The sequence below is a fragment of the Rosa rugosa genome, chromosome 7 (assembly GCF_958449725.1).
Source record: "Rosa rugosa chromosome 7, drRosRugo1.1, whole genome shotgun sequence".
In the NCBI taxonomy this organism is placed as follows: domain Eukaryota; kingdom Viridiplantae; phylum Streptophyta; class Magnoliopsida; order Rosales; family Rosaceae; genus Rosa; species Rosa rugosa.
In genome coordinates, this window is record NC_084826.1 from 21,118,475 (window position 1) to 21,190,229 (window position 71,755).

General features: G+C 38.5%; 4 protein-coding genes and 1 long non-coding RNA gene across 8 annotated transcripts in view; 3 read left to right on the forward strand and 2 right to left on the reverse strand.

The window, feature by feature from the left end:
* The first annotated feature begins 8,403 nt into the window (after positions 1-8,403).
* On the forward strand, positions 8,404-10,497 carry LOC133719716 (uncharacterized). Of its 2 annotated transcripts, none has more exons than XR_009851403.1 (5): positions 8,404-8,822; positions 8,909-8,973; positions 9,800-9,968; positions 10,055-10,181; positions 10,323-10,497. It is a non-coding gene; the product is annotated as an uncharacterized LOC133719716 (long non-coding RNA). The 2 variants fall into 2 exon arrangements; XR_009851402.1 differs by having other exon boundaries at positions 9,805-9,968.
* Positions 10,498-17,989: 7,492 nt separating this feature from the next.
* Positions 17,990-31,111, forward strand: LOC133720399 (kinesin-like protein KIN-7K, chloroplastic). 3 transcript variants are annotated; one of them, XM_062146678.1, is made up of 24 exons: positions 17,990-18,402; positions 18,735-19,125; positions 19,208-19,305; positions 19,774-19,863; positions 21,046-21,098; positions 21,283-21,348; positions 21,427-21,480; positions 21,658-21,717; positions 23,621-23,699; positions 24,659-24,726; positions 24,852-24,914; positions 25,062-25,166; positions 25,294-25,398; positions 25,522-25,629; positions 25,758-25,904; positions 26,608-26,790; positions 26,927-27,088; positions 27,545-27,775; positions 28,590-28,730; positions 28,850-28,975; positions 29,138-29,188; positions 29,684-29,731; positions 29,827-30,006; positions 30,204-31,111. In XM_062146678.1, the coding sequence occupies exons 2-24, from the start codon at positions 18,878-18,880 to the stop codon at positions 30,762-30,764; spliced, it is 3,027 nt and encodes a 1,008-aa protein (XP_062002662.1). In that variant the 5' UTR covers positions 17,990-18,402; positions 18,735-18,877; the 3' UTR covers positions 30,765-31,111. The 3 variants fall into 3 exon arrangements, with proteins under 3 accessions (XP_062002662.1, XP_062002663.1, XP_062002665.1); XM_062146679.1 differs by having other exon boundaries at positions 18,860-19,125; XM_062146681.1 differs by lacking the exons at positions 17,990-18,402; positions 18,735-19,125; positions 19,208-19,305 and having other exon boundaries at positions 19,777-19,863; positions 21,642-21,717.
* A 12,784-nt stretch (positions 31,112-43,895) lies between these two features.
* On the reverse strand, positions 43,896-44,360 carry LOC133723030 (uncharacterized). Its single transcript, XM_062149866.1, has one exon. It carries the CDS (start codon positions 44,358-44,360, stop codon positions 43,896-43,898), a length of 465 nt encoding a protein of 154 aa, XP_062005850.1.
* Positions 44,361-59,228: 14,868 nt separating this feature from the next.
* On the reverse strand, positions 59,229-62,623 carry LOC133723031 (protein FAR1-RELATED SEQUENCE 5-like). The gene is made up of 4 exons (XM_062149868.1): positions 60,471-62,623; positions 60,332-60,384; positions 59,444-59,519; positions 59,229-59,340 (listed from the first exon to the last, which is right to left on the reverse strand). The coding sequence occupies exons 1-4, from the start codon at positions 62,621-62,623 to the stop codon at positions 59,229-59,231; spliced, it is 2,394 nt and encodes a 797-aa protein (XP_062005852.1).
* Positions 62,624-71,404: 8,781 nt separating this feature from the next.
* Positions 71,405-71,755, forward strand: part of LOC133723032 (serine carboxypeptidase-like 20) — a 1,508-nt gene continuing 1,157 nt past the window's right edge. The window contains exons 1-2 of the mRNA XM_062149869.1: positions 71,405-71,498; positions 71,710-71,747. Of these exons, the coding sequence (XP_062005853.1) occupies positions 71,736-71,747 (12 nt within the window). The 5' untranslated portion in view covers positions 71,405-71,498; positions 71,710-71,735. The remainder of the gene's footprint in view (positions 71,499-71,709; positions 71,748-71,755) is intronic.

Below are 71,755 nucleotides of genomic sequence, written 5' to 3' on the forward strand. Positions count from 1 at the left end.
CTAATAGACGTCTATTGGCCCCCAATAGACGACTATCAGCCATGTATTGCCCCCGAGTAGACGTCTATTGCCCCTCAATAGACGTTTAGATTAGCAAAATGGTAATTAATCTTCCTAAAACTACACAAATAAAACTTTGATTAAAGAAAAAAAATGAGGAGATTACATCAATTCAAAACGTCTATTGCCCCCCAATAGACGACTATTAGCCATGTATTGCCCCCTAATAGACGTCTATTGCCCTCCAATAGAACTTTCGGTAGCTGAAATGAGAATTTATATTCCTAAAATTAGACAAATAAAACTTTGATTAAAGAAAAAAACGAAGAGATTATATTAATTGAAAAGCGCCTATTGCCCCCCAATAGACGTCTACTGCCCCCAATAGACATTCAAAAAAAAAAAATTCACTTTCTGTCTGCCCCATCACTTTAAAAAAAAAAAAAAAAAAAAAAAAAAAAAAAAAAACTGCTTTGGGCACCCAAGTCAAGAGCGCGACCAAGACCACCGGATCGAAGCACCTCTGGAGCTCGCCGCTGACTTCTCTCACCTCTCCGAATCTCCAGTCCTCGTCGGAGTTGCGAAGAGCCGCGCTGCAGGTGAAGCAAGGGAGCGGGCGAGCTGCGCCGGATCTGGGGAACACGCCGGCATGGAGCTGGTGACGTTGGAATGGTCTGAAAAACGAAGCAGCCTGAATTAGATTCGATTCGAGCTTATGGTTGCAGCGAAAAAGCCGACATTGAGCTGGTGAGGTTGCCGGAATTCGTTCATGGTGGTTGAGATAGGAAGTTGAATCGGAGAAGATTGATGGAGGAAGTCGGCGAGCTCGTCGGTGAATGAACCTCGATCAACATCTGCTGGATCTGCTTGGAGATTGGAAGTTGAATCGGAGAAGATCGATGGAGGAAATCGGCGACATCGCTCCAGTCAGTCGGCGCCGGAAGTAGAGAGAGAGAGAGAGAGTCGACGTCTGGGGAGAGAGAGAATGAGCGGCAGTTCTTGTAATTCATTAATTGAGTTAAGGGTATAATGATAATTTGCCGTCAAATTGTGTATGTGGAAATAAAAATCTGTTGCTGGGGTAAGTGAGATAATTTTTGTTCATTTTGGTGCTTTTGGTCAAGAACCCTTCCAATTTTCCTTTTTTGGAAATCTCTTTCTCTCTATTTCCTCTCTCGGCTGAAACCCTCATTATCCAAGTTTTTTGACTGACCCGACCCGTACCCGAGTTTTCCAGCTATCTCCGGCGATCTCAGATGACGACACTGGCCCAAATCGACTCAGACTTGTGTCGCCGTCCTCCCTACGGTGGTGGCTTACTCCGATTTCCACCCATGGCGGCGCATAGAGGCAGAAAAGCTTGGTGCAATCGGATCCGACCGGAAATCCCAACTCCGGTGACGACAGGGCTTGAAACCAAGCTTGTTCTTCTCATGGGAGCTTCTTCTTTCAATCAATGGTGGTTGTTGTGGACGATTTTCACCCGAAAAGAGTCAACTCAAGGTGAACAGTATTTTCTTAGCTTGTGAAGGCGATCGGCGGCGATCTAGGCCGAGTTGGCTTGAACCCCAGGTATTAAAGTTGCTATACTTGGTATCAGTGTTCTAAAACGCTCTAGGCGCTAGAAGGTGAGTGGCCACTGCGATTAAAGGGTAGTCGCTCAAAAAATCGCTTTTTAAGTTAGTCGTACACCTAGATGAGCTTGACGGGCGCCTAGGCGTTCTGGGCGGGCATGGCGGCTAGGCGGGTCGGCAAATCCATCTATCTCACCTCAAATCTCGCCGCCTCTCTCTCTTCAGATCTAGTGGCATTCAAGGCTCTGGGCTGCCAATCTGACTCTAACATCTCTCACTCTCTCTTTCTACTCGAATACTCGGTCACTTTCTTTCTCTCTCCCCCCGTAAGTTCTCTCTTGGTATTGATTTTGTTTATCTGATAAACCGTTGCACTGATGTTCTCTCTCTCTTCGTGTCGCACTGATGTTTATCTCAGTGGATTTGGTTTGGATTAAAAGAATGGTGGGGGTGAGTTGTTGAGAATCATGAGCTAGGTCTGGGCTTGTGCTAGTGGCAGAGAAGAAATACTGGGACTCTAGAAGAGATGAATTCGAAGTTGGTTAATAAAAGATAAGATCAAATAAAAGAGAGCTTGAATTTTCTGGTTAGTTAAGGAGCCACGTGCTGCTCCATTTTGACAAGCTTAGCTTAACATAAATAATAAAATTATTTTTCTTAATCTTGCCAACCATACAGTAATTACTAATTAGCTAGAGTTCTGATTTTTTATTTTGGGTTAATTAATGCCTTCCTTATGTTTTTTTAAAAACCGCAAGTTTATTAATCTTTTTAAGTATTTATATGTTAATTAAATATATATAAAAGCTATAAAATAAAATTAAAATTAAAAAATACAAAACCGCCTAGGCGTCTGGGCGCTAGTCTCCTAACCACCGCTCGACTAGCGCCTAGCGATTTTTAGAACATTGCTTGGTATTCTTGACATTTTGGACGGTTGGATTGAGGTAGTTTTGAGTTTGGTCCGGCGGTGCATGTGCAACCGCCTGTGGCGGTGCTTGGCGGCGATTCCGACCACGTTAGGGATAGTTTCTGGTTCTCTATACGATCTACTCGTCGATACGAGCATTTCGATATATAAAATGTAATCTTTGGAGATCGTATGAATATGTTAGGGTTTTTAGTGATTTCGATTCACTCGGTTTTTGATCAGTGAGGATCCGATTGTTCAATCGACTTGTAGGTTTGACATATCGATCGTAGAAGTATTACGGAGACTTTGGGTGGTCTCGAATGAGGTTTCGCCTCGATTGGCGTTACTTAAGGGTTTTAGTTCAATTGGGGGATTCGAACTTTAATCGCTTGTTCTGAATTTAGATGCTTTCGTACCACAAGTGGTATTAAGATGTGACGTTGATGTGATTAGGTACGTTGGAAGTGTGTTGAGAGGATTGTGGAGATTAGTGCTTATCTCGGTTCGTGTGTGAAGACGTAGCAGGATTCAGAGGTGAGTAATCTCACAGTGTTCATTTACGAACGGGTTTACCTTATTGTTCTGGAAGTTATTTATTTAACTGCAAACTATAGTTGGTATTAACGGCATTCTTGAGTGAATGACCACATATATATATATATATATATATATACAACGTTTCTTGGGTGCGGACGTTCGTACCTAAGGATTAGGTACGGATTTCCCATTTTTCCCCACTTTCCGATCATAGTTTCACATCTTAACCGTTCAGTTTTTAGGTCCTAATGTATAGATCATCCTTATAAAATTTCAGCAAATTGGTGATCGTTAAGGCATTCAAAACTGCAATTTACAACAATGAATACGAACGGTTCCGAATCTGTTGAACAGGAACCATTCGTATTCATTGTTGTAAATTGCAATTTTGAATGCCTTAACGATCACCAATTTGTTGAAATTTTATAAGGATGATCTATACATTAGGACCTAAAAACTGAACGGTTAAGATGTGAAACTATGATCGGAAAGTGAGGAAAAATGAGAAATCCGTACCTAATCCTTAGGTATATATATATATATATATATATATATATATATATATATATATACAGCGCTTCTCCGGTGCGGACGTCCGCACTTTTTGCTTAGGTGCGGATTTCCGGTTTTGACCCACTTTCCGATCACATTTTCACATCTTAGCCGTTCAGTTTTTAGGTCATAATGTATAGATCGCCTCTACAAAAATTCAGCCAATTTGGTGATCGTTAAGGCATCCAAAACTGCAATTTACCATTATAAATACGAACGGTTCCGGTTCAACAGATTTGGTCCGTTCGTGTAAATTGCAATTTTGGATGCCTTAACGATCATCAAATTGGCTGAAATTTTGTAGAGATGATCTATACATTAGGATCTAAAAACGGAACGGCTAAGATGTAAAAATGTGATCGAAAAGTGGGTCAAAACTGGAAATCCGCACATTTTTCTTCGGTGCGGATATCCGCACCTGAGCAAACTTATATATATATATATTTACGTGAAATATATATGTGTTGGTAGTTTTGTTAAGATGAAAGCAATATTTGTGATAGGGTTCATATTATTGTTTTTAGGGTTGACTTTTCGGAAAACAATATATTGTGAAAAGTGTGGATTTCTATTGTTTTGAAAAATGTTGAGAATTGTTGAACATTTTTAGGTCACAAGTGACTTATTTAAATGTGGGTTATTGTACCGGGAGTAATTGATCAATTACCAGGAATCTTTTACTTTAGATTCGGGTAACATTTTGGGTCCATCGTGACTTGCTTAATGTTTTGTCTTTGTACCGCGAGTAATTGATAGGGATCAATTATGGGGAATCTTTTATCTTAGATTCAAGTAACATTTTGGGTTCAGTGCGACTTGCTTAATGTTTTGGTCTTTGTGGCTGGAATAATTGATAGGGATCAATTACGGGGAATCTGTTGTTTTAGATTCGGGTAACATTTTGGGTCTATTGTGACTTGCTTAACGTTTTGGTCTTTGTACCTGGAGTAATTGATAGGGATCAATTACGGGGAATCTTTTATTGTAGATTCGGGTAACATTTTGGGTCCAATGCGACTTGCTTAATGTTTTGGTATTTATACCGGGGATCCAAAACCTTGAGGGTTGAGGATCAATGTTTTAGATCGGGGATCACCTACAGTGATCGGTAGGCCTGGGCATATGTCGGGCCGGGTTGGTTTAAGGCCCAAACCGACCCCGACCCGAAGTTGTCGGTTGTGGAATTTTTAGGACCGAAACCGGATCTAGAATGTAATGGGTCGAATTTTTGGTTGGGCCGACCATTCAGGTCAGCCCGGTTCGGTTTCGGGTTGGATCGTTTTAGAGTTTTTGGCCCATTTTTGTGGACCAATTCATCAATATTCAAGTTTCCCTGCTTTGTAAGACCTCTTTGGGGGCCATTCTGAAGGCCCAATTCTAAACACCTAAACTTTCAACAGAAATCAAACATTCAAAAATCAAAAGTTCAAAACGCAGCAGCAAGACAAATTATCAAAGTGCAACAACCTAGTTAAAGACTAAAAGTGCAGCAACCTAATAGTTCAATACTAGTACTACTTAGTTACAGACCAATATAAATCCATCAACCATACTAATAACAGTCCACCATCAGTTTCAGACTTTCAGTCTCAATAAAAGTACATCACCAACAACAAACAAAAGTCTTTGATTGACGCAAATAAAAATGCAGTAACTTAAAGTCTTCAACAAGCAGCTTCTTTCACCATCACATAGTCTCTTCGGGTAGATCACCAACATTCGTTGCACCAGAATATGCATCATATTAATAATATCAAATTTCAAGTTTTCAAGAACAAAACAGAAGTAATTTACATGCTTCCATCTTTTCCAGCTCGGCGTACTGCTCCATTATCTACCGACGAACAGTAATTTAAACTGTGGCTGACAACTCTTCATGAAATCAATGAATCCCTACCCTTCAACAAAACTAAAGGGCAGTTCATCCCTAATTACCATCCTAGCACAAGCAAGCCTCGCCACATCATTATCAAAAGATCGTGCAATTAACTTCCCACCATTATCTACCGAATCAAACACTAAATTTTTCTGTTTTTTAGCGGGAATGTAAAGGGGACACTTCTTACATTGATATAACATATGAGTTCTCATCGAACTCCTGCCATTAGACTTCGTGTGGTAGAAGTAAGTCTGCGGACAGTAGTTGCATTTGGCCCTCGCCTTCACCATCTTCGAACCATCAGGATTCAGCAGCTGAGTGAAGTGCTCCCATGCAATACTTTCGTTCTTCCTCTTCGTAGCAGACTGAACCGGAGGCACATCTGAAGAAGGGGTGCAGCGCTAGTAGGAGGTAGAAGCGCAGGGGGAACTGTGGCACTAGATGAAGTCGTATTAGCAGCAATAGTGCCAATGCTGCTCCCAGTGACTTCAGTCCCGACAGGCGGTGGTTGACCTTCAATTGATTCATCCATCATCGACAATTCTGCAAGTAAATCAGTAGATTAGTTCCAAATCAAACAAATGAAGACCATTCAGTATCTCTTATTCGATGTTATGCTAAATTATATCCCGAGGTGCACAACATATAAACTAAACAAATGAAGAAAAGGTCCAGATAAACAACTGGACCAGACAAGTGAACAAAGTGGTAAAGCTGCAAAAAATGGGCTGTATTTGATATTTTTTCCAGTGAATAGATGTAGCAGCAGCAAACTATCAAAGCATTTTAAAATCCCCAAACTAACATAAACACTCAAACAGTTTACCCAGAATCCCCATATTACAGTGATTATTGATTACTCCTCATATCCTAATCCTAAAGGCCCTAATCTGAGAATCAAAGCAACATATGCAAACGTGACAGAAATCCCTAACAACAGAGCTCCAAATCCATACATAGAACCATAAATCCCTAAAATCAAAACCCAACAAACAGAAAATTGAAAGAAAAAAAAAAAAAAATCTTTTCTTATTGTGAGTGAAATATTCGACTCACTGAGAGGTTGAGAGAGTGAGAGAGAAGTGAGGCTGCGAGCGGAGAGACTAGAGAGTGGCAAAGTGTTGTGGTTCAGCCCGGAAGAGAGTGCGGCAGATCGGAGACTTTAGGGTTTGAGGGTGAGTTTGAGAGTGAGAGGATGAGAGCGGCAGATCGGGTTTGAGAGGGTTAGAGACTTAGAGTGGCTGAGTGGGGAAGTGGGGATCGATCCCTTTAGGGTTTTCTTTAAATATGGATGATCAGGTGCGAAAGGGTGTAGGGAAATATCAGTGTTCCAGTCCTAGAAACCAATGAAATGAAGACAGGTATAAAATATATATATATATATATATATATATATATATATATATATAATATAATCCTTCGGTTCGGTCCGGTTTTAACCGGTCGATCCACCATATAAAACTGAGACCGACCGGTTCTGTAAATTTTCGGTCATAATTAACCAAACCGGAAAAACCGGTCTGGTTCGGTCGGTTTTCAGCCTTAGTTCAGTTTTTTGCCCACCCCTAGTGATCGGGGGTCACGAATGTGACCATGGCATGTTATTGGAACCACACCTTGGCCGGGTTAGTGGTTACGATCAATTAGAGCTTTAGTTTGTCTGTCGGGATTTTAATTGTATCTTATGGGGGTAATAGTTGAGATTACTTGGGACTCATAAGTACGGGTTTGAAAGAGAGTCTCGAGAGTATTATTTCTTTTATTATCCATGGGGGACTTTGGGTTTCATATTCATTTTATTGGGTGATCAAATGATATGATTTGTCACTGAGTGACACGTGTTTTCTTTTGAGAAAAGGATGTTGAGTTTTGGAAAAGTAAACAATGCGTGAGTTGATTTTGTGAGTTGTTTCCTCAAGTTGATTTGAGTAGATTTATCGCGATTTGTGGAGTTGCTTCCTCAAGTAGATTTGAGTGGATTTATCACGGATTATGTGATTTTGTGATTCGCTTTTAAGCGTGAAAATGATTTCAAACATTACTTGAAGTGGTTTTGTTTTGAACTATGATCGTGAAATTGAATGCTGATTTGATGTTTGAGCATATATTGTCACGAGTGGGTTTTGCTGATGCATGCTATTGATTAATGCAACATTGATAGTTGATGCTGTGATATATGCTTATTAACTGTTAGGTTGAGAGGACTTAAGCTTGTGTTTCTGTTGTTGGTTTTTTAGTTTACTCATACAAGCTTGCAAAAGCTTACCAGGTTTGTGGTTGCAACCCGGTGCACTTTTCCATGGTGTAGGGGTTTATTCTACAGGTTAGACTGAGCGTGATTGAAGCCGTAGAACTTCCTTGCCATTGCAGTGGTAGGTTTATTTCCTAATTGTACTACGCACTTATTAGTCATCCGCTGTGTAAAGAGTGTAGTGTGTGCAGTTACTTATTGAATTGACGTTTTCAGTTTAATTTGTAAACTTTGCTTAATGTAATATGTGACTATAAAGAATGAGTATGTATTCACAATGTGGGTTCGGGTCATCATTGATAGCTTTGTTTAAAGGAAAAATTTCACAGCTATTTAGTATTGGTGTCCGAACCATCACGCCCGGTGCTTTCACTACTAGAATTTTGCTCTTAGATATTACGACAATAATTAGATCGGTGAGGAATTCACGCGATGTAAAAAAACGTCATTAACATCGATTCCTCAAATACCGATTTGTATGCATATAACTGACATCATTTTTTACTGTTGACTGATGTCTATATTTTGATTCCAAAATTTTTGAAAAACGCGGAAAGACTAACTTACAAAATTTCGTACACGCGGGGAACAAAATTTTCCCACTTTACTTCACTCAATCTCTCTCTCTCTCTCGCCCTTCCCCGAAACTTACCTCTCTTCCTCTCTCGCCCTCTCTCTCTCTCCCCCCCCATCCCAATCTTTGTGGCTCATCTCGGAGGTGCAGCCTGGCGTTGACTCGTCGGAGGTAGGCGAAGAAGATGGTGACTACGGTGAGCCCACTCCGGTGGTTGGAGATCGTGACGGAGGAGAGAGAGTCCTCCAGATCCACTTTCTCTCTCCTCCACAAATCTGAGTTCTTATTTCCTTTCTGTTCAACACCCAACCTCCTCATCCATCTCCGAACAGCACCGAACCATCCTCTTCTTCCTTCTCCTCCTCCGACCAGAACCCGACCCTTCTCCGCCTCTGACCAGCACCCGGCTAAGAACGAAGAGGAGAGAGAGGTCGGGTGCGAGGGGTTAGGGCTCAAACATGGTGGATGTTCCAGAGTTCAAGGCCCCCGTTTCGGAGACGAATCGGAGCAACTCCGAAAGAAGTGTGCTTCGGGTTTCCGAGGTAATTTGAATCTTTTCAGTTTATATTGATATTGAAATTATTGGTTTTAGGCCCTCTAATCTCCTCAATCGATTCCCTTTCTTCAGCTGCAAACCAAACCAATTAGTATTGGTTTCAGGCGATTATGCGAACGCTATAGAGAGTTAAACTGGTGAGTTTCTCTTCTTTTGTTTGGTTAATTTGATTTTGTTCTGGAATTTGATTTATATGCACGAAGGAGTGTGATTTGGGTTCAATTGGATAACGATTGCTGCAAGTGAGTTTGATTTTCTCTTCTTCTTTTTTGGGGTAAATTGGCTAGCTGTGTTTGAAAATTTGTGTGGAGTTATTACAGCTGTGTTTGTGAGATTTCTTCATAGAGTTGAAAAGTAAGAATGTGAAGAGGAGTGAGATATATATGAAACTTTTGGTTGTTTTATTTTTTTATTTTTTAGAGAGGGTCTCTTGATTGTATATCTGCTTTGACATGTATGTTCCTGCTGCATTTTATGTTGTGCTTTTCTTCTAGCTGCTTGTGTTTTGCTTGGAAGAATATGAAAGAGAGTGAATCATGCATGTTTGCTTCAAAATGTACAAATTTGAAACTGAAATATCTGAAGGGAATGTGAAAACATGAGTAGAGCGTCGCCTAGTATTGATTTGAAACTGAGTTTGATCAGAAACATGCTGAAATGAATTTTGAGCAGCACTATCAAAAGGACAGATTCATCTTTCCGTCATGCTGGAGTAGTTTAGAATTTAAAGTTGTTTCCTAGAATTTAAAGTTGTTTCCTTGTGCAAGAAAAACCAGCCTTCGTCATTTCAGACAGAGGAAAGTAAATGGTTTCTTATCCACATGATTAGGACTTTCAAGTGTCAAATATTGAACCAAAGCTGATAGAAAATTGTATTTGCCCCTATTTTGGTGAAAATGTTCTTTTCTTTTCTGGTTGTCTGCTTTCTTATGGACGTAATACAATTTTTTGTTATGTTTGAAGAGCAGGACCAATAATATCATGCAAAGTAATAGTAACTACTGCAGCCTCTTCCGTTTCAATCATAGCTGAGTAATTGGTGATTATTTCTCTGTTTTGGTGGTAAACAAATGCCTCGATACAAAGATGAGCCTCCTGCTATTCGTGTTTACACAGTCTGTGACGAATCAAGGTCTCTATTGGTGTTTTTTTTTTTTTTCTGTTCCAGTTTGTATAAATTTGTTTTCGACATCTTATTGATCTAATTATTTGTGGCAGATATTTGATAGTGAGGAATGTTCCATCTTAAGGCAGGGTTTATAATTGTCGAGCTCTTACTTACAGGCAAGACGTCAAGGCAAGAGATATTGAAGAGTATAAAAAGCGCAAGCTTCCAACGCACCAGGTATATTATCCTCCTGATATCTAAAGAGATCTGTCAAAATTCTTGATTCTCATTTCTCACTTTTATTACATTTATTCTTTATATGTATATCTATGAAACATTGAAACTAGTTCTCAACTCATTGGCACATATTTTTGCTAGGTTCATTGGCAGCTACACCAAGGACTGGAAACTCAAGTTACAAGTATTTTTATCTTATAACAAAGTGCTATTTTTTTCCTTTTTCGTTTTACTGTATCTACAAACCGTTTTTGTCTTCATATGGTTTATTTAGAAACTTCAATCTTGTTCTTTTCTTTTGCTGTTGTATATGGAGAAGTTTGGGCCATACGTCCCCTTCTCCCTACTCTTTGTACTCTTTTTATCAATAGTATTAATGAGAATTTTCTTTTGCTTACCACTGGTATTCTCATTGTGAAACTTCTCTAGCAAAGAAACTGATTTAGTAATCACTTCTAAAATAGAAATTGAAGCAAAAACAACGAAAACACAACAACTTGAAATAACAAACTGATGTTATAAATGACAAAGGACATCAGTTCTATCTATAGAACTTATGTCTAATACTGATATATAAATCAATTTCTTATGTAAAACGATGTCATAGTAGGAAACAAAATCAGTTTTTTTATAAATCAAACGATGTCTAGAGTCATTTTATACATCGGGAGCTTATAAGAAACTGATGTCTAGAGTCATTTTTAACATCGGCTAAAAACCGATGTCTGGGATTTCCCGATCTTTAACATCACCCACTAAGACATCGGTACATTTTTTTTAACATCGGTTTCTGGCCGATGTTAAAGGCAAAAATTCTAGTAGTAATTTGTATTTGATGTAATTGTATTATTATTTGTGTTTGAAATTTGGGGCGTGACACATGTTCTCAATCCACTGATCGGCCAACATGTAATCTGTACCTCCCTGAAATGCGACTTCTCCCAGTTTAGTAACCTCTCTAGCCAACCTAGATAGGCGAGTTGCTTCAACCACCCCAACAACAGGCGGAACAAGCTGCACAACCTGTGGTACCTCTACCTCCTCCTCCTCCTCCTCCTGATAGAACTCCTCCATAGGAGGGACCCTGCCTCTACCTCTAGCTCTACTCCCTCCTCGAGGTCTACCTCGACCCCTAGCCTTGCCTCTCGGAGGGTCCATCACCTAAGAAGCATAGCAACACTTGGTTAATACTTGTATAAAACTTAAACACAAGTCTAAGTCAAATACGAAGGCCATATTAACCAAGACACTAATACATGGAGGATACACTTTCATAAACAAAATCTCCTAAGTCTAGCAAGAGTTCAATCTAGAGGTTCCCATTCCTCAAAAGACTATAACTTAAAAGAAGCTACACAAAGCTCCTACCCTTCTCCTACAGAGCTGACCTATGCTCTGACGACTTAACATTCAAAACAACACCTAACACTCCCACATACCCAATGACTATATCAATACCGAAGAATATATGATGGGGATCCGTTGCAGACGGGTCATCACTCGAGTAGTACTGATTATCACCAAGTATGTACCTTATGCTCTGATACCAAATTGTCACACCCCGATTTTCAAACACAATTAACAATCAAAATAAAGAATAACAAAATGCACCTGGCGTGATGGTTCAGATATCAACACTAAATAACTGTAAAAATTTTCTTTTAACACAAGCAACTAAGATGTTCCGAATCCACAATTTGAATACAGACTCATTCTTTAAAGTCACATATTACATTATAGCAAGTTTACAAATTAAACTGAAACAACAATTCACGCACTACGCTCATTACACAGCGGAAGACGAACAAGTGCATAACAAAATTAGGTTACTAAACCTACCACTGCAACAACAATGAAGCTCGCTGCTTCAACCACGTTCACCCTAATCTGCAGGATAAACCCCTACACAATTGAATGGTGCATTGGGTTGCAACAACAAATCCGGTAAGCTTTTTAAGCTTGTTTGAGTAAACTCAACAAATCATAACAGAAAGCACATGCTTTAAATATCTGAACTTAACATCAATTAAGAAATAAAACACTCATGAACAATTTCACATCATCATCATGTCAATAACCCACTTCGTGATTAAAATCACTAACATATGATATCTCAACTTAAGATCCCAAACCACCAAACCCCAAGTCAACCGAGTATTAACACTTAAATCTCCTCTTGGAAGCAAATATCTATCCCCGCAGTGACATTGTGAAATCAATTAGAAATCTCACAACACAATCACTCAAATCCCCTTCATGTAATTAACATCTCAAAATTTTCTGAAAATTACCAATTTATAGTAAAATTTCCAAAAATAGAAATAACTTCCTCATGCAATCTCCGATTTACGCATGCAGCATGTCCACGAACTTGTATCGACACACTTTATGATTTTTATGAAGGTAGTTCTCGGAGAAACTCAAAGAATAAAAAGTCAACTCTTGACCCCTCGAAAATAAAACGTTTTGAGTAAATATTCGTCCGAAAAACTTTCACTTCACCGACAACTCAAGAAAGGACATAAGGAACACTTATTTCCAGAATTCACAAGAAACTATCCAGAGGATCCTAATTCTAGTCTGACTTATGTGTTCATAGCATTTACTATCTAGAGGTCGCTTGCAACCAATTTTTGTTACTAGCGACGTCCAATGTTCTAAAAAACGACCTTGGCGGCCGCCTAGGCGCTAGGCGTCCACCGACTGCCCCGATTAAGGGCTAGGCAACAAGGGAAATCATTTTGCAGTTGGGTGGGCGCTCAGGTGGTCTAGGCGGGCGCCTAGATGGCTTGGGCGGGCTGGGCGCTAGGCGGACTAACGCAAATCATAACCTCTCCACCAACCTCTCACCTCCCGCCGCTTCTCCTCCTCCTCATCTGAATCGCCGCCGTACATCTTCTTGTAATATCTTCTTTTGGATTTCTCCATTGAATCATCACTCAGCTTCTGGTCCAGCCAGTTCTCAAAGCCTGACTCGGAGTTGGTTTTTTCCGACAAATCGAACTCCGACCAGATAAGTTGTTATCTGGGCCGAGTTTGCTAGAGTGAGAGGTGCAACGGTGAGGGTGGTGGTCCAGTGAAGATTGAGTTAGGCGGTTGATGATCAGGTCGTATTGCAATGGGAATGGAATGGTGGTGGTTGAAAACTGTATATAGGGTCGCCGTGGGAGAGAGAGAAGGAGCTTGGTCTTCAGGTGTAGTGGGGCGAAGAAAGAGAAAAGAAACAGGGACTGATTTATCTATTGAAACTAGGGTTGTTACTTGGTTTGGTAATTACCAAACCGACCGAATACCAACCGATACTTTAGGTTTGGTAAACCGACTTTTTGGTAACCGAGACCGATAAAACCGAAATAAAAAATTACCGAAAAAGTTGGTTTGGTTTTGGTAAATACCGAATCTACCGATTATCTAAATATTAGCTTTATGTACTATGATTTTTAATGCACATATATGTATATTAAGAAATAAACATAAAAGTTTTCATAATAGTATGAACATTACTCAATATACTACATAATTAATAGTACATGTATTTTGAGTAACATAGTCCAAGATGGATAAATAACCTAGTTTTATTGAAAATAGATAAAATTTGATGTCATATATACAAAAGAAAGTTATGATTAGTAGATGAATATGAAGTTTACGGTTATAAAATTGAAAAACCTAATTTTGTTCATTCTAATTTATATTACAAAGAATTAGTTGTTCTAAAGTTGGTAATACCGAAAACCGAAATACCGAATTTGGTAGATATGATTAAAAAACGAAAATTTTGGTTGGTAATTGGTAGCTCAATTTTGAAACCGAAAGCTTTGGTTTTGAAGTTGGTAATACCATTAGTTGTTCTAAAGTTGGTAATACCGAAAACCGAAATACCGAATTTGGTAGATATGATTAAAAAACGAAAATTTTGGTTGGTAATTGGTAGCTCAATTTTGAAACCGAAAGCTTTGGTTTTGAAGTTGGTAATACCTATAACCGATTCGAACCGACCGAGTGACAGCCCTAATTGAAACCCAGCAAAGGCTATTTCAAGTTGACACTTTTGCTAAACCCAACAAACATGCATGTACTTGTAGTTTGACATATATACGTGTGGTTTGAACAAACCCACTGAAATTGTGACTTTATCTTAGGCTAATATTTAATGAATCTTTTCTCTATTTTAATTAATTAAAGGATTAAATACTTGTTACTCCTCATACTTTTCCCTGAAAAACAGTTTGGTCCATCGCCTTTTAAATTAAACTGAATAGTCATTATTCTCTCTAATTCTCATATAACAACTCCAAAATGATCCGAAAGGACTATTATGCCCCTTATTTTCTATTATTATTATTATTATTTTCTCTATTTTTTTTTAAATTTTCTCCCCTTTTTTTATACTCTCTCTCTCTCTCTCCCTCCCTCTCTCCCTCTCTCCTGGCCGCACGGTCTCTCTCTCTCCCTCGACCTCTCTTCTTCTTCTCTTCCTCTGCCATCACCGGAGACCACCACTTCCGACCACCATCTCACCAAAAACCTAAACTCTCCCTTTCTCTCTTCTCAGCCACGCGTCCTTCTCTCTCTCCCCTGACCTCTCGCTCCCTCTCTCTTCTTCTTCCCTCTGCAACTATCGGAGAACACCATCTCTAGCCACCATTTCATCACGCCGCCACCTCCAATCGATCCAACACCCAAATCCGACCCAAGCCCAAGCCTCACCATCGACATGCACCGCCTCCGGCCTCTACCCGCGACCACCCAAGGCTGCGACGTTGCTGCCTCTCAACCTCTATCGATTTCCGACCATCACCTCGCCATATCGACACCACCGTCAGACTCAACAAGCCCTAGAGAGCAAAACCCAGAAACCCCTCTGCCCGCCGACGCCTGACGAGGCTGTTCGAGCATCACCGGAGCTCTCGGTTCTGCAGGCCTTCGATTTCTAGTCTCCAGCTCGAATCGAGCTTCAACACCTCCATAAACGAAGTCGGAGCTACACTATCTTTCGAAACCCCAAACTCCCGACCTCCGATTCCGACCAGAGCCGCCGCACGAGCTTCACGCGCTGCCGCTGGTGCGTGGGAGAAGCTAGCTCCGCCGCTCATGGCTGCTGGAGCTTCAGACCGCCTCTATTAGGTAATCTTCGTATTTTTCCTTTGATTGGAGCTTCTGGGTTGACGAGAAATTGAATCCCTAATTGTGTTGTTTAATTTTGGATTGTGAGAGGGCTATGGATTTCTGCGTTTTTGGAAGTTTTGAGGGAGGAGGAGACTGCTGGGTCAGTTACGTTGATGTGAAGGAATGGTAAGAAACTTGAGACTTTGTTTTGGATATGGATTGGAGAATGGATGGTGGCCGGAAGTGGTGGTCTCCGGTGATGGCAGAGGAAGAGAAGAAGAAGAGAGGTCGAGGGAGAGAGTGAGACCGTGCGGCCAGGAGAGAGGGAGAGAGGGAGGGAGAGAGAGTATAAAAAAAGGGGAGAAAAATTAAAAAAATAGAAATAATAATAATAATAATAATAATAGAAAATGAGGGGCATAATAGTCCTTTCGGATCATTTTGGACTTGTTATATGAGAATTAGAGAGAATAAGGACTATTCAGTTTAATTTAAAAGGCGAGGGACCAAACTGTTTTTCAGGGAAAAGTATGAGGAGTAACGAGTATTTAATTAATTTTGAGATTTTAAATATTTCTATTTATATAATTATATGTTATAAAATAATTAAAAACCGCCTAGTCCCTGCCTAGGCCCCTAGGCGCTAGTCTCTAGGTCACCGTCCGACTAGCGCCTAGCGTTTTTTAAAATCTTAGCGACGTCTGATAGTTTGAGTTATTTGGTAAAGGTCAACCTCGATCGTGATAGTGTTCATTCCATATTGTCAACCTTCATGTTGTGGTTGTTGGGTCATCCATGTCACCCATGTTAGACACCTATTTTGCCCAAAGCTCTTCTTTATGCAATAAAAGTTTACTATATGCACATTAGCCGATTGTTTTTGTATCTTGTTTCAATTTATCCTTGTTTTGTTATAAAAATTAAAAGAATAAAATGGTTGACATGCATCTCTCATCATCTGGCTTGTTAAGTACTTATTGGTAACAAGTCTAACATGTTGACCATATAAATATATTTTCTTTTTATCGTTTTAATTTAAAATTAGTCGTCTTACTAGGTCTAAAAAAGAGGTGGGATACTTGAACATAAAAAAATTAAAAAAATTAAAAAAAAAATCCTACAGTACATTAATGTACCAATACATCAAGTAGCTAAATATGATATTATAAAGGTAGACCGACTCCATGAATAAATAGACTATCTTAAATTAGTCTACCTCTGTATCGATGTAGTCTATCTCTATATTAAATTAGTATACTTGATGTATAGTAGATAATCTCAAAAAAATAACTTAGAACACCCTATATATTTATTCTTTGATCCAATCAATCTTTCTTTATTTTAAGACTTTACTCCACCTAAACCTGTGTTGCAAGTTCCAACAAAACAGATCACATACACCTTTGTTGGTTTGCCAGGCTAGTGTTTCCAACTCCTAAATAATTAGTAGCTAACATATATACGAGGGTTTTCACTAAAAAGTTATGTCGGAAAAATAAATTTCAACAAATAGGAAAGAGAATTAGGCTCCTAATCTTAATTAATATGTTAGGTACATATGTATACTATGCTAATGTATGGGGGATGAAATCAGCTATCCTTATTATTCTGTTCCTTCAACATAATTGGCCTACAGAGATTAAAAAAATATTTTCTTAATCTTTTGTTCCATTTTCTAATTTCTGTGGACCAATCATGTTGAGAGAACATAATTAAGACACAGAAATCTGGGATAGCTGATTTCATCCCTAGATGGGGTATCAAGATAATTCATAAATTAATTGTATTGCATGATTGCATCTTCTTCCCTTTAATTTCTTTAACTTTTTGTTGGACCAACCCGTTTTAATTGGTGCTAGCTAGCTTCTCACTAATAAAGGGTTTGTAATCAACGTAATTAACCACTTCTGATAGATCATAGCTAATCTTACTTGCCTGTGCTACTAAGTAATGCAAATTAACTATCATTTTAAAGGAGCTTGTTTGGTGAGAAGTGAGTGATTTTCTCTCTCGTACCCCACGATAAATTATGAAATCTCCTTATGTGAATTAAAAAAAAAAAAAAATATATCACTCATATATGACTCATTTCATATTTACACATTCTATTGAACGCACCACCAAATCAAACGAGAATCGTTGACAAACCAAAAAAGCTAATGAGAAAGATCAATGATTGAAGTTGTCAATTAGATTCACCCAATATAAATGCTAACAACAAAGAGAGGCCGTCGTAGGAGAACATAATGAAAGGATTAACATTCCTACATAAAAATACAGTGACAGAAAATCTAGATTTTTTTCCGAGACGATGTTGTCAAGAAAAGAGCATTAGTCGTTTCAACGAGGTTGCTAGGAGAGAAAAAAGGTCGATCAAAGATTCAACAAGGTGCCAAGGAAGCAGACACTAAGAAATTTTAGCAAAACAAACCCTAAATTTTTTAAGTAGATCATTTTTACAAAATTTTAACTAATTTTTCACACAATTGGAAATTAGTAGAAATACGGTACGGTTGCACTTGTACCCAAACTCCCATGTCCCGTATGGTCCCCACCCAGTCAGCGTCCGCAAGCACACACGACTCCTGTGACTCTGAGTCCTTTGATTCCTTTGCTAGCTCAAAAAAAAAAAAGAAAAAAAAAAAAAATATAGCCCCACCATTCCAGCCAGCCTTTTACTCAGCTACAGCTACTGTACCAAATTCACTCTCTCTCTAACAACTTTCTTCTTTCTTCTTTCTTCCTGCCCCTTTTCTCTCTCTCTCTCTCTCTCTCTCTCTCTCTCTCTATAACTATTGGTGCTGCTGGTGTGTAACTATACATGAGATTATGAGAGAGAGAAAGCAGAGCAGAGGAGCCTTTCTCACTCTCTGTGAAAAAGTTGGATTGAGAAATGCTGTTTGCATTCGATGAAGGCCATCCCTTCCAAGGCAAGCAACAGAAGCTAAAAGAAGCTCAGATATCTCTCTCTCTCTCTCCCCCCCCCTCACTCACTCACTCGTAGCGTCTCTCAGATCCGACTGTCTCTGATTCCCCAGAAGATCAGCTCGCTCTTCTCTGCGCATTACTCCCTTCGGTTCCTGCAATGCTGCTCCTCCGATTCTGATTACAGGTACTGTTTTTGGACTTGTTATTCGTTTGTGGCGGTGTTTTGGTTCCGTAAATTGGAAGCTCTAATTATGTGGAATTGAATGGGCTTCTCTTTCTGTATCTGCTTTAGTAACGTAGCAATTGATTATGAAGGTTTAGTTAGCTGTAATCTGTGACTAGTTTTCTGCATTCTGAGGAAATAGGTAGAGCAGTGTAGCATGGAATTTTGCCTTTATAGTTCTACAAATTGTTTAGTTTCGAAAATATATGTGGTGAACTTTATGTACTGAACTAATCTAAGGACTGGCTAGGATTAGTTTTGAACCTCTTTTTTTTTTTTTGTTGTTTCGGTAGCCGAAGTATAGGTGAGTATGCTTTCCTGCATTTGCTTTTGACGAAACAAGCGTAAAACCCTCACTCAGAAGTTGAAAGTGTCACCGGTTGATGCTGAGGGAGGATTTGTTCTCATTGTGCTCAAGGATTAATCTCCGGTGGTAATGGCGTCAAAACATGGATCACGATCGAAAAAACTAGGTTCCAGCAATTCGAGAGCTGCTAATTCTCCGTCATCTTCGACTACATCGTCTTCGAAACAATATTTGGAAACTTCTATTGAAGGGCAGAGCTCTCCTGCATCTTCTTCAGCTCGAAGTAAGCCACAGTACTTTTACACGGAAAGTTTGCCACAAGATGCGGAAAGGTCCAAAGAAAATGTCACAGTGACGGTCCGCTTTCGTCCACTCAGGTACATTTCACTATTATGAGTTGTACTTCGCTTATAAAGTTTTGAATACTCGATAACTTGGCGCTGTCTATATGTGGTGTAGTCCAAGGGAAATTCGCCAAGGAGAAGAAATTGCATGGTATGCAGATGGAGACACTATTCTGCGGAATGAGCATAATCCATCAATAGCTTATGCATATGGTATACTATCTACTTTCTTGTACTTATATTCTCTAAATTTGCTTAACTTGTGTGGAGGAGAAATTAGTAAACAAAAGCTTAATGATTTGAGGTTTAATTTAGGTAGTCGCAAAAAATTGATCAAATTAACAAGCACACACAATTGTGTGTGTGTGTGTGGTTTCTATTTAAGCTCCCAAAGAATAAATTAAATGTGACTTCTATGCTGTTAACCTGGATATGGATGGTGGAAATTGCACTGAGTTCTCGCTCACTGTGCATCTCAGCTGTCCATTTATAAGAAACATGCCCTTACAAGAGAATGACTCTAATAGAGCTGTTCTCTAGTCTATATCATAAAGCTGTTTACTAGCGAATAAGTCACTGTGCATGTCTTCTGCAGATCAAAAGTAAATGCCGAATAGTCTTACCTTCAATTTTCTTGATGATTTTTCTGTCTCACTTTTCTCTTTATTCTCCTGCCACTAGATCGGGTGTTTGGCCCTACAACCACAACACGCCATGTCTATGATGTTGCTGCTCAGCATGTTGTTAGTGGCGCTATGGAAGGAGTCAACGGTAAAGAGCCTAGACTTTGGGCTTGATCAACTTGAATTTCTGCATTGTTTTCAGTATGATTACATGTCTTAGAATTGAGTACTGATATTATTGTGTGTGGCACTGTGGCCTGTTCCCGACCTGATTCAGTTCTCTTGATGGCTACATTTCTCATAATTTTGGGACAAATTGCATAGTAACCATCAACACCTAAAAGACAGTATTGCAGTTATAAATGATTATGTATTTTATATAGATTGTATTCTAAGAGTGTTCCTTTCTTACAGGGTGAATTGTAGGTTCAATTTTGATTTTAATTTTAATTTTTAATTTTTTTATAATTATATTATACCTACATTCTCAAATTAATCAGAACACCTAGCATTTAGTCATTCATGAAAGCCATTTGAGCTTTTTCATTTATAATCATCAATATATTTTCACCAAATATTTCTTGATTAAATTGGAAGATGTGATATAAGTCATATAACCCCTACATACACGAAGCCTTAAATTTTTTAATCAACTGTGCACCTGTTATCGTCGCCTAATTTATGTCATGTCATATGATGATCTCTACCTCAGTCACTTGCTTAACAGCATTCTGAGGAATTCCAGCTTTAATCTCACATTCTTATTGACTGGGTTGCTGGACCCTGCTGAACAATGCTAGAGGGTGAGAGTGCATTTTTGATGCAGGGCAGAAACTGAAAGTTTCTGTCTTGCAGCGCTCCTGCATCTACTTTAAATGCTCAGTTGCTGAAGTAAAGTTGCAATTGGTGAATAGTGAATGAGGGTAAGAAAGTCTTGGGACTTGATGGTTTGTTGTAAATGGAAATGCTGGAGCCATTAGTTTTGGTTGGACCCAGAAACCATAAGCTACCAATCCTTCCCCATTACAAATTTGACTTGAGAACCTATAAGGATCTACAACACATTCTCGCTTCTACCAGTAATTTTCATTCCTAGGCAACCAATGCTTTCCCTGTCAAGACTGACAAACCGCTAACTAGAGAGTAACTTGGGCATTTAGGTTGTTTGAATAGGCAAAGGCTAATTGCTCTACCAATTGAAGTTATTGGAAGCTTTCACTACAAGTTAAAGAAATTATACTCTCTTTCTTAGTATTTGGATATATTTAAGTTGCACAAATGATATAATCCATTGTTTGTTTATTTAATCTATGATTTCCTTCCATGACAGGTACAATTTTTGCATATGGGGTCACCAGCAGCGGGAAGACTCACACAATGCATGTAAGAAAAAAAAAATGTTTATGCTCATCATCTTCTTATACATAGTATAAATGGTTGATATGCATCGCACTTTTTTGTTTCTTTATAATTTCTCATTAAAGTAATATGCATTGCGGGATTAGATACTAATATGGTGGGATCTAAAATGATTATCAATGTGATTTTGTTCGCCCTACTAATTCAGGGTGATCAAAGGTCGCCTGGAATTATACCACTGGCTGTGAAAGATGCGTTTAGCATCATCCAAGAGGTACTCTTTAAACAATGCTATTTTCTTGTAACTTTTCTCAGCAGAGAAGTTACTCATTATGGTTTTTGTCTATTCCAGACTCCAAACCGAGAGTTTCTTCTTCGTGTGTCATACTTGGAGATCTATAATGAGGTAACATTCTTTGCCTTCTCATATCCCTCTGGTTTATTATGATAGGTATGATTCTATGAATATTGTTGGTCGGGGACCTATCTTGAGTTACAGAGTTCTGGAATGCTCAACTTTCTACTAGCTTTGGTTGCACCTTTTAATTTACTTTACTATCCTTTAAGGTCTGTTTCATTCCAGGTTGTTAATGACTTGTTGAATCCAGCAGGACAGAATTTACGAATTAGAGAGGATGCTCAGGTGCTTTCTTCATCTGATCTTTGTTTTGTCATGATCATCTTCATACATTACTATTCTAAGTATGATGATAGTTTCTATTTTTCTAAATGCTTCTGTCACATGATTGATAATATGTTTTTACGTTATGTGATGAATTTGATATACATTGTGAGTTGTAGATGAAATCTGAGGAATAATAGGGGCCGGGAATGGACGGGCTTTGGGTTCGAGTGCTTCATTTCCTTATTGGTCTGCATTATGGCTATTTTAAGGACTTTTCCATCTCTTCTAGAGTTCTAGAATGTCTTATCTGTTAGCTATTGTGTAGTGAGGCTGACTTCTTGTATTTTCTAGTTGTTAGTCTCTGTGTGTTTTTTTTCTTCCTTTTTCCCTATCGTTCTCAGCCCTAGGCTGTAGATTCAGTGTCTACTCCTTCTGCTGTTCTTGTCTTTTTTTTTCAATAAAGTCTTTGGATCCTTAAAAAAAAAAATGTCCCTTATATAACTTTGTTGCGGAAGCTGGTGAAGATTGAGGATAGAGAACTTTCCTGTGGTAGTCCCTTATCTATTTTACTTTTTGTTTTAAGTCTCATTAGTTGTGTATTCTTACTCTCCTAGTGTGTAGTCCACTGGACCTTTCAATTCTTCTAGTAGGATTAGCAAAATGTACCTTTTTTCTTCAGCCTTCAATCTTACAAGAACCTTTTTTGCATGGCATGCTGTTTCTTCCTTCATCATTCTTGCTTTTAAATATATATTCTCAAGTTTTCCAGCTCTTCCCAATTCCTTGAGTATACATAAATTAGCTTACTGGTGGAGTACTTTGTTACCTAGATGTAACTGTAGAAGTGGCTATGACTGGGTAAAAAAAAAAAAGAAAAAAAAAGTGGTTGTGAATTTGGACCAGAGAGCCGATGTAAAACATAGTGGACTTTATAGCACAAGGCTCAATGTGGTGGTACTTCATAAGAAAAGCTAATTGACGTGACGGTGTGGCCAAAGCCGAAAGTCTGTACTGGATGAACTTCTGTTATGTATCTCTGTGTCATTATTCGATCATCATCTATGGTGAAAACTGTTCCGCAACCCTAACAAAATCATATGCAATTCCCCTTGTCGGTTGATGTGTTTCTGCTTTCCCTATCCTCTGTTGAGTTCGACTGGGGGTGGTAAAGTTGTTAGAATCTCGGTGGCAGGAGAACTTTAAAAGTTGGGTGATTTCCATTGTGAATGTAAGTGAATCAATCATGGGGCAGACATTTAGATGATAGTTTGCAGCCTTTCAGGACAGTTTGAGGCATGCCTTCGGTGAAGGTATGGTTCAAATGATTAGTTGTGACATCAAATTAGGACCTTAGAACCTGTTACTCCTTTTTGGGGCCATGGCTGGGGCGCCCGTGTCAACTTAGAACCTGTGGCCAAGCTTGGTTGCAAGAACTCTTGTTCACTCAGAGCTTAAGAACTTCTCTTACATGCAAGATCTGATCTCTTGTTGGAGCTTAAGCTTGCCTTAGCAAAAAGAAAATTGAAGCTTAGAGCTTGTTGGGCTGCACAAAAAAATGTGAAAACTTTGCTGATGCACTGAACATAGTTATATAGCCATGTTTTGGGCACTGGTTGTATTGAAGGTTGATTTTCACAGGGAATTATGTACATTTTAGTTGTAAACGTTTTTGAGGCTTACTACACAGCAACTGCAAAGGGTTTCCCTCATTAGTTATTGGAACGTACTTCCTCCAATTGTACACATACATGGGTGTGGTGTACATTATATTGACAGTTCTTATGGCTGAAGACACCACACAATATTTTATCATTAACTTTTGTATCGAGTCTGTTGAATTTAGATTCTTAACATAAGATTATCTAAGCTTGCTTCCAGATGTTGAGAATGTTTTTTCTTATTGCTAAATTGATGTATGTAGGGCACCTTTGTTGAAGGAATAAAGGAAGAAGTAGTGCTATCCCCAGCTCATGCCCTGTCACTTATAGCAGCTGGAGAAGGTAAAAGAACATAAATCACATTTTGTGACTATGGTTGAGTTGTTTAAAATCTTGAATCTTGTTCCTTTGTTTAGCTGATAGTTGAATTGATCAGAATGGTTTTTATTTTTTAATTTTTTATAATTTTCCCTGTTACTTCCTTCCTTTCCCTGAGAGCCTGATTTAGTGTTCGTGCGCTCTTTAATGTGTGTAAGAATAAAAGTAAAGTACCTTGCCTTATCTTCAAATAACTAAATTCTCAAAAGGTAGAAGGATGGAGTAGCAAAGGAAGATAAGACAATGTGGTTGTGTGTACAACTAAACAAAACATAAATGAAATGCTGTTAGAACTGATGTTTAGTTGAAACAGTTCACCTATTGTAGGGTTACAGCCATCTCACTGAAGAATGTGATGAGAACAGAGGAGTATATCTGGTCCTGAGGATTTTATGGCATATTTATGATGAAGATGATATTCAAATAGAAGCTATTTCATAAACAAAAGATGATTGTATCTGGAAACAAAAGAAAATTTACTAAAGTGCACTCATTGTGTAGTAGAAATATTTGTAGACGTTGAACTAAATTTGCAACTTTTGTTTTATGTTGCCAAGCTAATGTCATTCACTGTTGTAGTATAATGTAGATCATTGATTCTTGGGGTTAGACTGTCATTGCATGTTTGGGGAAGGTTAAATGGACGGCGTTGGGAGATGCTTTATCTCGTTATGAGCCTAAAAACATGTAGATTGCCAATGGGGTAATCTTACTATTGGCCAAGGCTCACTATCTTCAATAAACATATAAGTAATAAAAGATAAAAAAATAATATGATTTAGGTAGAGTTGTTACAAACACTAATTTTGTAATTTGTTCAGTTGAATAGATGATAATGGGTGTTGTTCGATTTTTATCCCTCTGTTGCTTTCATGATATGTTGATTCACTTTGTGATCAAGTCTGAATTGCTGCCAACAACAGAGCACAGGCATGTTGGATCAACAAATTTCAATTTACTCAGTAGCAGGAGCCATACTATATTTACACTGGTAATTTCTTTATCCTCATGTGGTATGCTGTTTTCTTTTGTTCTTTAATTTTCTAGTTTTACGAAACCACCAATGTATATTCCATTTTGATGACCTTTGATATATTTGTATGGGTATGTCATCAGACAATCGAGAGTAGTCCGTGTGGGGAAAATAGTGAAGGTGAAGCTGTAAATCTGTCGCAATTGGTAAGTATTCAACGCTGAGGACTGATACTTGTATCTTTCATTTTTAGTTCGACTCGTTTCTTTCTTGGTTACAATTGGAATCTATTCAGTCTTTCTATTTTTTTCAATATTGAGGATGACTCTTTCGGTTCTTACTTATATGTGCAGAACCTCATTGATCTGGCTGGTTCTGAGAGCTCAAAAGCTGAAACTACTGGTGTCAGACGAAAAGAAGGATCCTATATTAATAAGAGTCTGCTAACTCTAGGAACTGTGAGGCCTCAAGTGCTGTTTTAAGCCAATAAGTTTGAAATACCGTGTTAGATTGTCTTTGTGCACTTTCAATCCTTGATTATCGTACATGATGTACTTATTTGGGATATTGATTTCTGTTATGCAGGTTATATCAAAGTTGACGGATGGGAGGGCTACTCATATACCCTACAGGGATTCTAAACTGACCCGACTTCTCCAATCTTCGCTAAGCGGTCATGGGCGTGTCTCTGTATGGTTCCCCCTATATAGAATCTCCATGCCACTTATTTTATTATTTCAAGTTTTCAGTTACTTCTTGCAAAGAAAGTTCTGTCTTAGTTGATTAATTTACTTTTATTGTCCTCAATTACAGCTCATCTGCACTGTTACTCCTTCATCAAGCAGTTCAGAAGAGACGCATAATACATTAAAGTTTGCGCACCGGGCAAAGCACATTGAAATTCAAGCAGCACAAAATAAGGTATGCTTTATTTCATTTCTTTAAAAATGTTGATATCGTCCTTATTTATTTATTGTTTTTTTTTATTTATTGTTTTTTTTAACATTGTCATTAGTTTCTTATCTGACATAATTTGATTGAACCTGCAGATTATTGATGAGAAGTCACTTATCAAGAAATATCAAAATGAGATTCGTAATTTAAAGGAAGAGTTAGAACAGTTGAAGAAGGGTATTGTTACAGTTCCTCAACTAAAAGATGCTGGCGAAAATGATATTCTGCTTCTAAAACAAAAGGTGCATTTCAATTCCTCTACTGGGTTGGTCTCGGGTTATTTCAGGGACTGTAATTCTGATATTCTGCTCCTAGAACTCTTGGTCACTTGAATGAAATGCTAAATCATCATTACAAGTGGTTTGTGATCCGCATGGAAAACTACAGTAATGTTACACCAACCCTATATATCAAATACAGTTTTGATATGTTTCTTTTCTTTTCTAGATTTTACTTAGATTCCATATCGTTGGGTCCATTGTAAAGGAATCTTAAGCCCGAATGAAACCTCTGGTAGATACTAAGAGACAAAATTTCCACTCAATTGGATGAATTGATGCTGAATTCGTTTTAGTAAAAGCTATTCTATTCATCAACCCTATTTGAAAGTGGTTTGCAATCCGCACAGAAAACTACAGTAATGTTACTTTTATCAACCCTATAAATCAAATATAGTTTGAGATGTTTCTTTTTTTTTTTCCTTGCTCTGAAGTTTACTTAATTAATTGTTATTAGTTTCTTTCATATTGTTGGGTCCATTGTAAAGGAATCTTGAGGCATAGTCTTTATAAAGGGAGTGATTCCTCTTCCATATTACTAAAAGACAAAATTTTCATCAAATTGATGCAGAATTTTTTCTAGTAAAAATTCTATTCATAAATGGTATTCTGAAATGTCAATCTTGTGTGAATTGAACCACCTTTTGCTGTGATGTAATGTGTAAAGTTAGAAGATGGCAAATTCAAACTGCAATCAAGATTGGAACAAGAGGAAGAAGCCAAAGCTGCTTTGTTAGGAAGAATCCAAAGGTTGACAAAGTTGATTTTGGTCTCCACAAAAGCAACACAGCCATCAAGGTTTCCTCACCGACCTGGTCTTAGAAGAAGACATTCCTTTGGGGAAGAGGAGGTTGGACTGTGTTTCTCTTAAGATTTGTGTCTGCTGTTGACTGTATAGTTGCTTTCGTTTTTTCTCTTTTCTTCTTCTTTTTTGGATTTCAAATTCTTCACTATTTGATATGATTATTCTAATGATATTATGTCAGCTTGCATATCTACCATACAAAAGGCGGGACTTGATTTTAGAGGATGAAAACATTGACTTGTTTGTTTCTCCTCTTGAGGGGAATACTGAAACTGCTGGTGATACACTGAAGGAGGATAAGAAGACTCGGAAGCATGGACTGTTAAACTGGTTAAAGCTACGGGTACGTCCCATTTGGTTGCTAGAAATCTATGGTCCTTTCTTAAGGTTGATTATTAGAAATCTATATCATGTTGCTCAACGAATCTCCACTAGAACAGCCAATATGGAATTTGGACCGGGTTTTATCTCTTTCTTGTGTCAACAATTTTTTTGTGTGACATGGATCTTGTCTTATCTGCTTTCTTCTTTTTCCACATTAGAATAATTGGTAACTGATAAAACATAGAGGTGCCTTATTTTGGATGTATGGTATAATACTATAACGGGAAATTTTGTAAGCTGGGGTTTCTGAATACTTTCTTAACCTTCAGCTTGATGCATGAAGTACTTGCTCTAGAGACTCAAACTTGTGCTCATAATGTTGGGGCCGATAACCCTAGATATTAATTATTTCATCAGACTTTTCATTTTTGTATTCTTTATAGACTTATTTTCCATGTTTTGCATTCCTGATCAGAAACGAGATAGTGGTGGTGGGACATTGACAAGCACTAGTGATAAATCCAGTGGAATGAAATCTACTAGTCAACCATCAACACCTCAAGCAGAAAATATTAATTTTCATGCAGAATCGAGGCTTTCCCATTCTCTACTTACAGAGAGCTCTCCATCTGCTGATCTTTTGATTGATGCCATAGAGGATAGAGAGGTACCTCAGGATAAATTCCTGGGACAAGAGACACCTACGGTATGTAATCCTTTTACCTGGATTATGCTACTTTCTATTTGGGCCTGTATATAAATTATATTTTGTTATACCTAGCATTGACATGATATCTTCCACACTTCTATTCTATTACATGAAGAATAAATCAAAAACACTAATACGATAACCCTAATATAAGTAACCCTATGAGTCTATAACAACTACATTCCAAAACTATCCTTAGTTATTGCCAATCAATTAACATCTCCATGACTGATTCCAAGTAGCTTTAGTTTTCATTTTCCTGAATACTGAAAAGATATCAAGATTATTGTCCTCTTTCACCTGCCCAGGGAATGAGAAGGCCTAGAAGCAGAAAATGCAAAAAACTTGCCTTCTATATCTCTTTTTCCAGAGGGTTAGTTGATGGCAAGAGTTCCTTGCCTTTATTCTTAACCAGGAAGTATGTTGCTACCAGTTTGGCAGAAGTATCTGCCCTACCAAACATTTTGGCAACTCTAGTATCAAATATTGCTCTTAATGCCCATGCTAATGGGTGATAACAAATATTAATGTCAGTTTTGAAATTGTGCTGCCATGTAAAATTGCTAGGACTAAAAAACTTAAATGAACAAAGAGAAAAGAGGTGACTTCTCAGCATAATGTGCTTGGAAATGAATACTATTCCTTCCCAAAGGAGTTTATCATGTTTTCCTTTCTATTTTGTGAAAGTATCAAATTTCCTATCCATAAAACATTTGATGATCAAATTACATACAGATACTCTATGTATAGTCCCAATGATTAAATTTCCGGATCTCAAGTTTATTTTTCTGTTTCTTGATTAAATCGGCAGACCAGCATAAAATCAATTGATCAGATCGATCTATTAAGAGAGCAGCAAAAAATCTTGTCCGGAGAGGTAGCACTCCATTCAAGTGCACTGAAGCGTTTGTCTGAGGAGGTGGCAAAAAACCCCCAGAAGGACGGATTAAATGTAATTTTCTTACTTCCTTACCATCTGGGTCTCTAAAGTGTTGTTGATTTTCATTGACCCCAAAAATATGTTGCTGATTTTTGTGAGACCTTCAATTTCACGATTGTTCTGTAATGAAGATGGAGATGCGAAAGTTAAAAGATGAAATCAAGGCGAAGAATGAACAAATAGCTCTGCTGGAAAAGAAAATTGCCGATTCGTTGATTGTTTCACCCACCAAAATGGATCAAATCGAAATATCCCAAGTAAGAATTATTTTCCTTATTATGCATTTTTTATTTCTATTCCAAAAAAGAATATTTTGATGTTGGACTACAAAAACTTACTGTTGTTTTTGGTCAGTACTCTCACGTAGGAGTGTTCTTGTTTGTTTAATTTAACTTAATGTGTTGTGGTTTACGCTGCAGTCTATTGCCGAAGTGGTGGCACAATTGAATGAGAAGTCCTTCGAACTCGAGGTGATAAATACTTGCTACATTTTGATCTGAATGAACTGAATAAATTGCATGATTATGATTTCTTAAGTTATAGCCAACTAGAAAATCACTTTCGTATTTTGGTAAGTAAGGAGGATAACAGTCCATTATTAATACTTGGTCTTTAAAGAAACAAGGGTGGACCCTATGCATATAAAGAAGTCAATGACCGTACAACCTGTGTTGATTTTGATTCTATAAAGCATGATTATTATTGTTACATGTTTTCTGTATTAGAATTTATTCAATGGCCCAGAGGACTCATGTCATTTGACTCCATGGGACATCCAAAAGACCCATCGACAACTGGTCCTTGACTCACTTTAGATATCTCTATCGGTGTTACTTCAGTTTCCATTCTACATGGTTTTTGGAATTTTACAAATTGAAATTTTAAAGGAAGTTTTGTTTTTTGTTTTTTTTTTTTTTACTCCTATAGTTCCAACGTTGAGTGTTGTATCATTATTTTTATTCCAGGTTAAAGCTGCTGATAATCGTATTATTCAAGAGCAGCTAGAACAAAAGGTACAGGAACTACTTAAATATTTCTTATTATTTCATCTTGAAACGAGACTTCAGAGTTCAGGGCGACATATGACTTTATTTGACATTGTTATCAGATCTGCGAATGCAAAGAATTGCAGGAAACAGTTGCCTCCCTGAAGCAGCAGCTCTCTGAGGCACTGGAGTTTAGAAATTTGAGTCCAATAATCGGTTCGCAAACTGACTCAAGGATCGTGCATGCAGGAGAGAATGCAGTGTTGAATCACACAAATGAAGTTTTCCTTACAGATAAGCAGGTTTTTCTCTTGTGGTCTCTGAGTATTTGTACTTTGCATATTCAAACTTTTCCCAACATAATGTGTATGTTTAGTATATAGGTGGAAATTAGTTATAATGCAAGTCCTCCAAATGATTCTGTTGATACATGCAGAATCCAGTTTCAAATCTGTCAAGACCAATACATATTGATTTTTGCACTTTTTTCTTTATTTAGGCGCTTGAGATTGAAGAACTGAAGCAGAAGGTGGCTGAAATGACAGAGTCAAAAGAGCATTTAGAACTTCGGAACCAGAAACTGGTGGAGGAAAGTTCATATGCCAAAGGTTTAGCCTCAGCTGCTGCTGTTGAGCTCAAGGCATTATCAGAGGAAGTTGCCAAACTCATGAATCATAATGAGAGACTAGCTGCTGAGCTGGCTGCATCTAAGAACTCCCCCACCCAGCGTCGAAGTGGTAACACACTCCGGAATGGTCGAAGAGAGAGTCACGTCAAACAGAATGACCACAGTGGGCCCGTCTCAGAAATGAAGAGAGAACTGGCCATGAGTAAGGAGAGAGAGCTTTCATATGAGGCGGCTCTTACGGAGAAGGATAAAAGAGAGGCTGAGCTTCAGAGAAGGGTTGAGGAATCCAAGCAAAGAGAAGCCTACTTGGAAAATGAACTTGCTAACATGTGGGTTCTTGTGGCAAAGTTGAAAAAAACTCATGGAGCTGAAACTGATGCTTCTGAATCAACAAGAGAGACCAGACTAACTGATGGCTTGGGGGGATGGTAGTAGGGATTCAAGAGGGTCCAACAGGAATAAGCCTTCAAGTGAGATTGGTTTGTGAGAGGTGTAAAGATGTGTGTTTTGTCTTGCAAAGGGTTCTTGTTTGTGTATATACAAAATTAGGGCTTTATTTTTTCTTTTGTTTTTTTCCCCCTCTTTCGTTTTCGGTAACGGTTTCTTGTTTGTTAAAAACGAATTAGGATTTTTTATTTTTCTTTTTTTTCACAGTGCTGATTCAAATGTATTCTCCAAATCTGGTTTCCGGGGTTCTGTGTTATATTGTAGAGGCATATTGGAAAGCAATATTAATTTCGCATGTGCATTTATAATGCCGTCAAGCTTTGTTTACATTCTTCTATGGCTAGTGTGTACATGTGGATGTGGTGTCCTAGGGTTGAAAGAAAAAGAAACCAAATAGGAAGAAAATAAAATGCCTCGTGCTACACCGGATTGGACAAAGATCTGAAGGTTATATTTAAGCGATGGGAAGGGGATAAAATGTCAAAATTTATTAAAAAGACTTCCGGTGCCAGGATTCGAACCTGGATGGTAAATAAATTTTCCAAAGCAGTGTGCTACACCGGATTAGATGTTAGTTGAGGTCTAGGCCTATATTTAACTGATATGAAGGGGATAAATTTATTAAAAAGACTTTTGGTGCTTTAATTTATTTATTGATACAGAAAATAGATGAGCATATGGTTATTTCTGTGCCATGATTCAAATTTGAAAAGAAATAAACTCTTTCATAGCAAAAACATTGAAAACTCATAATAATAAACTAGAAAATAAAGGTAAGGTAACGTAGAAATACAATTTAAATGAGACAAGTGAAGTGAATAGAAAAATGGATATGCAAAATGAGTAGATTTTGTTGAAAGAGAAAAGTGTGAGAGAAATTAATTATCTCTAGGGCCAATTACATGTAAGGCAAGGCAATGAATGTTTTTTGAGCCATAGGATCACTTACTATTTTTTTTCCCTCATAAGGCCACTAGGTGTTAAATTTTAGATATAAAATCAACATATTTACGTAAATGCCACTAGAGTACAAAGTCAACAATTATTATCTCTCTCCTCTCCAGCAAGGTCTCCGGCCGACCTTGGCCCACTCCGGTGAGGTTTCCGACGACCATAAAAGTTACTGTCACTAGCAACGAAAGTTACTCTGGTGAAATTTCTGGCAACCTCCGGCGAGGTCACAAAAAACTACTCTCACCAGAACAAAAGCTACTGTCACCAACAAAAGCTATGCTCCTCAAAACTAAAAGCTACTGTCACCAACACCAAAAGCTACTTTTACCAGCAACAAACGCTACTATCTCCAACACCAGAAAACTACTCTCACCAATAACAGAAGTTGCTCTCACAATCACCAAAAGTTACTCTCATCAACACCAAAAGATATAACCAAGCAGAGTAAAAAGTTAAAAACTACTACCAAGCAGAACAAAAGCTACTCCTAGAGATTGAGAAAGCTATTCTCAGAGACTAACAAACCTATAGAACTGTAAAGTATACACAAAAAGAAAAATGCTACTGCAATGATATACCTATGTAAAAAAGTTACGAAGGGGTTTCCCGCAGAGGATTGTGCTTAATATGCAAATCTAGACTTGAAAACAGACAAAACACTAAAACTGACCTATAAAAAAGACGAAATTAAAAAACCTTATCTAGACTCAACAAAAAATTATGAAAATTTACAAAAACGAACTAGACACGCTAAGAACGACTCACACAAAATTTCAGGGGAATCGGAGTTGATTTACTGTACTAAATAAATAAAACAAAACAGAGAACAGAAAGTGACGAAAATAGAGAATTGTTTTTGGTTTTTGAAATAGATGAGACAAACAATAGCTAGGAACAACCATACACCACTAGACCATGTTTCACCTCAGATTTGTTAACCTATATGCTTCTTTTCAATTGAATGTCTTTACTCAAGCTAAGCCAATGATGTGTTGAACTTAACCTATTAACCTTTCATACTTGATATGTTAAGTGCATGATGTGTGCATCCTAACTTAGTTTCTAACATGGAACCTAGAGTGATGTTCTCGCACAGCTCTCAAGTCAAAAGTCATTAAGAACAAAAATGTTGTGAATAAAGCTAGGCAATTTCGGTACTGATGTTGTCCTAATCTACCTAGATGCTAATTCATATGAATGGGGCTCAAGTCACTCATGTGCTACTCTAGATAACATACTTGACATGATGATCTAAACATGAAATCATAGCAATAAAATCCTAGCATGCTTACTATGTTTGCAAACATAATAAATGAAACCAAAATTTATCAATGAGAAACCAATGAATTAACGAACATTCAATATCCAATTTTACACATGGCTAGGGCTTAGGCATCCCCTAACTATCAAAAACTATTAGCAATACATAAAAGAAATAAAATAAAACATGAAAAGAGAGGGAGGAGAGGATGGCGGCAATGGACTGATTTGTGCGTCCAGAGATGTCTACCATGATGCCCTAAACTCCTTTTTATATAGTTATTGCATCAAAGGCTTCTCCTCCTCCAAGAACTAAGGAATTTGATCTCTAATTAAAGGACTTTTAATTCTTCTTCCCTTATAGCTCTAGGAGGCAATCTTTCCTTCTTTGAACTCAGATTCGCGAGCAGCTGACATTCTTGTACTAAATCGGTCATAACTTCTTCTAGAAAAATGATATTCATGAACCGTAAAAAGATTTGGAAACTAGACATTCGAGGCTTTCCATCAATATAAAGATCATTATCTGGATCGTCCTGAGTTGCTCTCAGTACTCTGTCGAATTTGACTGATCTGCGCAGGCAGATTTGCTGATTTTGACTTTCAATCCCTCTTTTGCTTCTCTTCTTCTCCTTTCCTCTAAAATACCTACAAAACATATAAACACAGTAAATAACTAGAAAATATCAAGAACTAACAATGAAAATATAAAGGAATTTGATATAAATCACGTACAATTACGCTCCTATCAAATACCTCCACACTTAGACTTTGCTAGTCCCTAGGAAACAAAAGAATTAAACTAAACTAAACCACGGACACGGGCCTAATGTCTTCCAAACATCCTAGATAACATATAATGCCCACAGAAATGGTAAACAAGAATCAAGTAATCATATATCAAATCACAACTTCACTTAAAAGCTAATTTATTTTGATAACCATTATGCTCAAAATTTAATGCAAGGATAATCAAACCAATGCAACAAAAGAAACCCAACCTCCTCATGTGTCAAACAAGTGTCAACTCAATTTCTCACAAGGATGCACTCAATTTCTTTTCTCTCATGATTTTCTAACTATAGTGTAAGCTTATATTTTCACTCAAGTTATATGTGAGAGGAATGATGTATAAAGGCAAACAAAGAGCTCATATATGACAACAAGAAAGAAAAGCTCTTTCTGAAAATATTTTTCAACAAAGATCTCATGAAAGACACCAACTACTTGCACAAATAGACCTAAACCATATGCTCACTCCCACACACAAATCTCCATAGATCAATCGCAGTCTCCAATGATCAGATAGGTCTTCGATTAAGGTTGTAATGGGGCCATGGGTGTAGGTTTAAAGAAAGAAAGGATAGGAAATACCAAAGACTCTAATAACACGTTTACTTACTTGGAATGGAAAATAATCATGAGTCGGAGACAACTGGAATGGGAGAAGAAAGGAATCGGTATTGATTCCAGAGGAGTTGATTCCTAAACCCATCTCCCCCCTTCGTAATCAAATTCCTGAGTATTCAGGAATCGATTCCTTATAAGGAGGTGAGACCTACATCCATTCCGATTCCTTCATGTGTTAGTAAACGCAGGAATACTTTTATCCGGAATCATTCCGATTCCTTTATGTGTTAGTAAACGTAGGAATAGTTTTACCTCGTAATCATTCCTTCCCATTCAAGTAAGTAAATGTGCCCTAAAAACCTAGTGAAGCATGTAGTGAAGTAAGAGATAAAAATCTTTGAAGTCCTCAAGGTATAACGTCTAAAACATTCGTGAAGTAGGACAAATGCCATAATCTTCATGTTGGGTCTTCACTTCTAAACAAACTCCTTTTCACTTGGGGAATCAGATCCGAACTTTGTATTTTTTTTTAGTGCCGAATACTTTCTTCTTCTTCTTCTTCATTTTTTTTTTCACTGCAATAAATCTTTTTTCTTTTCTTTGGATCATGAATATGATTCCCCCACACTTGCTCTTTACAACAATCACCTTGAACGAAAACATCTCATGAATATAGCTCCACTAAATTAATCTTTAGAATAAGGGTAAAGGAAAAACTATACTAGGCTCAAGGTTAAGGATTATGTGGGTGATGAAAGAAAAGGCTAAATGTAGGCTCAAATGGGTTAACTAGGGGGTTGCACATCTTGTGTGCATAAAAGGGACACAGGTTAATTTGGCTATGGTGGTGATTCCTAGTGCCTTCTTCCCTTCAAAGGTTCAAGCTTATATTGATAAAAGTTTCAACAGGCATAAGAGTGAGTTCCAGTAATCTCTATAGTCCATTAAAGAGCTATGGCAAGTAGTCAATCAAAATGAATGAATAATGAGATCAACAAATTCCACGCCAAGAAAATGATCACATGCAATGAAAAGATTTAAGTCTCCATGTCCTGGACATAAGAAGAAACATTATTAGCCACGGAAGCAACCAAATCTTCAAGAGAGTACGTTACCTTGAGGTGTTTGCAGTTGATGATCATGGTATGAGCTTTGGCAAGCCTCAGACACATTGAAGCAGGATCCTTGAATCCAAGATTGTGTTTCTAGCTCCGCTGATCTTTGTTTTAAAGAATTAACAATTTGCTCTACTTCTTGCTCCATAGCAGCATGTACGTGCTTGCTCTTGGTATGAAGATGACATGAACGGATTGAAATCATGATGATAGGGGTTATTCATAGGAGCTTGATAAGGCTGCCATGAGTTGAAGAGACATGAAGAGTTTGGATCGCCCCGTCCTTGATTATAGACGCTTGAGTATGGATCCCCCTACGTCATGTTACCTTCTTCAAAGTAACAACGTAGATATTGCATCTTGAAAACAAAACAAACAAAAACTAATTAGTATTACACAAAAACACAAAAACAAAATAAACTAGATTAGCAATTAAGGAAAACAATCCCCGACGACACTGTGCCAAAATTTGATACACCTAAAATAGGCGTAATAATTTAACCTTCAATCAAAAATATTAGTCAATCATAGTATAGGAAAAAAGGGGTCTCCCACAAAGGATTGTGCTTAATATGCAAATCTAGACTCGAAAACAGACAAAACACTAAAACTGACCTATAATAAAGACGAAATTAAAAACCTTATCTAGACTCAACGAAAAATTATGAAAATTTACAGACACGAACTAGACACACTAATAACGACTCGTACAAAATTTCAGAGGAATCAGAGTTGATTTACTATACTAAATAAATAAATAAAAACAGAGAACAGAAAGTGACGAAAATAGAGAATTGTTTTTGGTTTTTGAAATAGATGAGACAAACAATAGCTAGGAACAACCATACACCACTAGACCATGTTTCACCTCAGATTTGTTAACCTATATGCTTCTTTTCAATTGAATGTCTTTACTCAAGCTAAGCCAATGATGTGTTGAACTTAACCTATTAACCTTTCATACTTGATATGTTAAGTGCATGATGTGTGCATCCTAACTTAGTTTCTAACATGGAACCTAGAGTGATGTTCTCGCACAGCTCTCAAGTAAAAAGTCATTAAGAAAAAAAAAGTTGTGAATAAAGCTAGGCAATTTCGGTACTGATGTTGTCCTAATCTACCTAGATGCTAATTCATATGAATGGGGCTCAAGTCACTCATGTGCTACTCTAGATAACATGCTCGACATGATGATCTAAACATGAAATCATAGCAATAAAACCCTAGCATGCTTACTGCGTTTGCAAACATAATAAACGAAACCAAAATTTATCAATGAGAAACCAATGAATTAACGAACATTCAATATCCAATTTTACACATGGCTAGGGCTTTGGCAGCCCCTAACTATCAAAAACTATTAGCAATACATAAAAGAAATAAAATAAAACATGAAAAGAGAGGGAGGAGAGGATGGCGGCAATGGACTGATTTGTGCGTCCAAAGATGTCTACCATGATGCCCTAGACTCCTTTTTATATAGTTATTGTGTCAAGACTTCTTCTCCTCCAAGAAATCTACGGGACCTTTGTTGGAAAAGAATGAGCTTCTGTCTTTCTAACATAATTTGGTTTAAACGGATTGTTTCAGATATAAGATGAGGCTGTCTTTCTGATGTAGAACGGATGGCAGTCCAAATTGAAGAACAGTTCGATCGTGCAAAAGGAGGAAAACCCAAGTTACTATTGCAACTTTGGCATTCGGTGTCCGATTCGATCGTGCCATAGCTTTCCAGATGGGAATCGCCCCAGGAACAAAACTCTTCGCTGTGCCACGATATGTGGGCTTTTTCGGGCTTTCGGGGTCGTTTGGGGCCTCAAAACTGCAATTTACTGTTTTTCAGAATTTTCGGTTTCCTAGTTTGTTTTGGATTTGTTTTATTTTTACCCGTGGGCTTTAGAGTTTCATTGTTAGTCGCCCTAGGGTTTCTTTTCTCATATATAAGCAACCTTAAACGGCTGTAGAAACTATCTTTTATCATATTATCAATCAAATTAATAATTTTCTCTTTTATCTCTGGTGGACTCCATAACCTTTGTTTTAGGTTTATTGCTTGTAAACCTAGGTGATCTTTCCTACTGCTTCAGGTGGTATCAGAGCAGGTCTTCCCTGTCTCTCCTATTTACCTTAGTAGCAATGAGTGAAGTTACAAAAGCAGATCTTGATGCTCTTACTGCTTCTCTTACCGCAGCGTTTACCGCTGCCCTCAACACTGTGAACAACAGCGTGAATACTCAGATCGGAGAAATTCGTGGATTGTTGGGAGAGAGGAACAATAACAACAACAACAACAACAATTGGAATAGAGGCGGGGAAGGAGGCCAGCGAGTTAGGGCTCCACGTGGTGAAGTTGTTGATAATAATTCAGAATCTGGTTCTGAAGAAGAAATTGTGCAACCTGAACAACAAGGACAAGCTGACCAGGATTACAAAGTCAAGGCTGAGATCCCTTTCTTTTCGGGCAATTGGGTGTGGAAGATTATCTGGATTGGCAGCTTCCGGTGGACAGATTCGTTGAGATTATAGAGGTGCCTGAAAACAAGCAGGTTAAGCATGTTGCTTGGCGATTGAAGAGTACTGCTGCAGTTTGGTGGGATAAGTTGCAGAATACTCGGAAGAAGCAGAGGAAGCAAGGGGTTAAAACATGGCGAAGAATGAAACAACTTATGATGGAGAGATTCTTGCCGGATGATTATGAGCAGATTCTGTACAGGTTGTATATTGAATGTGTCCAAGGTACGAGGACCGTGGCTGAGTACACTGCTGAGTTCTTGCGTTATTCAGAGCGCAATGAACTAGGAGAAACTGTAGATCAGAAAGTGGCTCGCTATATCAGTGGACTGAAGCCAGCCATTTAGGAGAAAATCGGATTGCAAACTGTGTGGACTATGACAGAAGCTACAAGCCTAGCATTGAAAGCAGAACTATTAGAGAATCCTTCACGAGCTTCTTCTTTCCAAAGGTATACCTATCAAAGGAGCACAAAGTTGGTGAACTCCTCAGCCGGCAAGGGAAAAGCCGTACAACAAAATACAGAGGGTGCTCCTAGGGCTTCCAATCCTCATTTTAAAGGGGCTAGTAGTTCTAGCAGTTCCAGTGGTGCTCAAAATAGGGTCCCAAATCAGAAGCCTAATAATCCTTATGCGAGGCCTACAACAGAACTCTGCTATAGATGCAACAAGCCTGGTCATAGGTCTAATGTGTGTCCTGAGAGGAGACAATCTGCCCTTATAGATGATTATGATGAAGAAGTTGGAAGAGGTGATGAATATGAAGGGGTTGAGTTTGCGGTGGAGGAGTCTCCTGGGAAGGTTAATATTGTGTTGTAGAGGATCTTATTATCTCCTAAGGAGGATGGGCAGCGACGCAATATTTTCAGATCACTTTGTTCCATTAATAACAAAGTGTGCAATATAATTGTGGATAATGGGAGTTGCGAAAATTTTGTAGCTAGAAAATTGGTGGAGTATTTGCAGTTACCTACACAGCCTCATGAAGCGCCTTATTCTCTGGGATGGGTCAAGAAAGGTCCACAAGTTCGAGTTGTTGAGTCCTGAAAAGTACCAGTATCCATTGGTAAGCATTATATAGATGAAGTTCTGTGTGATATTATTGATATGGATGCTTGTCATATTTTATTTGGGCGACCTTGGCAATATGATGTGGATGTGACTTACAAAGGTAGAGATAATGTGATGATGTTTATGTGGAATAGTCATAAAATTGCCATGGCTCCTATTTCTCAATTTGAGAGATCGGGTGTAAAGAAAGGAGAGAGTTTTCTGACCTTGTCTAGCAGTGAATTCGAGATGGAGGAAGCCTTTAAAGAAGCTGAAGTTATTTGTCCAGTGGTGATTAAAGGGCTGTTGACTACAGAAAAGGAAGATATAGTGATCCCTAAGGAAGTGCAGAATTTGTTGAGAGAGTTTGAGGAGTTGATCTCGGATGAGCTGCCCAATGAGTTACCACCTATGAGGGACATTCAGCATCAGATTGATTTGGTTCCTAGAGCTAGTTTGCCAAATCTGCCCCATTACCGCATGAGTCCTAAAGAGAACGAGATTTTGAGGGAGCAGATTAAAGACTTGCTGAAGAAAGGGTTCATTCGTGAAAGTATGAGTCCTTGTGCAGTTCCAGTCCTCCTTGTTCCTAAGAAGGGTAATCAATGGCGGATGTGTGTTGATAGCAGGGCTATAAATAAGATCATTGTGAAGTACAGGTTTCCTATTCCTCGTTTGGAGGACATGCTTGATGAGCTGGAGGGTTCCCAAGGTGTTTACCAAGATAGATCTTCGAAGTGGTTACCATCAGATTCGAATCAAGCCAGGGGATGAGTGGAAGACAGCCTTTAAGAGCAAGGATGGGTTATATGAGTGGATGGTGATGCCATTCGGGTTGTCTAATGCACCCAGCACCTTTATGAGGCTTATGAACCAGGTTCTTCGTCCTTTTATTGGTTCTTTTGTCGTGGTGTATTTTGATGATATATTGATATATAGCAGGACCAAAGAAGAACATCTTATACACTTGAGGCAGGTTCTGGGAGCTTTACAGGAAAATAAACTGTACATTAACCTGAAAAAGTGTACTTTCTGCACCAACAAGCTGTTGTTTCTGGGTTTTGTGGTTGGAGAAGAAGGCATTCAGGTTGATGAAGAGAAGATAAGAGCTATAAGAGAATGACCAGCCCCAAAAACAGTTTCTGAGGTGCAAAGCTTCCATGGTTTAGCTACTTTCTATAGGAGATTTGTTTGAAATTTCAGTACCATTACTGCTCCTATTACTGAATGTTTGAAGAAAGGCAAATTCCAGTGGGGAGAAGAACAAGAAAAGAGTTTTGCTTTAATTAAGGAGAAACTTTGTACTGCACCAATTCTTGCTCTTCCCAATTTTGACAAGGTGTTCGAGGTTGAATGTGATGCTAGTGGCGTGGGAGTAGGTGTTGTGTTGTCACAAGAAAAGAGGCCAGTAGCATTCTTTAGTGAAAAGTTGAGTGAAGCTCGACAGAAGTGGAGTACTTATGATCAGGAATTTTATGCAGTGTTCCGGGCACTGAAGCAATGGGAGCACTACCTTATTCAGAGGGAGTTTGTATTGTTCACTGATCATTAGGCCTTGAAATACCTTAACAGTCAGAAAACTGTAAACAAGATGCATGCAAGGTGGGTGAGTTTTCTGCAGAAATTTCCTTTTGTGATTCAGCATAAATCCTGTACTCTTAATAGGGTGGCAGATGCTTTGAGTAGGACAGCTTCATTGCTGATCACTTTAGCTCAGGAGATTGTGGGTTTTGATCTCTTGAAATAATTGTATGAGGAAGACGTTGATTTTAAGGAGATTTGGGCCAAGTGCAGTAGCAATCATGCAGTTGCAGATTTCTATGTGAATGATGGATATTTATTCAAGGGCAATCGGCTATGTATTCCTAGTTCATCATTGAGGGAGAAACTGATCAGAGATTTGCATGGAGGGGGTTTGAGTGGACACTTGGGCAGAGACAAAACTATTACTAGCCTTGAGGAGAGGTATTTCTGGCCACAACTGAAGAAGGATTCGGAGCTATTGTGAGGAAGTGCTACACCTGCCAGGTTTCTAAGGGTCAGTCCCAAAATACTGGTCTTTATTTACCTTTACCTATTCCTGAAGATATTTGGCAGGATCTTGCTATGGACTTTGTGTTGGGATTATCTCGTACCCAAAGGGGTGTGGATTCTGTGTTTGTAGTAGTTGACAGGTTCTCCAAGATGGCGCACTTTATAGCTTGTAAGAAGACTGCTGATGCTTCCAATATAGCCAAACTGTTTTTCAGGGAGGTGGTTCGTTTGCATGGAGTGCCCAAGTCCATTACCTCTGATAGAGACACAAAGTTCCTTAGTGACTTCTGGATTACGTTGTGGAGAATGTTTGGAACAGCTTTGAATCGCAGCATCACAGCTCACCCTCAAACTGATGGGCAAACAGAGGTTACTAACAGAACTTTGGGTAACATGGTCAGGAGTGTTTGTGGAGATAGGCCCAAACAGTGGGATTATGCCTTGCCACAGGTGGAGTTTGCTTATAACAGTGCTGTGCATAGTGCAACAGGGAAGTCACCATTCTCATTAGTTTATACTGCTGTTCCTCGACATGTGGTTGATTTAGTGAAGCTTCCTAAAGTTCTTGGTATTAGTGTTGCTGCTGAAGACATGGCTAAGGATGTGCAGACTGTTAGAGACGAAGTTAAGGCCAAGTTGGAAGAAACTAATGCCAAGTATAAAGCTGCAGCTTACAAACATCGAAGAGTTAAAGTGTTCCAAGAGGGTGATGACGTGATGGTGTTTCTCAGGAAGGAGAGGTTCCCCGTTGGTACCTACAACAAGCTGAAGCCAAGAAAATATGGTCTTTTTAAGGTGTTGAGGAAGATCAACGACAATGCTTATGTTGTTGCACTTCCTGATTCCATGGGCATTTCTAACACCTTTAATGTGGCTGATCTGCATGAGTTTCGTGAAGATGAGGTTCTTTATCCTGAAGAGAACTCGGGGTCGAGTTCTTCGGAGGTGGAGGAGACTGATGTAGAACAGATGGCAATCCGAATTGAAGAACAGTTCGATCGTGCAAAAGGAGGAAAACCCAAGTTACTATTGCAACTTTGGCATTCGGTGTCCGATTCGATCGTGTCATAGCTTTCCAGAAAGGGAATCGCGCCAGGAACAAACCTCGTCGCTATGCCATGACGTGTGGGCTTTTTCGGGCTTTCGGGGTCGTTTAGGGCCTCAAAACTGCAATTTACTGTTTTTCAGAATTTTCGGTTTCCTAGTTTGTTTTGGATTTGTTTTATTTTTACCCGTGGGTTTAGGGTTTCATTGTTCGTCGCCCTAGAGTTTCTTTTCTCATATATATAAGCAACCTTAAACGGCTGCAGAACCTATCTTTTATCATATTATCAATCAAATTGAGAATTTTCTCTTTTATCTCTGGTGGACTCCAGAACCTTTGTTTTAGGTTTATTGCTTGTAAACCTAGGTGATCTTTCCGACTGCATCACTTTCAACAAGTTTTTCAGCAGACTTTTTGCTAAGAAAGAGATTCGTATTCTTATGGTGGATCTTGATGTCACTAGTGAGACCACCATTTTGTATAAGCTTAAGTTAGGGGAAATCAATACCACCATTCCTATCATTGATATATTTCTTGCACAAACGAATCAAATTCCTATTTTATTGAATTGCTTCTGATTGAGGTATTCAAGTCTTTTATGGGCAGATGAATGAGTTTATAATACACTTTTCTATGGATATAAACCCCGTTTTTTTTTTTTTTTTTAGTAACGCATATCAATGACAAAAAGACCCGCAGCAAAGCGTGGCCTATCAAACTAGTTATTAGTCCATATTACCAACTCGGAGCTTTGTCATATGCCTCTAGGCGTTGCTCGGAGTCCTTATGGAAGCACATAAAGATGATAGATATAGAACAAGAAAAATCTACTACGATCACATTTCAGTGATCACCCATAGGAGCTCTTGTATCTAGTTATTATTATTATTATTTTTCTATTCAAAGTCTTTTCTTATAAAAAGAAAAAAATAATCACTAAATGATGAAAAAAGATATCCCTAGAACCACCCTCAGAGGATCAATATATATCTCGATCAACATAGTCAACTTCAACTTACCGAGATACATTATAAAGTTACATGTACTCCTAAGAGTTGATGATCATAATCATAATATATCCAAATATCCATGTCTGTCCTTGCCGTCCCAGATCTGTAGGCTTTGTTAACATACCCTTGCGATGTTGAATCACAAATTGCACCTAAATTTTATCAAGCTCCCACTCATGAACAATAAATCCAATTTAAAACAGTACGTAGACAGAAGATGAGCTAGCACTTTCATCATTTTCTTCCATATTTCTTTCATTGACGTACGTTTTAGTGTGGATACTCGTAAAAATATGCAATTGAAGGGATAGGTTGAGCCAAATGAAGACGCATGAATAACGCAATGGGCAAAGGTAGCTGTGGCTATGGCTTCATGCATCCAAGAATTGACATGCCTTGTAGACCTATTGGAAAACACAATCAGTACCCTTCTTGATATACGTTAACTAATCACAAATTGAAATTGGAAAATAATTATGGAACACAAAATCAAATAAGAAGAGAACAATTGTTTGATAATTTTAGTAGAATTATTTATGTCACATTAACCGATCATCCTTGCACAAATATGATAATTCATCGCATAAAAACTTTAATGTAACTGCAAAAAAATTTCAAACAGTTAATTAATTGGGTCAATATTACATATGAATATTTGATAACTCAAACTGCTTGATCGATCCATCTACCCCAGAAAACCCATACAACTCTAATTAGTATATATATAAAAAAATAATGCAAATCCAATATCCACAAATGGTATAGATCCCAGATCAGCTTGGAACTGATCACAAACCTAATTTGAGGTCCAAATCTATATTATGGGGAGTACTCATCACTTCTTCCCCTTTTCTCTTATAACAAGGTCTCTTGGGAACAATTGACTGAGAGACTGTTCTTTCTGAATCCGAGTCTGCAGCTGCTTTGTCCCTCCATTCTTCAAGAAAGATTCTTGTTTTACCCTCTGGAGGCTTCTCCGGTTCTGTCGTCCTTCTAAGGTGGACTACCTGATTGACCTCACCGGATTCGAACGATGAGGGACCAGCAGCCAGCTGCTGTGGGCTCCTGAGGGAGCCCATAGCATTAGCTATTCTCCTCATGACCCCCCTATGAACGCCGCGGTGGGCATTCTGGTGGCCGCCCAGAGCCTGACCATTGCGGAAGGTTTTTTCGCAGTGGCGGCACTTATAAACCTCTCCAGGGCCTGAGGTTGCCGTGCTGTTGACTGAGTTTGCTTCACTGCTCGGTGCCATGTGGTAGCTAGGGTTCGATGAAAACTAGGGAAATGATAACAGAGAAAGAGAAAAAAAAGAGCTTGCTAACGTTCGATTTTTTTTTTTTTGGGTCAAAAAACTAACGTTCGATTGAAACAAGGGAAACTGCGATAAATGGAGAGGAGAGAAATATGAACCAGAGAGAGAATCTGGATATGGATTGTGAGCGCTTAGAAGAAGATGGGTTGGTTCAATTTGTATTCAACTGAAACATAAATGTGAGCAGATTCTCTAAGTGAAAAAAGCGGATTTTCTCTGCTCATTTCTCACCAAACCTTTTCTATCTTTCTTTCAAAAAGGGCCAGTAAGAGACGAACTTGATTCTCGAGCCAAAGCAATTTGAAGAAACCTGAGGATGCTGTATAAATCATAAGAGTAGTTTTGGTTTGAACTGAGAAAAGCAACAAAGCTAGCTACGAGACGAATAAGTGAAGTAATCCAATGAAACGTTTAATTAAGAGGGTCATTAGGTTACCATAAATTCCCCAAGTGGTTTTGGGCAAATGACACATTCGCTGCATGCACGAGGAATTTGCTGCTCGAATAAGCCTACCCACGGTTTAGTAATAAATTAAACTGCTTTTTTGTATCTGGGATTAGTTTTAGCTGAATGCAAGCTGCCTTCTACTTTGTCTACTTGCCTTGAATGCTAATTGGCCTTATCCTAATGTAAAATAAATTTTGAACAAGCAATTATAACCGTAAAGAGAAAAAGCCAGTAATTTGAGAAAGTACTTATATACCAAAAATCAATTGCACCCTTAAGAAGTGGCCTAGTTGAAAGTACATTTTTCTCCTTAAATAAAATAAATAAATGAAAGAGTTACTAATAGTTACAAGTTTTAGGGAGGGAGAATGAGAAATTATATTAGGATTAAACTATATATAGAGATTTATCTTTTCAAAAAAAAAAAAACTATATAGAGATTCATTAGAGTTTAGGGTTTTGATTCACGAATTTAATAAAAGAAAAGAAAACCCAATCGACCTTCCTCATCCTCGTGTATCTGCACCAACTTAGTGATGGTTGTTTATTGTTTCTAATTCCTAAACCTCATTATTTAATTATCTCATCATGCACGAACAAGTTTGAAAAACAATCTATCCAAGATTAAGGGTGCTACTATTTTGTATCGGTAAAAATTCTAATATACAAAAGCAACATACTTTTTGCTTTTTAAAAATGACAAAAAATTTAAAAAGACAAAGAAAGAAAAAATTATTTAGCTATTAATTAGGGATTATTCACTAGCTAAATATAGATAGCATTTTAATAAAAAGTTAAATATAACTTTATTTTGGTTGATTTTTTACTTGACACGTTAGTCAAATTAAAGTTGATTTTAGTTTTTTTTTTTTTTTTTTTTATCTTATTTGTAAAAGAGGATCAAATGATTTCACTCCTACCCCCATGGTGACTCGAACCCATGACTTCGTACATAGGTAGTGGGTGCTCTAACCACTGAGCTAACACCACTTCGTCTTTGTTGGAGATGTTCTAAAGATGGGGATTGAGGGTTTCTTTATTTTTGTTATTTAATTAAACGTAAAAATGGAAATTTAAAACAAAAGTAGTGTCAATAAGTATACTAATTTTTTTTATTGGATGTGTGTGTGTGTGTGTCTATGTGTCTACACACACGTACGTGCATGTGCATGAAATTGTACGTCAAAGCTCAAAACAATCACTGTTGAATTATAAATGTAACATCCATGCACGTGACTGGTCGAGAATAGTAAAATTGAAATCTCCTATTATCTTATAAGAAGATTTTGTCATGTAACTATTGACATAACTCAGGTCGATCATTAGTGTTATTTATACTATAGTTGTACAAGAGATAAAAAGTTTATATTTCCTTGGTCATATTCTTAGAGAATTATGTTATATATTGACCGATAAAAATTGAATGATCTTGTTCTTTACACAGAAGGAGCTAGGGAGCCACCTTGGAACTAGATTGTTCTTGAATAAATTTCCTTCGTCATATTAGTAAAACAATGCAGCTATTTATCTCAAAAAAAAAAAAAAAAAAAAAAAAAAAACCATGCACCTATGAATTTAGTTTAAGTATAGTGGAGAGGGAGGAGGTCGGAAAGTTCATTTTATAAATTACCTTCTAGCTATACCAACGGATAATATTCACTTTTTGCTCCTAGAACATGTAATCATGTGGCTCATAGACTAGCCAATATAGCTTATGAAGACAGGCGGAATATGGTCTGGTTTGACAGGGCTCCAGAGAGCATTCTGGAGATCCTTGCTTACGATTGTAACCTGCCCAGTTAAGGGCTTTTGATATAAGAGTTATTTCTTTGATTCAAAAAAAAAAAAAAACGGATAATATTCACTATTAGAAATTGAAAAATTGTTAAAGCAATTTCGCCCGGTTGTTAATTATCTATTACCATCGCATGCGATTGTTGTGAACTGAAATAAACAAGAATGCACAAAACGCAGAAACTGGAGGAATGACTTGTATTATTCAATGAAACTGAGCTTGGCTTAAATAGCCTTTTACAAAGAACCCTAACAGAAATAAGAAAAAACAGCAGCCCACGTTTGCATGGCTAAAGCAACGTGATAAATGCAACTAAGAAAAAGTCAAACAAAATGCTAACAACCCTATTAGCTAGGGATTTATTCTAACAGCCAAAACTAATGCAACTGAAACCCTAAAAACAAGTAACCACTCATCATACCCTCCCTTAAACTAAACGCTTTCAAGCACTTAGTTTATTAGGAACTTCACAGACTCCCAGCATTTCACGCAGCCTCAGAAAGGTTTCCAACTTCAAAGGTTTAGTCATCACATCAGCTAGCTGATTGTCTGTGCCACAATGAACTAGCTCTATGGATCCTTCTTTAACCAAATCTCGAAGGAAGTGGAAACGTACATCTATATGCTTGCTTCTGCCATGCATGACCGGGTTTTTAGAGAGTTTAATGGCTGAGCTGCTATCACACATGACTGTAGTGCTGCCTTCCGGTGCATGTCCCAACTTTCCTAGTATTCTCCTCATCCAAACAGCCTGACAAGCACAAGCTGCTGCTGCCACGAACTCCGCTTCGGTGGTTGATAGTGTGACCAGCGGTTGTTTTCTTGAGGACCAAGATACTGCCCCTCCATTCATCAAGAATACATATCCTGAGGTGCTTCTCCTGTCTTCAATGTCACCGGCATAGTCGCTATCGGTGAATGCTAAAAGCTCCTCTACACCACCCTTCTTGTAAAGTATACCATAATTTACTGTCCCCTTCAAGTATCTCAATGCCCTTTTAGCCGCTTGCAGATGGAGCTCAGTAGGTTTAGACATGTAACGACTTATTAGGCTCACAATGAACATCATATCGGGTCTGGTAGTGGTGAGGTACATGAGACTTCCCACAATTTGCTTATAGAACGTCTCATTAACTCTGACTCCTCCCTCATCACTATGCAGCTTAGAACCTGGTACAATAGGGCTACATACAGCATTGCTGCCCTCCATCCCAAATCGTTTCAGAACATCCAGAGCATATTTACTTTGACAGATATATATACCCGTAGCACTCTGTAAAACTTCTATGCCAAGAAAAAATCTCATGCCCCCCAAATCCGACATATCAAACTCCCTTAACATAGACTCTTTAAATTCAGCCATCAAAACTTCATCATCACCAGTATATATCAAGTCATCCACATAAACACTCACAATAAGGATCTTACCTCCACTGTTGGTCTTAATGAATAAGGTTTGTTCACTGTGACACCTCTGGAATCCTTCTCTGATAAAATGAGCTTCAATCCTGCTAAACCACGCTCGAGGAGCTTGCTTTAGTCCATATAAGGCCTTCTGCAGTTTGTACACTTTATGCTCACTTCCTTTCTGCACATATCCCATTGGTTGCTCTACGTAAACATCCTCACTTAACTCACCATGGAGGAACGCAGACTTCACATCAAGCTGAAAAATCTTCCAACTTCTTTGAGCTGCCATGGCAATAATCATGCGAACTGTATCCATCCTTGCCACTGGAGCAAAGACTTCAGTGTAGTCCACCCCTTGCTGCTGAGAGTAACCCTTGGCCACCAATCGTGCTTTGTGTTTGTCAACCTCTCCAAGTTCATTGAGCTTTGTCTTATAAATCCATTTCACTCCTATCTTCTTGGCACCTGCTGGCAGCTCAGTTAATCTCCATGTTTCATTTCTTTCAATTGCTCTCATTTCAGCATCCATTGCCAACCTCCACTTGGAACACTTTACTGCCTCTTCAAAGCTTGACGGATCTGTAGATATAACTTGAGCCATGTTGACTTCATTCTCTTCCTCAGATAGCCCTTCACCAGTGACATAATCATCCATCCACAATGGAGCTCGTCTGGTCCTTTCTTCTTCTACATCCAAAGCGCTTTCATTCAGTGTATTCGAAGAAGCTGTGTTTGCGTTTGTAGTGTCATTCACCATTCCTTCATTTGTATCACTGCCTCCTTCACCATCACCTTCATCATCTTCATTCAAGTTAGCACTATTCTCATCGTCTCCCCATTCCAGATCCATCAAAAGTTGTTCTTCATAGCTCTCATCCCATTCCCATTGCTTCTCTTCCTCAAAAATAACATCTCGACTTGTTACGATCCTCTTTGAGATAGGATCATATAGTCGATACGCTTTCGATTCTTCACTGACACCTAAAAGAACACATCCAAAACTCTTGCTGGCCAACTTTGTCCTTCTTGCATCAGGAATGTGGACATGTGAGATGCATCCAAAAACCCTAAAATGCTCCACTGTAGGTTTTATCCCGCTCCATGCTTCCTCCGGTGTAACATCTTTTACCACCAAAGTAGGACACCTGTTCAGTACATAAATGGTCCAGTTCACAGCCTCAGGCCAAAAGGTCTTTGGCATCTTCTTCTCGGATAGCATACACCTCACCATATTCATCACCGTCCGATTCTTTCTTTCTGCCACTCCGTTCTGCTGTGGAGTGTACGCAGTGGTTAGCTGTCTCTTGATGCCCTGCTGTTTGCAGAACTCACTGAATTCATCAGAATTAAACTCCCCTCCTCTATCAGTACGAAGACATTTAATGAACAAACCAGTTTCTTTTTCAACAAGCTTCTTAAAACACTTAAACATGTTGAATGCTTCAGACTTCTCACTCAAAAAATAGATCCATGCCTTTCTACTGAAATCATCTATGAAACACAGTGAATACCTTTTCTTGCTATTTGAGATTGGAGAGATTGGACCGCAAATATCTGCGTGCACAAGCTGCAACTTCTGAGTGGCTCTGTTCTCTGTGCTGCTTGCCCACCATGCAATCAGTGCAGGTCACAGTTGATGTAGGGAGTTGTGGAAGGCCGCGAACCATCTTCTTGAACTGCAGTGTTCTTAAGCCTTTATAGCTTAAGTGTCCAAACCTGCAGTGCCACAGGTGAGCTAGATCTGAGGTGGTTGTATGGAAACATGAATCCTTCTCCTTCTCGGACTGAGACTTGGCCAACAATATGAACATCCTGTTGGTGGTCATCTCGGTCTGAATAATGAGTCCTCTTTCTGGATGATATATCCTGCACTTTCCTGACTGAATTAGAATTGCAAGACCTCGCTCTTGAAGCTGACCTATGCTTAGGAGGTTGTTTTTCAGCTCTGGAACGTAGAAAACCTCAGTGACTACATGGCTAAGACCATTGATGTGCAGCCTCACCTTCCCTTTCCCAAGCACGCTCATTTTGGTATTGTTCCCCAATTTCACCACCTGCCTAAAGGACTCATTCAGCTCACAAAATGCATCTCTATTCCCACTCATGTGGTTTGAGCAGCCTGAATCGAGAAACCAAACATCTTCTCGGCTAGCATGATTCATCTCCACATAAGACATTAGTAGCATCTCTTCATGTTCATCCAATTCCACATAGTTTGCCTCCTTATTCCAATCCGGACACTCATACTGGAAATGGCCAAGTTTATGGCACTTATAGCACTCAACAATGGATTTGTTGAATGCCCTTCCTCGGCCTCTTCCTCTTCCTCTAGGTGTGCTTCTGCCTCGGCCTCTTCCACCATATCTTTCTTCATGGCTCACCTTCAGAGCTTGTTCTTCCCCATTCTGTCTTTGAAATTTTTGCTCATGCACAATAAGAGAGCTCTGTAGCTCATCAATGGTTAATGCATCAATGTCTTTCGATTCCTCAATAGAGCAGACAATATAGTTAAACTTGTCTGTTAAGGAACGAAGAATTTTTTCTACAACAGTAACATCTTTCATCTCTTCACCATGACTTCTCATCTTATTTGCTATTGACATTACTCTAGAAAAATAATCAATTACAGCTTCACCTGTTTTCATTTCAAGAGTCTCGAAATCCCTTCTGAGAGCTTGAAGGATAGACCTCTTCACCCGAGCATTCCCTTCATACTTCTTTTTCATCGAATCCCATATTTGCTTTGAGGTATCCTTCTTCAGGATTGTCTCAAGGATTGACCGGTCGATGGCCTGAAACAGGTAGTTTTTTACCTTGAGATCTTTGAGCTTCATCTCATCATGTCTCTTTTGCTGGGCATCGGTCAACACCGCTCCGGCTTCTTGCTCTGCAAGTCCCGTCTCCACAAGGCCCCAATACTCCTTGGACCTAAGGAAATTCTCCATTAGCATGCTCCAATGGTCATAGTGACCATCGAAGCGTGGAATTGCAGGCTGGATGAAATTCCCTTTCTCATCACTTGCCATCTCTCTCTCTCTCTGAATGTAAGTCACTCGAAAGCTGCGGCTTTCTTTTCTATCTCAGGCCCAGTGGGGGCTCTGATACCAGTTTGTTGTGAACTGAAATAAACAAGAATGCACAAAACGCAGAAACTGGAGGAATGACTTGTATTATTCAATGAAACTGAGCTTGGCTTAAATAGCCTTTTACAAAGAACCCTAACAGAAATAAGAAAAAACAGCAGCCCACGTTTGCATGGCTAAAGCAACGTGATAAATGCAACTAAGAAAAAGTCAAACAAAATGCTAACAACCCTATTAGCTAGGGATTTATTCTAACAGCCAAAACTAATGCAACTGAAACCCTAAAAACAAGTAACCACTCATCAGCGATATCGATTGTTTCGTTCAACTTCTCTAGTACTTTTGATCGAATAAAATATTTGTCTTCATCGAAAATTAACGTAATATTGACATAAACAATAACAAAACCATAAAGTAGAAGAAATTAATCAAAAGCCAGTAATATAGTTAAAGCTTACATCATTCCCTCATGTTACATGAATAATTGTTTGAATACAACAGAAAGATCGAGTCTATTTCGAGATGTATACAAACACCATTTGTAGTACTTGGAGAAAGAAAAAGAAGACAACACTCTAATAATCATTAGTAGTACTCCGTGCACCCGTTTTCATCAGAGTCGGTACTCAAAACTTGAACCAACACATCAGGAGCAGCCCCTGTTGCCATGGTTAGCTCGGGACTCGGCATCAATTTCCTAAACTCGCTCTTGTTCTGGTCTGCATCAGAAGCCTTATTCTCGGAACATCTACTCAAGTTCGCAGACTTGCGCTTCTTCTGGTCTGCGTCAGAACCCTTATTGATCTCTGAACATTCACTTAATTTCGTATATTTCCGCTTCTTCTGGTCTGTATCAGAAGCCTTATTCTCTGAACATTCACTTAAATTCGTAGACTTGCTCTTCTTCTCCGTCTTATCTGCATCAGAAACCTTATTTTTTGAACATTCACTTAATTTCGTAGACTTGCTCAGCTTCTTCTGGTCTTCATCAGAAGCCTCATTGATTTCTGAACATCCACTTAAGTTCATAAACTTCTGCTTTTTATGCTTCTTCTTCTGGTCTACATGATAAGCCTTATTCTCTGAACATCCACTTGATCCCACTCCCAGTCCGGACTCTAATCGTTGCACACTCTCTGAACCCGAACCAGGACCTGGACTAGTCCCAGTCCCCATTGGCATAAAGCTGTACACTTTAAACTTGCGCTTCTTCTGCTTCTTCTTCTGGTCTACATCATAAGCCTTATTCTCTGAACATCCACTTGACCCCACCCCCAGTCCGGACTCTAACCCTTGCTCACTCTCTGAACCTGAACCTGGAACTGGACTAGTCCCATTCCCCATTGGCATAAAGTTGTACACTTTAAATGTTTGATCATCAGTAGCTGGAGGTGCCCAGCTGATTGGTACTGGTGACAGCACCACATCATTGTCAGCAGCATACTTCAGCTCGTCGATTTCTGCTTGGCGTATTATATGGAGTAAACGCTCACTTTTTTCTTTGCGGTGAGCAGTTTGGTGGCCTCCCAAGGCCCGAGTGGTTGGGAAAGCCCTAGAACAAAGAGGACATGTGTAAAGACTAAAACTAGAAGACTCGGAGCTCGATCTCGTGGGTGAATCAATCACTGTGTCTTCCATGTTTGGGTTGCATAAAATTTCAGCAGAGGTCATATGGACAGTTGGAAATTAAGTGGAGAAATAAAACAAAAGAAGAGAAGGAGTGACCTCGGAAGCAACTGGTAGGTTAGATATATGGACAACGTACTGAAAAGAACATGGAAGAAGTGGATACTAGATGACACTTTTATAGATTACTAATCCTAATTCGTATAGAAAAGAAAATCTTAAACAACTAGACATATTAAGACTAGGAATCCTAACTAACTAGGAACTGGAATAGGCATGATGAATAAACAATATTTAAATGCATTTGTATATTTTATGTTTCTTTTTCTTGTAATGAAGTTAGTTTGGTGTTGAATTAGACAGAACATAGAATTTAAATTGGGTTAGCCAAATCTCCTACAAAATTCCGTGACCATTTTTTTTTTCCAATGTAGATTTCTAATTTTGTTTTGAAGCTTTAACGCAATTTTTTTTCCTTAAATCAATAAAAATGTCTAGCACTATTTGGTCTAGTGACATTCATCTCTTAGTTATAAGAGGGTATCTCTGAATTCGACACACAGACAAGTAATTTTTGTGTATTCATAGTTATTATATTAATTAAAAAATAATAATTTATTCCACCATCAATCATATAAACAAATCTCCGAAAATTTATAGAAGAGCTTCAATTTCGAGAATGAGGCGAGGAAGAACCAAACTAGTAAGGAAGGACAAATCTCCTTTTCTCGTTGGATCGTAATTGCCTTGATTAGATGGCTAAATAAACTCTCATAGATGAACGTCGAAAGTTCTTTTTCTTGCCCTTGGGCAGGTTCCTGACCTTACAGTCCTTACTCCCTGTTGGAACCTTCTTGGTACATTGGAGGTGATCAACAGACTGCTTCCACCGCAAAAAACCTAGAGGTATGCTGGCTTACTAAGCGGTACCAATGATTTCGAGTTCAGGTAAGGTTGAGGATCACCTAGCCACACATCATCGCCGACCTCAGCCATCGGGGACACTATTTTGCTTGGGATTTGTGCATTGTTTGTTGGTGTCAAGGCAGAGCCATCCTTGAGAATTCAGAGGCTCAAGAGGAATTCAATTCACGGGACTTGGGAGTCGGGATCTTTAATACGTTAAACTTTTTCAATTTAACCAAGCGATATAAAAAAATTACTCAAACAAACTTAAAATAGAGATTTCTTAGCATAATCCGTTAATCCACATAATCCGTTAGTAGACTGACAATAAAATTTTAATCAGAAACTGACAATAAAATTTTTCCACATAATCCGTTAGTAGACTCGCTGACAACCTCAGACCAATAATCCCTGCAGTACGTTCCTCGCGGGTATTGATCCCAAAAATAGTACAAAGGTAGATACCGAAACGAAAGCCGTCCCGGATCCCAAATTTTTATCGAAAAACCTCCTGGATCCCAAATCCGGATCCAAAACTTGGTGAGTCCAACTTCCTCCCTTCCAGACCACCCAATCAAACTAAGGCCCAAGTCCAGATGACAAACTTGAGCCCAAGCCCAACGAGGTCTTCTCCTAGAATTCAGGTCAACGCAGCAAGCAAACTTTCCAACACCTGCGCACCAAAGCACCATCGCTCCACCATAGGATGAACAGTCGCCTACACCCCCACGCCCACTGCGCCTACGCCGGAGGTCACTGCTTGCCTTGAAGCCAACGGAATCCCCACCAACCGCCAACCCACAAACCTGTTGCAGAGGTCTTGGAAGATCCGATCGGAGAAAGAATGTGAACAATTTTCTCGACCACAGCCTACTCATCGTGCCATCATCGCAGAGATGATTCGACCCGCTAAGACCACCGTGAGAGAAAGGGAACAGATTCAACCCTCTACCCGGATCCCACTCCTTCCAACAACCACCGCCGCCCTCCTTCGCCGATCCAAAAGTCCTTTGGCTCGCCATCATGACCACACCAACGCCAAAACTCTCCTCAAGCCACGCTCTGCCATCGAGAACAGCAAAAGCCAACACACAGAGACCGAAGCCTGTGGGAGTGGTCAAATTTTGCTGGGCCCGCAATTAAAGCGATTAACTCCGTAGTTAGTATGGCGTTAAATTTCAGTCATGAATGCGGCGATTATTACGACAATAACTACGCACAATGATTATGATTATAAGTGCGCAATGAATGACTATCATAAATACGCAATGAATGACGGTCGTAAGTACGCAATGATTAACTGTTATTAGTGCAGCAATAATTGTCATCATAAAGTGTGTAAATAAATACATCCATAAAAGCCGGAATAATGACGGCTTGCTCCCTAAGTAAGTCATCGCCTATAAATAAGCTGCTCGACATCAAGGTAATGCATCGAATTCCAATTCATTCTACTCCACTACTAAGAAACATACTGACTTAGGCATCGGAGAGTTTTCTGCAGGTACCCCCCTCCTCCTCCAGCCGACGGTCAAACTTCGAGTCAACGCTCGAGGGAAGCTTCTCGATCGTTCCCGGTCAGCTCCCGCTCCAGTCCGCATTCATTGGTAAGTCAAACTCCTCTACGGAATTTTTCTACACCAATAAAGCCTGAAAATATCTCCATGAATGGAGTACGTTTAGGATGCGACGGCCAAGAGACGCGCCGCTCCACACAATTAGGAGCTTGAGTGAACCCAATAAATTAAATAAAAAAAGATCTTTCTTATTTTAACTACTTTAAGGAAAAATATATTGATTAAGATGAAAATCTCAACAAATACAGACTACAATGCATCAGAATTAAACTAAGTACGGTTTAGTTAGAAAAGAGCTTGTAATACCTTAAAATTCGTTATTTATTTCTTAGAATTTCCAAAAATTAATAAAATGTTTGTTAGTACGATTTCGTGCTTCGAGGGTGGAGCGAAAGTATTTCGGACGAATAATTATTCGAAACGTTTTATTTTCGAGGGGTCAAAAGGTTGACTTTTTATTCATTGAGTTTCTCTAAAAACTTCCTTCACGAAAGTCGTAGAGCGCATTGATACGAGTTCCTTAGACATGAGGCACACGTAAATCGGAGTTGGTATGAGGCATACAAAAATCTCATAAAACTTTCACTTCTTAGGGGTTTTCAACATAAGAACAACATGCACCGACTACCAGATCCACCTCCCTGATCCTCTCCCATCCATGACTCAGCTCCACTCTCTGGAGCTGGAGCTGCAATAGTCTCATTGGCTGGAGAAAGCCAAGAGATGGGTTCTGGTGATAGAGGCCTCTGACTATCGTCAGGCTCTGCAAACGCGGGATTGGTTGCATCATTCTCTTCTTTAGTATGACGCTGGGGAGCATGAAACTGGTCCAACTCTTCATTTAGCTTTGGCATGTGTGAATGCTTGATTGGTTGGAGAGCCCTCTGTATAATTTTTGTTGGTTCTTGAAATTTCCGCGAATCTGAAATCCGGTTTCTCTTCACCAAAAAGGTCTCAGTCAACAACAACAAGAAGAAAAACTAAAGTTGCCTACATAATAATTAATATTATACTTTCAATAGAAATTAGAAATAGTTTTCTCTTCTATGAGAATCAAACATTTTTTCCTTGAGCACAAAAATAAAACAAAGATATGGGCGAAATGAATTTAAATAACTTGAAAATGAATAACACCGAGTATGAATATATACCTTTGCTACATTAGTGATCCGGCGATTGTTTTGGAACACACCAGTCTCTGCATTAGCACCAAATTTATCTTTATCACGCCCTTTAGATGTCTTGCAATGTTTACCAATTTTTTTCCGAGTATGCAAAAGAAATTCTAAGACAAGGAGATTTGTTTCTGCACATAAACCCAGCAGTTGTGGTATTTAACTTATATGGATGGATTGACGGTTCTGGAAGAGCGTTAAAAACAATAACCTTGAAACTAGAAAAGAAAACAAAAGTAATTTAGCAATCTTTGCCCACTAAATAAAAAAAATGGTTTGGGTGAAAAAATTAATTGGTTTCCAATCTCAGAGTGAAAACTTTGAAAATGTTTCAGATTTCCATAAAACAGATTTTATTTTTTATTATTATTTTTGGCTTGAAACCAGAAGCTGAGTGAGGCTATACGTCTCTTTAACCCCTAGAATTTATTACAAAGGAAGGAAAATTGAAAAATTCTTCTATGCACCTACGGTGCAAGTGAACCAATAAATATAAATAAATATATATATAGAGAGAGAGAGAGAGGCCTGATCACAGGCGGACGTCCACAACTGATGCAAAAGTGCAGACGCCGCTCACGGAGGCTCGGGGCGGCGATGATGGCGGCTCTGGTTCTGTCCTCGGAGACCAGGTACATCCCGGACGTGATCGCCATCAAGTTGAGGGCCAACGTGATTGAAGTCGGAGGTCTGCGCCGGAAGTTCAACAGAAACTCCAAGCAAACCAATTTCGACTTATTCGATCACGTCCGGGGTGTCCCTGGTCTCCGAGGACAGAACCAAAGTCGCCATCGTCGACGCCCCGAGCCTCCGTGAGCGGCGTCCGCACTTTTGGATCAGTTGCGGACGTCCGCTTTTGATCCTCTCTCTCTCTCTCTCAATATATATATATATATATATACAGCAAGGTTCCAAAGAGGACGTCCTTGCAATAGGTAAGTTGCGGATGGATCAATCAAGGCCGTCCGTTGCTTTAAATGAAAACAAGCGGCTCAGATGCAAAGTCCTTGAAAACCAAAACGTGGGTCGAAGCCTAAAGCTCCAGAACGATCAACTGTAGACTCCACTTTGGTTTCATCGAAGACCAGAACCAGATCGAAATCAGCTCTCCACAATCTCTTCTCATCTCTTCAGTTCTCCAAATACTAGAAACCATCGCGGGTCGAAGCCTAAAGCCTCAAACCCACTGTAGAGTCTCCACTGTTTTGTCGATGCAACCAAAGCTCTGGTTCTCTTTCTCCACCCAAACTCCAGGTCTTCTCATCTCCACGACAAGAAACTCATCTCAGGTTGCACGAACCCAAAATCATTAACATGGCCGGAGTGATTCCCCCGGCGACGCCTGATATTAGTCCCCGCCGAACCTCCTCATCTCCTTAGTCCTCCTCACTGCTGCTGTTTGGGTTCGAGGATGATGCGGTCAACGGAGCTCATCACCGGTGAAGACCCCGATGAAGGTCCCCAAGTGGCCGTATAAGGTAAAGCTTTGAGTTTTCTGGGATTACTGAAGATTTGGGATTACTGATTTTGTTTTTGGGATTACTGATTTTTTTGCAATCATCTACAGGTGGCTTTTTGAGATGAATGTGGCTGATGAATGTGGAGATTATACTATAATTGTGATTTTGTTTTTAGTGATTGATACTATAATTGTGATTCTGCTGTTCTTTGTGTGGTGAATTTAGCATTTCTTCTATTTTTTCTTTTTGTCCATGAACTAGGTAGTGGTCAAAAACTCTGCCATGGAAGAAAAGAAAGAAAAAAGCAGTGGTTATCTAAAGTTGGGCTTCCATGGTGCTACCTGCTAAGAGATTCCAGCAAAATTGGTGAAGGCCTTCAATTTGTGAGAACAAAATCAATTGGTGAAGGCCTTCCTTTAATTTTGTTTGGTGTTTTTGTTGGGATTATGATGTTGCTGCTATGTCTCTTCGTTATGTGTTTTTTCACTTTGTGTATATTATCATATCGAGAATATTGTTATTTCATTTTTTATTTTGGCTTTGCTTTCATATATGTGTGTTTTGACCCACTATCTAAGAAGCTTTGATTAACTTATGAATCTTACTCTGATTGCAGCATGATTATGAGCTTTTTTGTATTGAGCATTTGGTTCCTTTTGTTTTGGTGATATACTTCCACAGTGCCTCATTGTTTACCCTAAAATTCCATTATTTTCTATCTACTGTCATGTTTTTTTTTTTTGGCGATCATTGGATGTTGTTTGCAGGTGTTCTTTCATGATTATGTTTAAAAGATTTGTTTGATCCATTGTAGGGAAACAAAATCTGTTTGCGGTTGCTAGAGATCAGTTGGATCATGAGCGAGGAAGACTTAAATGTTCACTAAAGATATAGTAGTAAAGACCAAGAGGCCACGTTGAAAATGTTAACAAAGAAACAGATGAATGCAAAGTGTAGGAAGTGGAGTAAGGAACAGGTCCAAACTCCAAATGAAAGTAAGGGGACTGGAGGGAGAAAAAAAAAAGGACATTGCAGTGGAATGCAAGAGGATTGAATGGCATAAGAAGAAGAAACGAAGGATTGAACACAGAGCTTTACGACTTCAATTTGTATAGAACATGTGAATGTAATGTGCATTTTCTGGAATCACAGAGCTTTGCTCTTGCTAAGCTATTTCTCATCTGTTGTACTCTACACTCTACAGAATTATAGAAGGAATGAAATGGTTCCAGATTGGAACATTTTGAGTCTAACATTGCATCATTCCACACCTCATTTTCTGGAATCATTACAAATCATCTGGAATCATTACAAGTCATCTGGAATCATTACAAATCAGCAACAATTGAGTATCCACAATTGAAACCATTACATAATTTCTTCACTATGATCCTCAGTCTACCATATAATCTTGAAATGATCCAAAATGTCTTCCAAAACCTGCAGAATCAAAGAGACAACCAAAACCTACATAATCAAACCTGCACAGTAGCTTATAAATGCAGAATAGGCAAAAAGACAACCAAAACCTGCAGAATCAAACCTGCACAGTAGCTTATAAATGCATCCAAAACCTGCAGAATCAAACCTGCACAGTAGCTTATAAATGCATCCAAAACCTGCAGAATCAAATAGACTCAATAAACTCAAAACCAAACTTGTAAATGAAGATCACAATAGATGTTTCTCAACAAACTGAAAACCAATCACAATAGGTATTTCTCAACAAATCAAACACAAGCATAGATTTCTATTTCTAAACAAACTCAAAACCAATCAACAAATGCTATTTCTGAACAAATCAAAAACAAGCACAGTAGCAATATCCCTAGAAACTGAAAACCAATTATAGTTACCTATTTCTCAACAAATCAAACACAAGCACAGTAGCTCTTTTTAATTCCTTCTTTCTTTTTTTTTGTTTTTTTCCAATTAATCACTAACAAACTTCTTTTTATAGCCAATAATCGATACCAAACTTAAGAATGATAAGTTTAGTCTACTTTACCCTCCCACGAATATTCTCATACTGCCTCCAGACATCAATAGCTGCACAAAAAACTTAAAGTTTTCTACCAATGTTCCAATTTCACTAGTATTCTGTCCTTGCACTCAGGAGCATTGGGAAACACTCTTGCCCCTATTCAAAACCAATCTACTGCAGCTATTTCTGAAAAAATCAAACGCAAGCAAAACCAAAAACAGTAACACTGTAGCTATTTGTCAAGAAACTCAAAACCAAAACCAATAGCTATTTTTGAACATATCAAACACAAGCACAGTAGCAACATCCCTTAAACTGACCAAATCAGATGCAAAATCCAAAAAATACCAAATACAGAAAACTCGAAGCTTACCTTAAAGAGCATGTTTTCTGGTAGTGAACTGATTTGTTTGAGACATTATTCTGCCAAATGAGATGATGAACAACTATCCTCATCCATACTAGTGGAACTTGAATCTCCATTTTCATCAATAGCAGGTCTACATAAATAAGCAAAAATAAAGTCATCAATATCAATCGATAAAAATGTTGCCATGAACAATAATATCAAACACAGGTATCTTACCTTCCATGAAGTGTTGGACAATTTCTTTTGTCATGTGACTGACCAAATAGTCCACATCCATGGCATTGCCTACCTTGACTGGCATTTACCTTAACTTTCCTCTTCTCTTTTCCTTTCTTCAACCTTGTCCCACACCCTTTTGCTCTCACTTGATGTGGTTCATTAAAAACATGCCGAATAGTAGCATTATTGGTCTCGGTCTCCAAATCTACTGCAGTTTGTCCACCTTCATTACTAATTAATGGTTTAATATTCTCCAAAAAAGCATCCAATGCTTCCATAAACAACTTGGTAGCCTCATCACTCACCATAACCTTATCAATTGCATATGTAGCATGCTGGAATAGTTTAGTCCTCCTTGCAAGTAAAGCTTTGTTATCTTTTATCTCCATTCCATTACAATCTAACACAACTCTATGTCTTGCAGCCTTAGTCCATCTCTTCAAAATATACTGAATAGGCAATTTATCAACATCTTGTATCTTAATCAAATATGCCAAAACATGCCGACATGGGAAACCTTGACTGTCAAACATTCTACAGCTGCATGATGCAAAATCAGATTTCTTTTCATAAGTAAGTTCACGAGACTTACAAGTATCAATGTTCTTTCGTATAACCTTAAACTGTTCTTGAGTGACATTTTCAAACACAAGTTCAAGTTTATATTTGAAGCTCTCTCTCAACTGTTCTTGAACTTCATAAAATAGTTTACGTGTATAAACCTTGGCCATATGATCTTCTATGTCAAGGGACATGACAGTTTTTGCCTTCTCATCAATATTAATATGATCCTCCTCTAACTCATAATGTCGTTGGTGAAGAAGCCCCCTCTTAAACTGAACCATAAATTCCACCAATGAATTCCACTTAGAAACATAATTCTTGAAGAAAGAATGTTGACTCTCTGCTCTTTGACTACTTGACATTCCAGCTGAGAAAACATGATTGACATATGCTGGTATCCATGATGAACGAATTTCGTATATCGACTCCAGCCACTTGTTATCACTCAACCCACTCTTCTCAATAATTTCAATCCATCTTGAGTCAAACTCCTCTCTACTACTTGAATTCCATATGCAGCTATGAAAGTCTTGGTAGGAATCCCGATATTTAATCGCATCTAGCTTCTCAGAAAATTTATTAAGAATGTGCCAACTGCAATATCTATGAAATGTTTGTGGGAGTGCTTCTGAAATGGCTTTAGTCATAGCAGGATCTTGGTCGGTAATGATCATCTTGGGGGCATTTTCTGGTGCATCTCCTGGCATAGCATTTAGAAATTCCTTGAATAACCAAACAAAAGTATCGGCTGTCTCATCATTCAAGAATGCACAAGCAAAGATGATTGTCTGCCCATGATTGTTAACACCAGTGAATGGTGCAAAAATCATTCCATACCGATTTGTGTTGTATGTAGTATCAAAGATAACTACATCTCCATAAAAGCTATAAGCTCGTCTTGATATTGAGTCAGCCCAAAAGCACCGTGTTACTCTGTTTTCTTCATCTCCATCCATTGTATAGACAAAAGAAGAATCTTTTTCTTTCTCATTCTCAAAATGCATGTACAGTAGATCTCCATCACGCCCCTTCTTCTCTTCACGACAAGTTCTTCCATAATTATACAGATCACGCTGTATAAAACCAATATTTTGAATGCCACCTGCCTGAACACCAAAGAATTCAAACTGTTTATGTTTCTCCACATTCACCAAGCTTAGTTGCTGTGATAGAACTGTGTTAACTTCTGAAACATGACGGTGAGATCTCAACAAATGTACTCTAGGCGGGCTTGTTAATGGATGGTTGTGAGCCTCAACAAATACAGAGATTGCATATCTTCCAGACTCCTTCTTTCTCACAACTGCAATTCTCGCTTTACAACCCACTTTTGGTAATCCTCTCTTACGCTTTTCTCCTTCAACTTTGGAATCTCCTTGCTTATAACAGACATATTCCTTCCTCATAAGTTGTTTCTTATCTTTGCTGGTCGCACTAGAATGACTTCTAATACTAAACCCTGCTTCTTTTGCATATCTATTGTAGAAAGCAGCAACATCATCTATTGTTTCAAACTCTTGGTATAATTTAGGCATCAACTCTGCCTTTACTTGAGGAATATAAACTTGATCATCCTCTGACTCCATTTATTTGAAACTGAAAAGCACACATAAGATCAACAATCGAAACAAAAACCAAACTCAGAAACAGAAAGAAGAAAAGTCCCAAAATATGGAAAAAAACCCGCCTAGAGTGAGTGGAAATCAAACAAATCAGAAAAGAGACAGAATCCATACTGTAGATCGAAGTCTCTGCTTCCAAGTCTTCAACTTTTGGCGCGAAAACTCCAAGGGATGTCTGGACCATAAGAGAGATGCAATTTTCATGAGAGAAAGAAAAAAGAAAGATTCGGTTGCAACAATCGTGCAACCTGAGATGGTTTCTAGTATTTGGAGAACTGAAGAGATGAGAAGAGATTGTGGAGAGCTGATTTCGATCTGGTTCTGGTCTTCGATGAAACCAAAGTGGAGTCTACAGTTGATCGTTCTGGAGCTTTAGGCTTCGACCCACGTTTTGGTTTTCAAGGACTTTGCATCTGAGCCGCTTGTTTTCATTTAAAGCAACGGACGGCCTTGATTGATCCATCCGCAACTTACCTATTGCAAGGACGTCCTCTTTGGAACCTTGCTGTATATATATATATAATGAGGAATCCCTTTTTTGGTCATTTTAATATATATATATATATATATATATATATATATATATATATATATATATATATATATATATATATATATAGAGCCGATCTGGAGCGGACGTCCGCGAAGTTGGAAAAATGCGGATTAAATGACATGTCAGTCATTCATTGGTTGAGTTGCTAAACTCATTAGCTTGCAGCCTCACCCACTACTGAGTCATCTTCCTAACACCCAAGGATCGATCTCATAGCCCAGAGAACACCAAAAACGTCTCAAATGGCCTATGTTTGTTCTCTTTAATCTAAATTATGTAAGCTTGCTAGCATCAAACATCTACAAGAATGGAATAGAAAACTATTCATTACGGAGTAACTCATGTAAAGCTTTCTAATTGAATCACAATCAAGCAAATGCAAACACATCTGTAAACCCAATCATGAATTTCCAAATAATGGAGTTGTGCCCAGAAACTGATCTCATAAATTAGAAGAATCCTTTATCTGAGAAACTGATGCCCAAAAAATAGAGATGTCATGCATCTGAGAAATTGATGCCCAGAAAATCCTTGATTTTGTAATCGAAGATTAAAACTCCAAAAGGGACGTCTTGTATCTAAGAAACAGAGATTAGGAGAGAAGTCTAAGGGAGGACTTGTATCTGAGAAACAGAGATTAGGAGAGAAGTCTAGAGGAGATCAGTACCAAACTACCAACCCAAAAGAAAAGAAAAAAGAAAAAAGAAAATCTTCTATGTCGAGCTTCATGAGTGAGATGCAACCATGAAAACTTAATGGCCGGTGAAGGACTAAAATTTGAGATGAGTTTGCTTTTTTCTTCGGTCCGCCTTGAGAAAAAGACCAGATCGAACCAGCCACCCTGCACGAGTTCGACTGGTTCTGGATCCTTCAAGAGCTTAGATGATATCGGTGGGACCCACATAATAATCTTTGAAAATTAAGTTGGACACTTTGAAATTTCAACAACCAATCAATGACTGACACGTGTTTGATCCGCATTTTTCAAGTTCGCGGACGTCCGCCCCTGATCCTTGCTGTATATATATATATAGGCAACCTTTTTTAATAATAAAAATATATACTCGATGTTATTCAGCCCTCCATTTTTGTTTGTGCAAGTGCATGTTGGTGCACTAAACACTCTCTTAGGAAAATTACAAGAGGTGACAAATTCAAACCTCCCAATCCAAAATAAAGCTATACAACAACTAGCAACTACCTACTAAAAACAAAATTTTGAGAGATAAAATTGGTCACTATTACAATGAGCATGAGTAAACGAAGGAGCATAAGACCAAAATATTTTACGATGTAAACATAGTGTAACTGAGCTAAAGTTGTGAAACATACTAATTATAAAAGTTAATTGCTCTAATTTATTCAAATCATGGAAGAAGTTTAATAATGAAATCCCTCGATAATAATGAAGAATTCATTTGAGTTTGAATCCGATGTTGGACCATTAAAAGCCCAAATGAAAGTATATATCACTACTAGAATTTTGTTAATAGACATCAGTCCAGAACCTATGTAAAAATTCTAAAATTCAACTGATTCTTAGTGGGCATAGAGAAAGATCAAGATTTTCAGACATCAGTTTTTAGCCGATGTCCAAATTGAGTCTATACATTGGTAGCATACGTAATTGCGATGTCCATTCTTATTAAACACTTCACTTTTTATTGAAGTTCACATGTTATATATGTGAATGTGAATATATCCTCCACATAACTACTCTTTGAAATCAAATTGAATAAGCTATTTTTCTCAAAATCGATTTAGTTCTCTTGTTAGGGAGAATATCACAAATGATCACTCAACTTTTACCTAGCCTATTCGACACTTTGGTCACTCATCTTTTAAATATATCACTTTGATCATTCAACTTTAACTCTGTTATTCACTTTAATCACTTCGTTAATTTTTCTCATTTAAAAAAAAATTATTTGTCACAATATTAATAATATTTTCGTCCACCCAATTGTGAAAAATTGAGAAATTTGTATTAGAATGATTGGGAGAAGTGATTAAAGTGAGATAAAAGCTTGGTTGACTAAAGTGATTGACATAGTAATAGTTGAGTGACCAAAGTGATATATTTGAAAATTGAGTGACCAAAGTGTCGAATGAGTCATAGTTGAATGACTATTTGTGAAATTATCCCCTTTTTTTATAACATCGCTTTCATATTACTTATCGATTTCTATTTGGATATTTGACATTAGTGTTTATTAAAAAATCGATGTTAGGATTCTTTTCAGACATGAGTTTATATTTAGACACTTAAAGAGTCTGCGGGATTGGTCTTTTCTTTGTCTAGTGCTTCTTCCTCCATCCCAATCTTCGAGTTCTTACGACTTTCACAACTTTGGTTCAATGCTCATAGATTCATTAGGTGCAGTGGCTTCCTCCTCCGGAACCTTGGCTGAAAGTAAACACAAATGGTTTATTTAGGGAGCCAAACCGTACGGGTTTCGACGGGATTTTCCGTGGATAACTCATAAAGGAGCCTTTATGGATGCCTTTGCATCACGGGTGAGAGTTTCATGAGCCCTAGATGCAGAAACTCTTTTATTCCTCGAAGCAGTTCAGATTGCTAGGCTGCGGGAATAGTAGTACTTCTGGCTGGAGTCAGATTCAACAATGGTGGTGTGATTTTTTGCGTCCCTAATTTTGAACCCTTGGTGGTTACGTATTAGGTGATCAAATGGAATGGCAACAGCGAGTCAATTGCAACTTTGTGTATCCCACGTCTACAATGAAGGCAATATCCTGGATGACAACTTAGCTTCAGTGCTTCACATGAGGGTAGTCATGTCTGGGACTCCCTCCCTCAGTTCTTGGCCCCTGCGTTTGGTCGGGATTTCAATGCCTGGCCAGCTTACCGGTTTAGATAGGTGCTCTTCCATGGACTTGGCTATAAAACTTATCTATGGTTAGTGGTTTATGATTAGAACATTCTATTTCTTTCGGTTTGTAATGTTTTACTTTTGTGGGTTCAGCGTTGGTTTTTGTGAAGACCCGAAATTTCATTAAATAAATTCATGTAATTCAATAATTGTTTGGATATTTGAATTATGAATATTGAGACTATTTCGTAAGTCGTTGTACGAGAATTTGGTTTCAATTCGATTTTATTCGAAATACACGTTTTAGGGGTTACGAAGTTTGACTTTTTATACGTTTAGATCCTGTGAGAACTTCCTTCACGAAAGTTATAGAGCGCGTCGATACGAGTTCGTGTATATGCGGAACGCGAAAATCGCAGTTAGTATGAAGAAGTTATCACATTCGGAAAAAGTTTCTATTTTTGTATAAAGGATGAACTTTTGGGAAAATTGCAAAAGAGCCCGGATTTCCCAAAAAGGAAACCCGAGCTCTCTTCTCTCTCCTCTGATCGGCAATCGCCGATTTCCTTCCACCGGCCATATCTACCTCCACAGACCACCAATCCACGCCAGACCATGTCCAACGTGCTCGCCTCGACCTTGCGCAGCTGCCAGTGGCAGCCTTGAGCCGCGGCACGACCTGTAGCGGTGACGGGAAGCTCGACCCGATTTGGGTCCAAGATCGAGTCAACGCCGATATCTCGAGTTTCCGGCCACCAATCTTCGAGATTCTTGGCTTGTTGAACTCGCCTCAACCCCCTGATCATGCTCCAAGAAGGATCGCACCTAGAGTGATCGATTTCACGTTGATCGGAGCTTCACCGATTTCTGGAAATTTTCCGGCCACCTCGACTGGTTTTAGGTAATTTCGATCCCTTCCCATAATTTCTAGCTTACATGCTAGTTAGAAAAGTTGTTCAACTCGGTGAAATGAAGAGGAGCAGCCTGGCCCCGACGCCATTGGCGGCGGCTCTGCCTCTAACTCCGGCAGCATTTTCCGGCTACTTCCGGCCACCCTAAGGGCAGTTTCTGCCCATTTTTATGTTCTACATGTTGAGACGATCATTTCGATATACAATATGTAATTTTTGGAGATCGTATGATTAAGTTATGAATTTTACGATTTCAATCGATTTCGATCGTTCGATTTGTGATCTGTGAAGATCGGATCGTCCGATAGACTTTTAGTTTTGTTATATTGATCGTATGACTGTTCCGATGACTTTGTGTGGTCACGGATGAAGATCCGACCGTTGGATCTTCGTATATTAGTTAAATAGCGATTCATGAGAGTCCGACCGTCGGATTGTTGTATAATTTAGAATCTGATCCTTGGATCGTCGTTTTAAGTATGTTTATGAGTTGTTGGCTAAGTTAAGAACATATTGGATTAGGTGATTGACGGATTGATTTGGCGGACGATTCGTGAAATCGTTGTTTGAGCTGTTAAGAAGACGCAGTTGGATTAGAGGTGAGTAAATCGCACATCGTTCATTTACGAATCAAAATTCAGTGATTTATATTCAATTGTGAATGTGTGGAAATTGTTTAAGAAATAAAGATTTGTTTGAAATAATATGAACTCAATCGACTATAGTTCATAGGTCTGCGGCTCACAGGTAAGAAAATGAATTTAAGTATAAAATGAATTTATTGTTTTAATGCATGTGAACTATAGTTGGTATTAGTGGTCATTCCTGTGAGGGTGACTACGTATATATATATATATATATATATATATTTACGTGAATTATATATTGGATGGTATGACACTTGGTGAAGTATTGATTTAATTTGATTTAGTTACTATATCGGAAATTACTCATTTGAAGTTATAAATTATTGTATTTATCGAGTTCATTTTGATGATGAGTAATTTGGGTAAAGTGTGATAATTGAGTCGTATGGACAATTTAACATTGGAGTCGAATATTCTTATCACACCAATGATTGAGGCAATTATTATCGTAAGAATGAACCTTGGCCGAGGTGATAGGTTACGATTCAGTTGGAGCTCTAGTCTGTCTGCCATTGTACTTCTTGGGGATAACTTCGAGTTATCGAGCCCTTGAGTGCAACGTACTGCTTGGGGGATGACTTTGTGTTATTGCGCCCTTGAGTACAATATACCTCTTGGGGGATACATAGTATTATCGCGCCCATGGTATATTTTTGGTGTAAAAGAAAGTGAGGTTGTTCTTTCTTAGTCGTTCAGTGGAACTTGAATTGATAAGAAAAGTTTAGTTGTTTTCTTAGTGATCGATCATTGTGGGATGTGAGTTGATTGATGCTTGAAGTGACGTTGAGCACTTCCATTACTTATGCTAAGAAATGCTTGAGTTGAAATTGTTAACTTAAATTGTGCAATTCTTAAATTTACTCATACGAGCTTTCAAAAGCTTACCGGGTTTTGTGTTTGCAATCCCGGTACACTATTCAAACTGTGTAGCGGATAATCCTACAATTCAGGAGAACTAGGGCGGTGATCGTGCGGTTTAGAGTATTAGTATTGGATTTACAGCATTTGTATTTGTGAGGTGAGTTATGCTCATTTGAGCCTTACAATTTGATTTGGTGAGAGTGTGCTGTAATAAATAACTTGAGGATTTGGTTTATGTAATATTGAGTGGTGTGAGGTATGGTTGTTTAAAAAAATTCAGGATATTATTTGTATGAGTTGTTTTATTTCATGTTTCGGATTTGAGTTTGTTATTCAAAATCCGGGGTGCATGTGACAGTTTTCGTCCTCCAGGCCATTTGCACTTCTTTGTTATCAATGATATTTCAGGAAAGAACAAACTTAGTCATCTTGCTGCTTAGTTTAAAAAAAAATATTCTAATAAATACGTTATGAAATTGAAACCAAATCCAATGTTTTAATACAACAATCATTGGGATCCTAAATTTGAATCCAAGTTGTTGCAGCCAAAGGAGAACCCATATATCAAAACTCAAGCTCAATGCACAGGGAGCCCAAGTACAAAGGTTATTTTTGTCAGCTAATTCACCATGGCCACCGCTATTGCAATCCACTCATAGAAAACTTCGACGAGGTCTCTCAATAGAACAACCAACAATACCACCACTGTTCAAACCTAGGATGCAAGGAATCTGATGAGAACTCCAATAACGAAAACTGTGTATCTGATGCAGAAGAAACTAAACCGCCTTGGTAGGACTGCACCGCTATAAAGCCCTGCACCAAAAACATTCGATTCACCACCCACTACTAGAATAATGTCATTAGACATTGCCACTATTAAATCGGTCAGGATTGCACCTGATGTTAAAAAACATGTTAACATCAGTTTGTGAAAAAACCGATTTCCATTGGTATTATAGACATCAGTCACCAAAGAAAACGATGAGAAAAGTTTCATTCCAAAATAAATAAATAAAACGCTGAGGGACTAAGTTTTAAAGTTTGAGAAACGCGGGGACCAATTATTTCATTCCCCCCCCACACTTAGTATTTTTTTTCCGCTTTCTCTAAAACTGTCGAACCCTAGCTATTGACTTCAGCAGCTCATTCACTTCAACTGTTGACCTCATCGTTCTCCAAGCTGACCTGCGTCGAGTCCCCGTCCCCGTCCTCCTTCTCCAACCTGAAGTGCTCCAAGTCCCTCTCCGACCCAAGCCGACTGGAGCCGCCTCCGACCTGACCCGAAGTCCTCGACCTCGCTCTCTGACCCGTGTTCCCCTGCCTCGCTCTCTCACCCCGAGTTCCCTATCTCGTTCTCCAGACCTCGAGCTTGAGATCTGATCTGACCTCCAATTTATCAGCGGACCTGAGCTTGTCATTCTCCAACTTGAGCCAGCTCTAGCTAGTTCTCCAACGTCTAGTCTCGTAGATCCTCTCTCTCTCTCCTCTTCGTGACCACCAATACTGATTCCCTGTCCAGTTTTGATCTAAAGTTCAGGTTTTTTGTTTAATTCTTATGTATTTGAGTTGGGTTTGTCTTTGAATGGCTTAAATCTGTGGTATTTTGAGCTGGTGCCTGTTGATTGTGTTTGATTTTAGTTCTTGCACATGTTGGCTGTCAATCTGCAGAGGAAGATCCTAGATTGAAGGTTTTCAAGAATGAGTGGTTTGAAGGCAAGGACTGTCTTGACATTGGCTGCAATTCTGGGATCATCACTATACAAATCGGTAGTTATTCTTGCTTATAATGATCGTCATTGTGTGTTATGAGTTTATTAGCTATGTTTGTTTCTTGCATGTGACGAATTTGGGGTTTTGGTGATGCAGGAGTTTACGGTTGTGATATTGGGTTTATGATCAACAAGGAGAGGGAGACAAAATTTTAAATTACGTTGAAGAGAGCAGGAGACCTGCAGGTTTGGTGTTATCTATTGCTGTATTCTTTTTTTCGACTTTGTAGGTGGTGAGAATCTCCATTTGAATTGATTGTGGAATTGATTTTTGTTTTTCATTTTGTGTTTGTTTTGGATTGATTTGCGAATGTATTTGCAGCAACAGGAGGGAGAGTGGGTGCTTAAGGGTAAGTTTCATGGATCATTTTCTTCTGTATCTTTTGTTTGAGTGGTTAAGAATGATTGGAATTTGGGAAGTAGATACTCAGGGTCTTCTTTGTTTATTAGAAGAGCTGGCACAATACTTGGGAGCTCTTCTTTGTTTATTGGATTGGTTTTTTACTTCGAGTGGTTTGGTTGGAGTTTATAACTGTTATCTTCTATCCAATCTGTAGTTTTGATGTTTAATTAGAGACAGATAAAGAAGCATACTAAATCGTAGGCCTACCAAAATAGGAACAAAATAGTTAGTAAAAAAAAATAAGAACATTTGAATATTACTAATCTTTATACACCTTTAGATGTGTTTACAGTATGCCCTAAACACTAAAATAAGTATACCTTTAGATGTGTTTACAGTATGCCCTACTATAATTATGATCTGCATTACAATGGAAGCATACCCACTATAATTATGAATCCATATTCATGGACCAAGGTGCAAATTTTTAGATTTCAATCCACTTTGTGCTTATAAAAAAGTTATGCATTTGGTGCTTAATTATGTTTTGGATTTGGGCTAATCTAATTCATTCAAATCCTTATAATCATGTAGGTGGCCAACATAATCTTTATAGATGCACCAGTTGGTGGTGGGTTTTCATACTCTACAACCTCGGAAGGGTACTATACTTCCGATACAAAATCAGCTGCACAAACCTATACTTTCTTAAGAAAGGTAAGGAGAAAAGAATTACAAGTACTTCTATTTGTGCATTTATTTTCATGTTTCTGAAATCTTGCAGTTTCTCTTACTCATTTCTATGATTTGTGAAACCGTGGTTATATGCACACCCAAGGTTTCAGGGAAATCAACTGTACATTGGTGGTGACTCATATTCAGGACTTATTGTTCCCATTCTTCTTAAGAATATACTAGAAGGTAAGTCTCTTCATATTCAACGCAGAAATATTGGCATCAATAATGCGCACACGCCCGATTGAAAACTGTTTATTGATATGGAACCTATAGTGAATCATGCACTACTTAAGAGGTCACAGTCGGTCAAATGTATGAACAATAGTATTGTGTTGTGAAGGAAACAAAAAATTCTCTTAATTTAACTTCCTAAACCTTGGATACTGCATTGCAGGTTTAGAGTCTGGGTCAAGGCCAAGAATGCAACTCCAAGTAATACA

Coding starts and splice junctions, on each gene's coding strand:
- LOC133720399 (XM_062146678.1), top strand. CDS start 18,878: ATGGCGTCAAAACATGGATCACGATCGAAAAAACTAGGTTCCAGCAAT. Junction 29,189..29,683: donor AGAAGTCCTTCGAACTCGAG/GTGATAAATACT, acceptor TTTTTATTCCAG/GTTAAAGCTGCTGATAATCG. Junction 30,007..30,203: donor TTTTCCTTACAGATAAGCAG/GTTTTTCTCTTG, acceptor TTCTTTATTTAG/GCGCTTGAGATTGAAGAACT.
- LOC133723030 (XM_062149866.1), bottom strand. CDS start 44,360: ATGGCACCGAGCAGTGAAGCAAACTCAGTCAACAGCACGGCAACCTCA.
- LOC133723031 (XM_062149868.1), bottom strand. CDS start 62,623: ATGGAGTCAGAGGATGATCAAGTTTATATTCCTCAAGTAAAGGCAGAG. Junction 60,385..60,470: donor TGTCCAACACTTCATGGAAG/GTAAGATACCTG, acceptor TTATTTATGTAG/ACCTGCTATTGATGAAAATG. Junction 59,520..60,331: donor CACTAGTATGGATGAGGATA/GTTGTTCATCAT, acceptor TTGATTCTGCAG/GTTTTGGATGCATTTATAAG.